The sequence below is a fragment of the Struthio camelus genome, chromosome 27 (genome assembly GCF_040807025.1).
Source record: "Struthio camelus isolate bStrCam1 chromosome 27, bStrCam1.hap1, whole genome shotgun sequence".
Classification (NCBI taxonomy): domain Eukaryota; kingdom Metazoa; phylum Chordata; class Aves; order Struthioniformes; family Struthionidae; genus Struthio; species Struthio camelus.
The window spans coordinates 352579-412182 of NC_090968.1; the positions used below are offsets into that span (position 1 = coordinate 352579).

Genomic DNA, 59604 nt, shown 5'->3' on the forward strand with positions numbered 1-59604 from the left:
ACCACATCGCCTTCACTAACAACAGCTTGCAAGCCCCTGAGGAAAAGCTGCCCCTCAAAACAACTCCTGTTTTAACAGGTCACAGGGTTAAACACCTTCCTCCCCTAAAGACATTACAAAGCCATTGGCTGCCGTCCCTTGCCCAAGAGGAACTGCACAGCTTCTGCTGGCAAGCAGGTATCAGAAATCCAGGCAGACAACACAGCTCTGCCCTGTGAGCTTCCAGCCCTGATCCCACCCACCAAACATGGGGGAGCTACAAACCCCCCCGGGCCCTGCCCCGGACACTTCACAGCTACAGAACTGCCCCACTTCTCTCATTTCGGCAAGGCATCTGTTACTGTTCAGGAGTTCCTCTCACCCGTGTGAAATGACACGGGTTTGTCTCTGGAGACACAATCTGCCTACTTGCCCAGAAAAACCCCACAGCCGCTTCCATTCAGTCACTGTGGAATTTCCAAATGAATGCAAAACAGAGGGAGAACTTTCCTCTCTCTCGGTTTCCCAGCCCACTTGCCCTCTCAGCTGGTACATCAAGAACAGGACGAGATGCCTGTGGGCTTTCTCTAAGAGCTTAGGCTCAGTAGTACAGATTAAGGCCTCATGAGGAGGAGGTCCAGTTCCCTTTTCCGGGCGGAACAACCCACTCCGGAACAGAGATGTCTTTGTAACGCCTCCTTTGTAGCGCCGCCTTCTGATGTCTTTGCGCCTTCCCTTCTTCCGGCAGAGAGTGGCTGCTTAAAACAAAACCAAAGCAAAAAAGCACCCCACTCATTCATCTCCCTGTTTTGGGCCAAAAGAGCTGCAGAAGGATCAAAGGACACCGAATGGCTGCGCAATAAAGCATCAGAGGATATTCACTGCAGGGGAAGTAAAGCATCTAGGGGGCCAAAACACCCAAACCTTAACTTTACATGCACAAATGACAGGCTGTGACCTAGTGGTTATTGGCCAGGGAGACCCAGCCAGTCAAGCAGAGCGCTCCATGAAAGCACGTGCTCCTTGCTTTGCCGAGGTCAAAAGGAGGAAAGCAAATGCAAGAAGAAAAGGGACAGAGAATCAGGCAAGGAACCGCATTAGGCCCTTCCACAGATTCACGGTGTGCCTGAGTGGGTGCCCCTCTGCAAGCACAAATACAGGAAAGGCCCTTGGGCTACTGCCTCTGGCAGGGGAAGCTCCCAGGCCACAGCCTGCTGGAAGAATGCTCGGAGGAAAAAAAAAGAAAACATCAGTATATAGTGCCCTCTTCTGATCCTCCTTCCTAGACAGCTGCTGTTCAACACTGCCCAAGAGAGTGCCAGTGTGAACCAACAGCTCGTTTGACCCAGTGGACCCCGCTGCTCCTGCTCTGGAAAGCTGTTGGTGTAATCGTCTTCCCCACCTCGGCATCAATGGCAAAGACATCTAAGGAAGCCAGGTTAGCTAGAGATTTGTGTTACGCCAGCTAACACATGCAGAAATGCTTGCTAACGCTGCAGAGCTGCAATAATTTGGAAGCTCTAACAGTGGGAGGTGCCAGGAGGAGAGTTACAAAGCTCTTGGAAGAACGCAATGCCCTCCGTGGACAGCACGCTTCCGCTTCAGCTGTCAGGCTGCTACTAGGAAGCCCCTCCCCGACAGTCTGCCCTCAGGTCAAAAGCCTAGCTTTACTGATTGCTCTCTAAAGGCAGTTCCTTTGTGCCAGGGGCCACCACGTACTTCACAGCAAAGCTTTGGCTCTGAATATACTGGGGAGTTGGCACAACCCAGGCATCCAAGACCCTGCAAGGAGGGCTCATGCTACGGCCTGACATAGGCTGGGAGCAGCACCATGAGGCTAAAGGGAGAGCAACCCATACGCCCCATCCTCAAGGACAAAAAGGATGAGGTCTGCTATCCTTGCAGGTTTTTAAGGAACTGCTTGTTAACACCACATAAGACCCAAGTGCTTTGGAATTAAGTAAATCCTTGCTCAGGAACCAAAACAACCAATAGGCATGGCAGGGATTGAACTGCCAAGCCGGAAGGTCCAAATACATCGGCTCACTCAAGCAGCCTTGGAAGCGGATGCAGCAGCAGCCGCACTGCTGAGGCTCTTGTGCATCCCGGTGCAATTCAGGGCATGCCCGCATCGTGACGGAGGAAGGATGAGCACTCTCACTGTCGGTTAGGTAACTGCCTTGCTCATAAGCATGTGAATTAATGAATCATCGAGTTAACAAATCAGTGAACTAGCTAATTAAGTAACTACAGAATTAATGACTTAGGCTAGTCTGCACAGAAAGGATTCACTCTTTCTTTGCTTTTGGGGTTTTTTTTCTTTTTTACCTAATAAGCTCATAAGACTAAAGTTGGTTTCACAAAGTACGCTGTCCTGTAAATTTGAGAGATCACAACGTGACACACAGATCCGCCTTTTCCTGGGAGAGACCTACAACCAACACTCAGGGTAGCCCATGCTCATTGTGCTTTAAAGGCACCCAAGCCAGTATGGTGATAAGAGACTCTGTACCTGACCAGATCATTTCGCAGTGGGCCCCAAGCATCACCACATTGATGTCTGCACTGACAGATGGGAAAGTGTTCGGAGAAAAACCACGAGTCAGCTTTCAAGCACCATTAGATGTATGGGGCTCTCAGGTTATGAGGGACAACGCAGACAGATTCCTCATACGCACTGGCTGAGTAGGAAGCGTCAACTCGGACAAAGAGGCCTTCTGACTATCATGTGAAAGTTGACGAGGACTGGAGCACGGCATCTGCTGGGGCTTTAACTGCAAGACTCCACACTGGACCAAGTTAGTCATTTTGCAAGAAGGGATGCTGCTCCTGCCTCACAAGCAGAGCTTGTCATTTTGTACCACCCAACAGCCTTTCCTCAGATTCCAGGATCTACCCCAAAATAATTACAAAACTCATAGCTTTGCATAACAATGGCACAGACATGTGAAAAAAGTACTTGTCAACTACCACGTAAATAACAAACAGTGAAAAGAGGAAAAAAACCCAGCTCATGGGGACAATAGCAAATGTGTGCACATGACATTCTGACAAACTGCTGGCTAGAGAAGAAAATTGTTTGCCAGCAATCCAATTACACCTGACCTCCCTGCAGGGGACAATTCAGGACACCTGCAACAGTTCCATGCCTTCAGCTTTCTAGAGAAGCTCCAGAGAAGACACGAACCTGATCTAAACAAGGGAACTTGGCTTGTCCCGAAAAGGTGCAATTTGCTTACTTGCTTTGGAAGCTCTGCCATCATAAACAAACAAACAAACAAACAAAATACCATGCACACCCCCCCCAAACAAACAGTTACAAAGGGATTATTTAAGAGTCTTGCCTAAAGTCTGCATTAATGTAAGACCAGGGCACCCAAAGGTGCACACAGAATTTGTCACTCACCATTACTGCAAACAGCCAGACACTACAAAGGTCAGCCCGAGGAGAAGAGGGTTAAGTAACAATACCCACTCTTGACCAGAGAGACTGTTGTTCTGTCCTTCTTTACCAAACACTTGGTGCGTTAGAAGCCGTTTGATCACACAGGGCAAGACCCATTTTCTCCTCGTGATTCAGAAGGGAACAGGGGAGTCTTGGCTTTCCTAAAGCAGCCATAGCCAGGAAACACTGATGCACAGAAGGCAGAAGCAAGGAAACGTGAACCCCTGCTTAGCTAGCTCCGTCTCCAGCAGCAATGCACACCTCGAGCAGAGGGTTTTGCTCTGTCTTTACCATTTGGGTTTAAGCAAGGGCCTGGGCGAAAGGAATTAAGGACATTTGTGTCGAGGAACATTGGAAACAAAGGGAAGAAAACGGGCCCTAACCTGTAAAGGGTTTGAAAAAGTTCTTGATGCAAAGGAGAGCAACGGGCTTGAGCTGGCTTCAACCCACGTATTCCTTCCTGGCGACTGGGGAGGCCCAGCGTTGTGACAGTGAGCCCATGATAGTAATGGGTAAAGGGGATCACATTGGTGTTGTGATGGAACTGTATAATGCAACTGCTAGAGTTTGTGAAGTGTACACTTGCATTGTGGTTTCAGACTGTTGCTGTATCGCTCTGCTAAATCAGACATCCCATGTAGCATCAAATACCTCGAAAGGAAACTGTTATGGGGATGGGAGCTCTCACAGCTCCAGGCCTTTCTGCCCCTGTCGCGCTACAACACTGGCTGAAAGCACCACTCCGTTTCCCCCGGAGGGTGGCAAACAGCTCCCGCGCCCAGCTCAGGTTTCGGGGGCCAGTTCCCTTCCAGCGACTCCCACAGGGGAGCCCAGCAGAGCGGGGCCCAGCGGCAGCAGCCTTTCCTGGCGGAGGCTCCGCTGGAGGACAACTCCCACTGCCCCGGGGCCGGCCTCACGCTGCTGGGGCGAGGGCAGGAGCCGGAGCCGCCCGCGAGGCCGCGTGTGGAGAGAGCAGAGAGCTCGGAGCTGTGACGTGCGGGTCTGCGGGGGACCGGCCTCGGGCGGCGGTGGGGAGGGCAGTGGCACCTGGCGCTGCAGGGCCCCGGGCCTGGGCTGCTGAAGAGAAGGAAGGGGAGGCCCAGGTAATGAGAAGCTCCTGTGTGTCTTCGGCCTTGCGGCTGAGGAAGTAAAAGGGGGTGATTGTGGTGGTGCTGATGAGGGGCCTGGAGGACATCCCCTGTCTGGAGATGGTCAGCAAGAGCATGCTGGTGCTGGCCAAAGTGGTGCATGAGCTGAAGGGCAAGGACCTGGGCTCCGCTTTCAGGGACACTGCCAAGTGCAAAGACCATGGCGGGGCACGGTGGCCCTCACGAGTCCACAACGTCTGCTCGATTCACACGCCGTCTCCAGGCTCGGACGCCTTTGCCTGCTCAACACCCTGGGACAAGACAACCCCGGGCCTTGGAAAGTACACCGAGTACACCAAAGGAAGGAAACCCTGAACCCCCCCCCCCCCCCCAACAACCACCTCAAATCACCCCCTGCCCACAAAGGCCACCATGTGAAAAGACTCTGGGGCTCCAAGGGCCTCTCTCTGCGTGCGCACAAAGCACACTCGACCACACCAAAGTGGTCTCCGAGGACGTCTTATTCAGCGGGCACCCAGCAGGCTCCACGAGGCCGAGACCTACGGAGACACGGGGCTGGGCGACGGCTGTCAGGAAGGCAGCAGCCCCTCACTCCACAGGCTCAGGGTCTCTCCCAGCACGTACACCAGGTGAGCATAGCTCTGCTCGGGTAGCAGCCACAGCAGCAGCCGGTAGAGGAACTCCTGGTCATACTGGGAAGCGTAGAGCACCACGGCGCCCAGCACGAAGCCGACGACCAGCTCCAGGCAGATGAAGAGCATGCAGAGTCTCCTGGGGCACAGCGCAGGCATGGGAGAGGGCGCAGGGCAGGTGCATCCCAACCCTCTCCTGCCCTGCACCCACCGCTGGGCCACGCGGGCCCCTTCAGCCAGCCCCACCGTCTGCGCCCCCACCCCCCAACACGCACTGCTCGTCGCTCCCTGGTGGAGGGTTGCAGAAGAGCCGCCAGGAGCCCAGAAAGAAGAAAGCTTGGCGCAAGGAATGCGCTGCCGGGGCGTGATTCCCAGCTGCAAAGCCCACAGCCAGTGAGCAGGACCCGCCAGGCCGCAGCCCGCTCGCTGCACAGCAGCCCACACGTGAGCCGCAGGGCATCAGGGACCCCAGGGGCAACTCACTGCAGCCACGTAGCCATGCCGCATCTCTTTGCCAGCTCCTGCCTCTCCTGCAGGCCAACACAGAGCGGGGACACTTGTGGGACCCACACGGGGCTGCATGGCGCCCCTCTCCCCAGCAAGACCCTGCCAGCTCCTGCAGGCTTTGGCGCTGCCTCTCCCCCTTACCAGCTTTGCTTCCAGCAGCTCCGGCAGCACAGACCCCTCCACCTCGGGCTCCTGCTCCATCTGCTGCTTGCTGCAGGCAACAGAGCTTGCTTGGGCGAGCGCTGACCTCCATGGCCGCTGGGGCTGCCCGTCGCAACATACTGCTGCCCCACAGCAGCCATCGGGGTCTCCTGTCCCGCCACATGCTGCACAGAGCCCCTGCATCCCCTCCCCGAGGCCGGCACTGGCGTCCTCTGGCCCTCCAGCTGCAGCACAGAGCTGCTGCATGCGCCTGTGGGGAGAGGTGTCCCCGGTGCCCACTCACTAGGCATTTTCCAGCTCCAGCTCCTCCACTTCCTCTCGAAGTGGCCTCAGTTCAGCCCGCAGCACCTGGCAGACAGAAGGGGCCCGGTCCACGTGCCTGCTGCAGCCTCCTCCAAAGCCCCCGGCCAGTGGGCGCCCACCACCCTCTGCCCTCGCCCCTTTGGCACTACCTTTGCCCGCTTCTCCTGCTCACGCAGCTGCTGCTTCAGCTGGGCCGAGCGCTGCTGCTCCTGCAACTCACAGGGCACACAATGCAATGCCACCAGTGGAGCTGGCAGCTGGGCAGCCCCCTCCGCCTCCAGCCCCAGGGCTCGGCCCCCTCGCAACTGCCCCGCCCCAGGGCCCCGGGAGGGCTGGCCACAGACAAGGCCAGCCAAAGGGGAGTCACGGCCCCTGGGGCTAGTGCCCTCCCCAGGCCCACTGCTGGCCAAGGCTGAGGGGTGCACCGATGCCAGCACTGGCACCCCACCAGCACTGGCACCCCACTGCTGCCAGCGCAGCTCTCCCTCTCCCCTGTACCTCGTCGAGCTCCTGCAGCCTCATGCGCCTCTCCTCCTTGGCTGCCTGCAAGCGCTCCTGCGGCAGAGGAGAGGAAGAGGAGCACTCAGCAGGGCACGGGCTCTCTCCTGTGAGATCTGCTCCTGGCAGCGGGTCCCAGGCCCTCCGCCCTCCCGGCTGCCCTCGGCCCCCAGCTCCCACTCTGCCACTGTCCCTCGCACGCGCCTCCCCTCTGTACCCAGCTCTGCAGGCACCAGCGGGCAGCCAGAGGCCCCTGGCTCCGCTCACCTCCAGCTGGGGCAGCAGCTCCTCCATCACCTGCAGCTCCTGCTGGCTGCTGCAGCACCGCTGCCTGAGGGCACAGTTCTCCCGCGCCAGCTCCTGGGCAGCAGCCTGCAGCTCCTGCTTCTCCTCCTGCTGCATGGGGAAGGGGGCAGAGCAGGGCTTCAGAGCCAAGCAGAGGGGGCACAGAGCAGGCCTTCAGCGGGGGCACCACCAGCCCCGCGCACCAAGGCCACTCCACGCCTACCAGGCACCGCAGCAGCTCCTTGCAATGGCCCCTCTCCTCCTTGCTTTCATTCAGCTGCTCCAGCAGCCTGCTGTGCTCGGCCAGCAGCCCTTCCAGCTCCTCCGCCCCTCTCCTGCGCCTCTGCTGCCTGCAGCAACGGGGTGCCATCACACCACACGCACCGGCACAGGCCCTCCCACCTGCCTGCCCTTCCTCCGCCAACCTCCGCACACCTCCCCAGCCTCCTGCATTCCCGCGCCCAGCCACGTCGCGATCACCCCACCTGGCCACCTGCTTGGTCAGGCGGGCGTTTGTGCCCTGCAGCGCCTCATAGTCCTTCTCCAGCGCCTCCAGGAGATTCAGCAGCTCCTGCTTCTGCGCCTGTACCCGCTGCAGGGCCAGCTTCACATCCGCCACCTCCATGGCTTGGGCTGTGCGCTGGGAGGCAGCACGGTGTGAGGGGGCTACAGCCCGTGTGCTCGGGCACACAGGGACGCTCACGTGGTCACTACCCTTCCCGGCATATACACACATAAACACTCGCGCACACTTACAGACCCATATTGCGTGTGCTCCAAACGATGTCCTCGTGCACAGCTGGAAGCAGCCACCCTGCTCCCCCACAGTCCACGTGTGCCAGGCACACATGTACAGCCCTGGCCCACGGGCAGGCACACTCGGGCTGTGGCGCTGGCAGTTCCCCGAGTCCCACCGCCCCCACCGCCCGGCCCGACCCGGTCCAGCCCGTGCTGGACGTCCCCCACGCAGCTCACCTCCACTCTGCAAGCACGCCCCGTGGGAGCCCAGCCGCCTCTGCCAGGCAGGGCACGAGGAGGCACAGGCAGCGGTGCCTCTGGCGAGCGGTACCAAGGTCTGCTGCCAGCCCCAGAGCACGAGCCCAGCACCAGCCCCAAAAGCCTTGCTCGACCCCCCGCGCCTCACACCCGAGCTTGGCACGAGTCTGACCACCAGGCAGCTGGGCGAGACTCTGCAGCCGCCCGAGGCAATGCAGCAGCGCTGCGCTGTCACAAGAGGTTGGGGCCGTCACAAAGGGCCGTCACAAAGGGCCCCCGCGAGCGCTGGCCAGGGGTGGCCAGTGCCCCCCGGCAGGCACCCGCCTCTTGTGCTCCCCCAGCCTCCTCCCCGGGCACGGAGGCCTAAAGCCCAGGGCTGGAGATGGGAGGAGAAAGCCCTGGGGAAGCCCTTCATCCCCACAGCCTCTGCTGCAAGATGCCAGCTGGCCTGGCCCAAAAGGGCTCTGCGCTAGAGCCCAACCACTGGGGACCCTGTGGCAGCAGGGGCAGACAGGCAGACGCCTTTCCCAATGCATGGCAGACTCATTTCCCGCCATGGGGATGGTGGCCTTGCTTGGCCCACAGCTCCCAAGCCGTTCCTCTGAAACAGAGGCCAGCCTCCAGTCCCCTTTGCACGGAGAGCAAGCCAGCTTTCTGTGCAACAGTTGTGGCCAGTCACTCCCTGTGTCCTCTGAGCCGGCCTGCCTTGTTGGGGTCTAGCGGTCAGTGGCACAGGGCGCCGGCAGGAGCCAGCAGGGCAGCAGGGACAGGCGTCGCACCTGGAGCCCACACGTTGCCCAGAGCACAGCCCGGTAGGGGCATGCTTAGACTCATGTCATGGCTCTTCACTAATGGGCGGGTATCAGATCTACTGGCAGAATGATGAACACTAACAGAAGCGCAGATCTACTAGCAGAATTGCTAACAAGGCCATCTCAAGTACAAGGAGATCCCATAGGGGCCCCTGCACTGTGTGCTTCCCAGGGAGATAGCTTGGAGTGGGCCATAGCTGATGCATCGCATGGCGGGTATGCTGCCTCTCTCTCACATCTTGCATGTAGATCAGAGACACTGCAGGTTCAGTTCTCGGACATGCTCCCCAACTAACAGCATACCGAGAAAGAGCACGCCAACACCCACTCCCCCTATCAGCTAGCTGAGAGAGAGGAGCTTCCCGCTGATGCCAGCTACCCACAGCTATTGTCTCGCGGGAAGCTCAGGGGCTGTGCTCCAGCGGGCAGACCCCTCACGCGCTATAATCACCCTTTTCGCAGTGTTGTCCTGGAGCGATCAGTCCAGCCTTGCTGATCCGCTGCGCTTTGGGCCTGGGAATCTGCGGGGGACAGATCACTAAGCCTCAGGGAGACAAGCTGTGCCTGTGCTGTTTGGCAGCCACCCTTAGTTTTCATGCTTAACGCCCGAGCTCTCCTTCCTCCTAGCCGTAAGCTTATTGAAGCCAGCCTGGACACCAGTTTGTCCACAGCACAGGCTCAGGTGACAGGTATTTTTTTGCAGTAAGCGGTCATTCCTGCGAGAGCCTACTGTGACTGACCAACAACGCCTACAATGGGAGAAGGCTCAGAGGGCAAGGTGCCCCATGAATCGCAAGGACAGTGTAGGATGCAGCTCACTAACCGCAGCTGTTGCACACAGACCTGACCAGCGTTGTGACGCTGAGCGTGTCTGAGACTGGAAATGGCAACCACATTGGTATTGTGATTGGTATTGTGCTTGAACTGTCTAGCTAGATGTTGTTCACACTTGTACTGTGATACACTTGAATTGTGCTCTCAGGGCATTGCTGAATCATTGTGCTAAATCAACACCCCCTGTAACATCAGATTCCCTCAAAAGAAACTTTTGAGGCCTGTGAGGGTGACGGAGCACTGGCAGAGGTTGCCCGGAGAGCTTGTGGAGTCTCCTTCGCTGGAGATTTTCAAAACCGGCCTGGACGCGGTCCTGGGCAACATGCTCTAGAGGACCCGGCTTGAGCAGGGGGGTTGGACTAGATGATCTCCAGAGGTCCCTTCCAGGCTTGGCCATTGCGTGCTTCTGTGTGATTCTGTGAACCTGACAGCCACTGCAGGCAAGGCTGACACTGATTATCACACGGCCAGCTGATGCTCTGGCAGGGTTTGGGTCTCATAGTTGCTCTATCAGAGCAAGCAGGCGCTTGCACGCGTCTTGGCCCACCGCTGTCCCTTCAGAAGTTCAAAGGTGTTGGTGTGTGCAGGGCGGATTCCCCTCCTCCCTCCCTCCCTCCCTCCACCTCCACTGATTACAGTGGGAGCTTAGACAAGGAGCTGGCATGCAGACAGCCATTTTGTGCTCACCAAAACTGGGGACAGGGGAATCCCCCCTCCTGAGAGTGTGTGGAGTGCACGGGATGGAACGGAATCCCGCTTCATGCCAGGGCCTTCTCAATGTATTGTTTACCTCCTCTAAATCAGTCCCTGAAGCATGAGGAAAGTAACTCCCTTCTTGGCCCTGTCTAGGAGTCCTGTCTTCTCATGAGATGGGAATAGGGCCTTCTAGCGGGACATTTCCGGCTGTAAGGGTGAGGCGGGGGCAAGGCCTGGACTCCTGGCAGGGACAGATACACTGTTTCTATCACTGTGTCAGAGCGGGCTTCTCTGTAATAAATGGGGATTTCCTCAGTGCAGTGCTTGAAGGTTGGGCTCTTCTTCCAAAGGTGGAGTCAACAATGCGCTCAAGGGCTTTCAGCCTGAAGGGGCCTGTTGCTTTTTGGGGGTTCTCCATGGGCTCGAGGCGATGAGCCCATGGGATGATGTGTTAGGGAAGGAGGGCTGGATTCAGCTCTCGCTTGTGGGTAGCCAGTGCTCCTGGAGGTGGTGAATGGTCAAGTGGTATCTCCCAAACGACAGGGCTGGAGACTGATTCCCATCCTTCTCCAAGGGAGTATGGAGCCACCAGGAGAGCACAGGGCATCTCCAAGGGCACCACGTGCCTCGGGGTGGGCAGTGAATGGAGCTTCACAAAATCAGGTGGAGTCATCCAAAGGTAAAGGCCTAAACCAATGAATGTGCAGGCCAGTGAGAGCCCTACAGTCCCACGAGAGGCAGTGGGGACCCCGGAGGCCCAGGGAAAGGAGCCTGGAGAGCGGTTCACGTCACCTTCAATGAAAAGCCATGGGCTTGATCTAGGGCCACACCTGAACACAGCCTGAGCTGTTTGAAGTGCCCTGCGATTGCTCAGAGCATCGTCCATGGCCACCTACCCTTTGGTAGGGGGTTGTCTGTCCCGCGGGGTCTGCTTCCCACCCTGACCACCACGGCCAGGGCGGAGTCACCCTGTGGCCCCAGGGCACCACGGTCCGCTCCCACTGCAGAGCAGCACCCCCAGCTCGGGTCGCTACACAGGGGAAGGCTCCAGGAATGGCCGGGCAGGCCAGCGCCGATGCACTCACCTGGGGAAAGGCTCTTTGGGCAGCAGGAACGTCCCTGGAGAGCAGCAAAGCAACAACCGTGTGCTTGCAAGGAGGAATAAGCGAGCGAGAAGTCTGTTTCTCTGTGTGTCAGCTAAGGGCAGGCTGGTGTGTCCTGGGGGCAGCAGGAGCTGCCTGAGGAGCCGCAGGGCAGGGACTCTGGCGCTGTCCTGGAGGGAGGCGCTGGCACGAGGGAGCTGCAGGCCGTCTGGGGGCAGGGAATCTCCTTGACACAAGAACAAGGGGCACAGAGTGTCACTGTCCTCTGCTTCCTTGTGTCCCTGGGGCCAGGGACAGTTTGGAAGCTGACGAGGCAGCTGACACCCTGCCCCTACCCACCCCTTCCCCCGTGCTGCTGTGCTTTCAAGGGGGCTTGGGCTGTGGTGTGAGTGCTACTGTGCCGCAGAAACACGGGCCTCGACCCCTCGCTGCAGCCCCCACTGCCCTCCTGCCCCTGCCCTGCCGCCCTGCCGTCCTCCCCACGCTGCCCTGCCTCCTGACTCCTCTCCCCACACCGCAGGGCCCGGCAGTGCAGCAGGCGCAGGCACAGCCCCGCAGCTGCTGCCTGGTCCCCGGCCCTCCCCGCCTCCCTCCACACCAGGGCTCCAGCCCCAGCCAGGCAGCAGGTCCGGCCTCTCCCCCCAGCTCCTGGCCTGGCTCCTCCCGCACTCCCACCCCCTGGCAGGGAGCTGGAGCTGCCCTGGTCCCGGGCAACTGGCCAGCACCAGGGCTGGCATAGGGCCCGGGTGGACAGGCAGTGCGGGGGGGCAGTGGGGCAGGGCGAGCAGCCTCCCTCAGGGCCCCACGGCTGGGCCAGGAGGGATGAGGCCATGCGGCCAGCTGGGCTCCAGCTGCTGCTTTGATGTCAGCTCCATGGAGGGACCGTTGGGGTTTGCTCCCTTTGCAGGGGAATGGCTGGAGGCGGAGACCTTGCCGGGGCCTGGCCCAGACCGGGGCAGTGCGCTACTGATCAAATTGAAGGACGCAGCCCCCTTTTCCTCCACCAAAATGATCCACAGACTATTAGGGCACGTGCGTTTAATCCACAGTACTCCTTATGGGACCGAAGGCAAAAGAAATGTGCTGTCCATTCTTCTAGGTGAAAAAACGACGTTGGTTTGTGTCGCCATCTTTGCCCTTCTAGCTTCCAGGACTGTTAAAACAGCAGTGAATTTTGTGGTGGGAACAAAATTGAGAAAGGGTTTGTTGAAACGGCTTAAGAGAAAACCTGAAACAATTTCTGATTTTGTTACCTATAGGCCACAAAGATTATGTTACTCTTTTGCTATTCCCGAGGGGAAGGCATTTACAGCCACAGCTGAAAAGTGAGCTTAGGTTGTCCCAGTTGGGTCAGTCATTTTTCTCAACTGCTATTGTTTCTCTGTCTCTACTGCTGGGAGGCAACTCTCTGGACCGACTGAACTCAGTTATGCCTCTAGGATCTTTGGCTTGAGCCGGCATGAGGTGCTGCCATGCTGTGGTGGCAGAAAGAAATGCTAGAGAGGCTGTGGAGTCTCCCTCACTGGAGGTATTCAAAACCCAACAGGGCCCGGCCCTGAGCAACCTGCTCTAGCTGACCCTGACCATCTCCAGAGGTCCCTTCCACCCTCCGCCATTCCGTGGTTCCGTGACCCTGCAGTTGTTGATATTCAACTCTCAGAACAAGCCTGAGTTCTACCGGACGGAGGTGACGCCGCACTGCAAGCTCAAAAGCTTCCTGGTCTTGGGAGGTGCACAGACAGTGTATTCAGAGTGAGCAAGCAGGTAGATCTTCCTTTAAAAAGCAGAACCACTCAGAATTCACTGAGCTCAAGGGGAGGTCCTTGCCACCTCCCTCTGGTCTGCAGGAAACACATCTGGCTGCCCTTAGACAGTTCTCGGCCGTCCTGGATATCCCACCTCAGCTATTCATGCCTCAGCTAGGCATTACCTCCCCCCACTCCCCAGGAGCCCTCTCCTCCAGGCTTCTCCTCCTTCTTCCTAAGTGCTGGCTAATTCCACAGATTCATGCCTTGCTTCTGCCTCCCTTTATGGTACCTACGATGACTTCTCTGAAGTTCTGGGGCCGCCTTTATACAGTCGCAGTTACCAAGCCACGTGCAGGATTTTCCCCTAACTGCAGCCTGTTCCCTTTACAGCCACATACAGTCGTGTGCTCTACAGGCCCTCAAGCTGACAGCGCGCCAGAGAGAGCGCACCTGAACCCTTGGAGGAGGTGAGGCACGTTTGGCTCCCCCACCCGCACGGCCCCCAGCAGAGGAGCCCATGGAGGTAGGTGCCACCCACCCTCGCCCCTCACCCCACGAGCGGCAACACAGGCAGAGGGAAGGGGCTTGCTCTTCTTGCGCTGAGAGGGGCCATCGCACTGCCGCCAACGCCAAAAGGTTCGTCACCTCTCCACCAATCCTTTGAAAAGGGTGAGGGTCAGAGCTGCCAGGGGCAGGGCAGGGCTTGTGGACTTCTGCTGCAATTTGGCTGGGCGGCAGGGCACATACTCCTGCTGGGCTCACTTGGCTGACAGGCATGCTGTGCATCTGTGGCCAGTGCCGTGTGTGTAGCAAGAGGCTGCAGGGGTCTCCAGGAGTGCTGAGAGACCTCGTTGCCTCTTCCTCGGAGTGCACTTGCAGCTGTGGTGAGCTGCACTTGGAACTATGCTGCAGGCTGGGCTGTGCAAGGAAGCAGAGGTGGTCAGTGGGGTTTTGGGAAGTGCTGAGTCCCAAGCAGCAAGGGCATGCTTTTGAAGAGGGCAAGGAGAAAGGGCAGGGTGCCCAAGAATGGCAAGGATGCCCACGTTCCCCGGGGGCAGCATGTTGGTTCCTGAGCTTTCTGGCAGCTCCCAGTTCGTAAAGGAAGAGTTGCTCTGAGAACTGTCTGAATGCATGCTCCCCCAGCCTCCTGTGCTCTGCTGATGCGGCTGGTACTGGTGCAAAGAGGGACCTCTTCCTTTCCGGAGGAAGGAGGGAGGCAGATGTCGGCAATTCCTAGGCAGTTCCTGAGCCGGGACATTTTTCAATGTCTTTCCTTCCTCTCTTGCTGAGTTAGGAGGAGACTGACCCATGACACCTCCCTGTCATGGGAGGGCACCGAGGCCTTCCTGGGTGATAGGCACCAGTGCCTGTGTTCTTTCTTCTCATCCTGAAAGCAGCCTCGTGTGGGTTTCTGTGCCAATGGCTCTTCTGCACCGCTGCCTGCACCATAGTCCGCCCTCCACACTGCCCTCCGCAGTCTTCCCAGGAAGGGCAATGATCTCGGCCTCTCTTTCTGCAGCGGAGTGCAGCATCAGCAGCTGAGGCACCTGCAACGGATGGCAGCTCCTTACCCTCAGCTCCCCCCAGCCCTCTGCAGCAGACAACACCAAGACCTGCAGCTCCAGACGCTACGTGTCCCATCTGCCTGGACACCTTGGACAACGTGGCCTACATAAAACCTTGCTTCCATAAGTTTTGCTTTAGTTGTGTGTTCCGGTGGTCGAAAACAAAGGCCGAATGCCCGCTGTGCAAGCAGGCTTTCCGATCAATTCTGCACACAGTGGTGGCAGAAGATGACTACCAGGAGCATGTCATCAGGCTCCCCGAAGATGGTTCTGTTGCCAGCCATCAGCAACGGAGAGCTCCTCACCGCCCTGCCATCCGGAGGCGCCGTCACCCTGCAGCTCACCCGCAGCAGCCTTCCCCTTCTCCTCAGATGCGACCCTCTCCGCAGAACAGCAGCAGGCTGGAGGGGACCCGGAGGCACACCAGGCAGAGGCAGAGAGAGGGAGGGCTGCTGGAGCCACGCCAGAGGCTGTCCCCACAGAGGCAGGCCAGGGCTGACAGGAGACCTCAGGGGCATGCGGCAGCGACGGAGGAGGAGATGCTGAACTTCCGCCGCTCTCTGTACCGCACAGGGATGCGCGTGCAAAGGGCTCCCGATGGCGGCCACCCCCAGGACATCTCGGCAGACTTCTTCTGCCGCAGCCCGGCCAGCATTCAGAGACTGCTGCCCTGGCTGCAGCGGGAACTGAGAGTCCACCAGACATTGCTAACTGTCACGGAGCTCATTGTCCTGACAAACCTGAGGAGGTACGACCTGGACAGTCAGGCCTTTGCTGAGGACTTAGAGCTGCTTCTGCTGAGTCGCACCGAGCAGTTCCTCCACGAGCTCATCAGCTTTGCCCGCTGCTCGTGCAGCATGGAGACCTACGACCAGCAGGCCATGTATGGCTACCGTGCTCCCAGCCGGCACGAAGGAAGCCCCTCAGCCTCATTGAGCCTGGCAGCTGCTGCAGGGACGGCCCGGACTCCTGTGCCAGCCCAGAGCCCATCCCGAGCTAGTAGCCCTGGGCTCACGGAGCTTCCTGGCCCCTCGTACGCCATCCCCCACGAGCTTGCCGCAGCCACACAGTCTGCCCAGCAGCCGCGGCGAAGCTCTGATGATGGGGCAGCTCGAGCAGGAGGAGAAGCCTGGAGAGAGTTGCTGGCTCCTGCCGACCCCCAGGACAGTGACTCCTCGTCAGACAGTTGTGTCCTTGTAGGGTCCTGGAAGCCCTGGGCAGAGGGAAGCCCTGAATGCATTGTGCTCTCCTCAGACTCAGAGCACTCAGCCGCGGCAGAGGAAAAGGAAGCTGGGCAGAATGAGCAGCCGCTCCATGGGTCCAGCCGGAGCTGCAGCAAAGCCAGCGGGAGCTGCTTGCCCAGCTCCGCCATGCCGAAGGAAACTGGCTGGAGCTGCCGCAGCTGCTGCCCCACTGCCCCCAGGGAGGAGACAGAGCCCCGGCAGGGGCAGGTGGAGGATGTGGCTGGTTGCTCTGTGCAGGGCTGCAGCCAGATCCCCTTTGCTCCTGGCAGCGGCAGGCAATGCTCACCCGGGAGTCCCCGGCTGCCCAGAAAGAGGAGGGCAGGCAGCCCCGAGGCCTGTACCCAGCCCAGCAAGAGGCAGGCATGGCCTCAGCGTTAGGAAGGAGAGAGGAAGATGGTCAGGGAGCAGAGACGAGAGCAGCCAGAGAAGCCTGTGGCAATGGCGGCTAGGTAAGAAGACCGAAAGAAGTGGAAAACGGGCTGGACTGCTGCCCTCCAAGGGTTGTCTTCAGCGGTACAAGGTCTGGCAGTCAGCTGACTGTGAGTAGTGGCCTCCTTGGGAGAAGGTAGCAATGCTAGGGCAAAGACTGGTTCAGGTGTTCTTAATGAGGCGATGGAGGGCTCTCGGGGCAAGCTTGGAGTAGGAGTTGGACTAGACGCTGGCAGATGCAGGGCCCACACGGATGAGGAAGTCTGTCAGTCCCCCCAGCAGTTATTCTAGGAGATGGCTGTCTGAAAGCACCTTTGGCAGGACACTGCGGGGCCAGGTTTGTATAAAGACCAGTGCAATCCAGCTGGTTGCCGTGACAAATGCTGAGGAGAGTGAAGGGGTCCCTCGTGACTCACTTGCCTTCTGTCACCCTCTGCTCTCCCTTGGCAGGCAAGGAAGTGGTGGGTTTTCCGCACAGACCTGAGGTGCACCGAGCCCCTCTCCTTGTGTGTGTGTGGGCCTCCCACCAAAATGCCTGAGCTCTCCTGCAGCTGTTCCCCAAATGGCCCTGTCTGGGCTGGAGAACGGGGAGGCATAAAACTCCCCAGCATACACTTCTGGGGAGGAACCCTCTCAGCTTCCCCTCTGCTGGAAAAGTGGCTTGCCTCCGTGTTTCTGCTCCTTTCGCTCTCACCCCACCTGCTCTAGGGGCTTTTAATCTCCTTGCGTGCCTTACTTCTTCCCCTTTGCGTTGCTGGCGTGCAGTGCTAACCACGGTGTTGGAGCAGGTGCCACCTTCCAGGTAAGAAGCTGGCCCTGGGGTTTTTCACCAGTGCTGCTGCTGGCTAAGGAGCTCGTCACCTGAACGCACTTAAGGCACCTGGGATGTGAGCTGCTGGAGAGCTGCCAGAGCTCAGGATGCAAGAAGACTGGCTTGAATTGTCTAGCTCTCCTCAGCTTGGAGGCAGAGCTAGCCCTGCCAGGACATGGCTTCCAGGCTGACAACCCTGCTTTGAAGCTTCTTTGAAGCAGGAGCAAAATCATTTCTGGGAGGTGTGTCACATTCCGCATGTCCGATGGCTGCTGAGGACCGGGCTGCAGCAGTGGTGAGCGTAGCTGTGGCTGTGGGGGTTGGCAGGGCTGAGCAATGCAGCCTCTGGCCTCTCTCCCCAGGCCCCCTGCAATGAGGTGAGGAACTGCTCACTGAGGTGAGCCCATCTCCATGCTTGTGCCTCAGGGGGCATGTTATTCCCAGCTCACAGAGGCCTTCAGCTTTCCCACATGTTAACTTAGGAGTTAACATCTCTGCCTGAAAGCAAACCCTGGGACTGCAACCTTGGCTAGGTTTTGGTAGGAACAACGGGAACTCCCAGCTCGATACAAAGAGAGGCACTCCCAGCGCAGCACCCTAAGCCCAGGCTGACGGAGGCAGGCTCTCTTGTGCTCCTGCTTTCTGAGCCAGGGACTCTGGGGTCCTTGGCTGCACAAAGGCACAGCTCCAGCTGAAGTGGTGCCGGTTAGACTCGCCAACCCAGCAGCCACTGTGTGCTCCGGCTTCCCTAAAACACAGGCGGCATCTCCCCTTCCTCCTCTCGCAGCTCTTCCAGAGAACACTTGTGCGCAACTAGCTTTCAGGACTGGTCTCTGATGTCCTATGGCTCCCTGTCAGCGTGAGTCAGAGAGGATTTGGGGCAAACTCCCGTCCTCAGGCTTTTCCCTTAGCCAGCACCAGGCAACACCATGCCGAGATGAGATTTCCCTCACTTGTCTATCGAGATATATTTCTCTGGAGTCACGAGAGTGATAACAGGAGTGCAGTGAGAAATTAAATAATAACACAAGCTTGTTCTTCCAGGAAAAAAGTATTGCCTACTCACCCGCAGGATTCCGCAGAGGCGCCAAAACCTCGTCCAGCTGAGATGCTGGGGAAGCTTCACCTACAGGCACACCTGCAATCAGAGAGGAGATTTGCTTCCCTTCTATACCATGACATACGTCTTTTGAGCCAGCATCGGGATTACAGAGGGGGAAAAGAAACGCTTAAAAAGAGACAAAGCTTGTCCTTGCCAGCAAAAAAAGTCTGACTCCTTACCAGTGGCGTCCTGCAGAGGCTCCCTTACCTCTCCCAGCTGAGCAGCTGGGTACGCAGTGTCCACGGGCACATCGGTAAGCAGACACGGAGCAGCAGAACTGCGCTGGGCCGACAGTGAACACCCAGGGACTGGCTGAGGCCCAGAGGGGAGAAATGACCGTCCCCACACTTGCCTGCCTGCAGTGCGCTGGAGCTGGGAGAGAACCCAGGAGTTTGGACTCCCAGTCAGCCCTTCCCCTGCTCTACGCCAATGACCCCTGCCCTTCCGCTTCCCACACGTTCCGAGTCCCAGAGCACCTCGCCAGAGCAGGAGAGACTTCCAGTCTCTACCATTTCTCACTGCTGAGGACTTGCCTTTGCAATCTTGAGATCACGCCTAATTCAAGAAACTTTATTTTGAAGTGCCAAAATTCCTTCTGGAAACAACCACACAAAGCTCTGGAGCCCTCAGGACACATCAGCACATTAGCCCCACTGAGCTTCCTTTCTTTTGCTTGAACCAAAAGAACTAACTGCAGCGGCAGGTTATTCTTTCTTAGGCAAAGCTGCAGCACAAGCACCTCACCCGTGTTTCTCCCAGTGCCTTATAGGCAGCAGAGGGATGCTGAAGCAGGAGAATAAGGAGCTGGAGAATAAGTTCCATGTTTGCAGAGTGCTCTCCAGTGGCTCTCCCTCTCCCTGCCACGGGGCTCCTCAGCCCTTCTCTTCACCAGGGAAGCTCAGCTCAGGGGCTGTGTGGTGTCTCGTAAATGCTCGCCCATCTCTCACAGACTTTTCAGCACTCTTGCCGGCAACAAGGGACTCACTAGAACAGCAGAGGCGGCGCATCCACAGCAACAGCTCTACACCTCCCCCCTTCCCCACTCTTGGCATTGAATCGGGAAAGCATCCGAGTTCCTCTGCTCAACAGAGGCAAGGGCAGCCCCCCTCGCAACCTGGCCAAATGGTCCTTCCCAGAGACACGGCTGGCCGCAGGGGCACCTCCCTCCCAGGGCTCCCCTCCACCTCCACGGCACGATGGAGAACACAGCCTGCAAACGGATCCCACCGCTCCTGCCAAGGCTCTTTTGAGAATGTAGGGTAGTTACAGTGATAGGATGCTGTTAGGATAGCTAGCGTAGAGTTGGTTATCATAGTCTTAGCGTGTAGTTACTTACAGTATTCTTAGAGCAGTTGGAGTATCCTTAGGTCATTGTAATTTCTCTAAGGGTAGGAGACAGCTAGTCTGCCTGGCTATACTTAGGGCAGTTATTATAGTTATCATATAGTTACCATTAGCATTATTACTTATAGTTAGAGTTAGTTAGAGTTACTGTTCGTAGTTATCCTTAGGCCATAGTAATTCTTGCTGGAGGGTCGTTAATGTTAGAGGAGAGTATTAGGATGGTTTCAGATAGCTAGCCTGGCAGGAGGCTAGCTCCCCCACTCCCCACCAGCTGGGGCACAGCAAGCTCATGGGCTTGCACTTTAGGTGCAGTAGCTAACTCCTAAGAGAGGAACTGTCTGCACAGGCAGGACAAGAAGAAAAAAGCTTAATCCCTACGTTGCAGCCGATAGAGGAAAATCGGAGTGCTGGCTGCTTTTTGGAAGAAGGCGTCAGAAACATAATTAACACGAGAGTTCCTCAGCAGGAGGTGATCACAGTGTTACCCTCACAGGGCATGTCTCCCCACAGCTGCTGCGGCGTTGTTTCCCACACCATCTTCCTGCAGAAGGAAGACCCTTGACTCGCACCCGAAAAACATGCCACTGAAAAGGAATCCTAGGAGAAAGCAGCAGAAATACGCTTAAGCATCCCAGCTGCCAAGTCTTTCAGGTGACAAAGTTCATCTGAGGAACACCCCATACCTGCCACTTTGGGGGCAGCATGGTTTTGCCCACCCCCCTCCTGAATGGGGGCAAGACAGGACAACCCAGCAAAACCACATCGCCTTCACTAACAACAGCTTGCAAGCCCCTGAGGAAAAGCTGCCCCTCAAAACAACTCCTGTTTTAACAGGTCACAGGGTTAAACACCTTCCTCCCCTAAAGACATTACAAAGCCATTGGCTGCCGTCCCTTGCCCAAGAGGAACTGCACAGCTTCTGCTGGCAAGCAGGTATCAGAAATCCAGGCAGACAACACAGCTCTGCCCTGTGAGCTTCCAGCCCTGATCCCACCCACCAAACATGGGGGAGCTACAAACCCCCCCGGGCCCTGCCCCGGACACTTCACAGCTACAGAACTGCCCCACTTCTCTCATTTCGGCAAGGCATCTGTTACTGTTCAGGAGTTCCTCTCACCCGTGTGAAATGACACGGGTTTGTCTCTGGAGACACAATCTGCCTACTTGCCCAGAAAAAACCCACAGCCGCTTCCATTCAGTCACTGTGGAATTTCCAAATGAATGCAAAACAGAGGGAGAACTTTCCTCTCTCTCGGTTTCCCAGCCCACTTGCCCTCTCAGCTGGTACATCAAGAACAGGACGAGATGCCTGTGGGCTTTCTCTAAGAGCTTAGGCTCAGTAGTACAGATTAAGGCCTCATGAGGAGGAGGTCCAGTTCCCTTTTCCGGGCGGAACAACCCACTCCGGAACAGAGATGTCTTTGTAACGCCTCCTTTGTAGCGCCGCCTTCTGATGTCTTTGCGCCTTCCCTTCTTCCGGCGGAGAGTGGCTGCTTAAAACAAAACCAAAGCAAAAAAGCACCCCACTCATTCATCTCCCTGTTTTGGGCCAAAAGAGCTGCAGAAGGATCAAAGGACACCGAATGGCTGCGCAATAAAGCATCAGAGGATATTCACTGCAGGGGAAGTAAAGCATCTAGGGGGCCAAAACACCCAAACCTTAACTTTACATGCACAAATGACAGGCTGTGACCTAGTGGTTATTGGCCAGGGAGACCCAGCCAGTCAAGCAGAGCGCTCCATGAAAGCACGTGCTCCTTGCTTTGCCGAGGTCAAAAGGAGGAAAGCAAATGCAAGAAGAAAAGGGACAGAGAATCAGGCAAGGAACCGCATTAGGCCCTTCCACAGATTCACGGTGTGCCTGAGTGGGTGCCCCTCTGCAAGCACAAATACAGGAAAGGCCCTTGGGCTACTGCCTCTGGCAGGGGAAGCTCCCAGGCCACAGCCTGCTGGAAGAATGCTCGGAGGAAAAAAAAAGAAAACATCAGTATATAGTGCCCTCTTCTGATCCTCCTTCCTAGACAGCTGCTGTTCAACACTGCCCAAGAGAGTGCCAGTGTGAACCAACAGCTCGTTTGACCCAGTGGACCCCGCTGCTCCTGCTCTGGAAAGCTGTTGGTGTAATCGTCTTCCCCACCTCGGCATCAATGGCAAAGACATCTAAGGAAGCCAGGTTAGCTAGAGATTTGTGTTACGCCAGCTAACACATGCAGAAATGCTTGCTAACGCTGCAGAGCTGCAATAATTTGGAAGCTCTAACAGTGGGAGGTGCCAGGAGGAGAGTTACAAAGCTCTTGGAAGAACGCAATGCCCTCCGTGGACAGCACGCTTCCGCTTCAGCTGTCAGGCTGCTACTAGGAAGCCCCTCCCCGACAGTCTGCCCTCAGGTCAAAAGCCTAGCTTTACTGATTGCTCTCTAAAGGCAGTTCCTTTGTGCCAGGGGCCACCACGTACTTCACAGCAAAGCTTTGGCTCTGAATATACTGGGGAGTTGGCACAACCCAGGCATCCAAGACCCTGCAAGGAGGGCTCATGCTACGGCCTGACATAGGCTGGGAGCAGCACCATGAGGCTAAAGGGAGAGCAACCCATACGCCCCATCCTCAAGGACAAAAAGGATGAGGTCTGCTATCCTTGCAGGTTTTTAAGGAACTGCTTGTTAACACCACATAAGACCCAAGTGCTTTGGAATTAAGTAAATCCTTGCTCAGGAACCAAAACAACCAATAGGCATGGCAGGGATTGAACTGCCAAGCCGGAAGGTCCAAATACATCGGCTCACTCAAGCAGCCTTGGAAGCGGATGCAGCAGCAGCCGCACTGCTGAGGCTCTTGTGCATCCCGGTGCAATTCAGGGCATGCCCGCATCGTGACGGAGGAAGGATGAGCACTCTCACTGTCGGTTAGGTAACTGCCTTGCTCATAAGCATGTGAATTAATGAATCATCGAGTTAACAAATCAGTGAACTAGCTAATTAAGTAACTACAGAATTAATGACTTAGGCTAGTCTGCACAGAAAGGATTCACTCTTTCTTTGCTTTTGGGGTTTTTTTTCTTTTTTACCTAATAAGCTCATAAGACTAAAGTTGGTTTCACAAAGTACGCTGTCCTGTAAATTTGAGAGATCACAACGTGACACACAGATCCGCCTTTTCCTGGGAGAGACCTACAACCAACACTCAGGGTAGCCCATGCTCATTGTGCTTTAAAGGCACCCAAGCCAGTATGGTGATAAGAGACTCTGTACCTGACCAGATCATTTCGCAGTGGGCCCCAAGCATCACCACATTGATGTCTGCACTGACAGATGGGAAAGTGTTCGGAGAAAAACCACGAGTCAGCTTTCAAGCACCATTAGATGTATGGGGCTCTCAGGTTATGAGGGACAACGCAGACAGATTCCTCATACGCACTGGCTGAGTAGGAAGCGTCAACTCGGACAAAGAGGCCTTCTGACTATCATGTGAAAGTTGACGAGGACTGGAGCACGGCATCTGCTGGGGCTTTAACTGCAAGACTCCACACTGGACCAAGTTAGTCATTTTGCAAGAAGGGATGCTGCTCCTGCCTCACAAGCAGAGCTTGTCATTTTGTACCACCCAACAGCCTTTCCTCAGATTCCAGGATCTACCCCAAAATAATTACAAAACTCATAGCTTTGCATAACAATGGCACAGACATGTGAAAAAAGTACTTGTCAACTACCACGTAAATAACAAACAGTGAAAAAAGGAAAAAAACCCAGCTCATGGGGACAATAGCAAATGTGTGCACATGACATTCTGACAAACTGCTGGCTAGAGAAGAAAATTGTTTGCCAGCAATCCAATTACACCTGACCTCCCTGCAGGGGACGATTCAGGACACCTGCAACAGTTCCATGCCTTCAGCTTTCTAGAGAAGCTCCAGAGAAGACACGAACCTGATCTAAACAAGGGAACTTGGCTTGTCCCGAAAAGGTGCAATTTGCTTACTTGCTTTGGAAGCTCTGCCATCATAAACAAACAAACAAACAAACAAAATACCATGCACACCCCCCCCAAACAAACAGTTACAAAGGGATTATTTAAGAGTCTTGCCTAAAGTCTGCATTAATGTAAGACCAGGGCACCCAAAGGTGCACACAGAATTTGTCACTCACCATTACTGCAAACAGCCAGACACTACAAAGGTCAGCCCGAGGAGAAGAGGGTTAAGTAACAATACCCACTCTTGACCAGAGAGACTGTTGTTCTGTCCTTCTTTACCAAACACTTGGTGCGTTAGAAGCCGTTTGATCACACAGGGCAAGACCCATTTTCTCCTCGTGATTCAGAAGGGAACAGGGGAGTCTTGGCTTTCCTAAAGCAGCCATAGCCAGGAAACACTGATGCACAGAAGGCAGAAGCAAGGAAACGTGAACCCCTGCTTAGCTAGCTCCGTCTCCAGCAGCAATGCACACCTCGAGCAGAGGGTTTTGCTCTGTCTTTACCATTTGGGTTTAAGCAAGGGCCTGGGCGAAAGGAATTAAGGACATTTGTGTCGAGGAACATTGGAAACAAAGGGAAGAAAACGGGCCCTAACCTGTAAAGGGTTTGAAAAAGTTCTTGATGCAAAGGAGAGCAACGGGCTTGAGCTGGCTTCAACCCACGTATTCCTTCCTGGCGACTGGGGAGGCCCAGCGTTGTGACAGTGAGCCCATGATAGTAATGGGTAAAGGGGATCACATTGGTGTTGTGATGGAACTGTATAATGCAACTGCTAGAGTTTGTGAAGTGTACACTTGCATTGTGGTTTCAGACTGTTGCTGTATCGCTCTGCTAAATCAGACATCCCATGTAGCATCAAATACCTCGAAAGGAAACTGTTATGGGGATGGGAGCTCTCACAGCTCCAGGCCTTTCTGCCCCTGTCGCGCTACAACATTGGCTGAAAGCACCACTCCGTTTCCCCCGGAGGGTGGCAAACAGCTCCCGCGCCCAGCTCAGGTTTCGGGGGCCAGTTCCCTTCCAGCGACTCCCACAGGGGAGCCCAGCAGAGCGGGGCCCAGTGGCAGCAGCCTTTCCTGGCGGAGGCTCCGCTGGAGGACAACTCCCACTGCCCCGGGGCCGGCCTCACGCTGCTGGGGCGAGGGCAGGAGCCGGAGCCGCCCGCGAGGCCGCGTGTGGAGAGAGCAGAGAGCTCGGAGCTGTGACGTGCGGGTCTGCGGGGGACCGGCCTCGGGCGGCGGTGGGGAGGGCAGTGGCACCTGGCGCTGCAGGGCCCCGGGCCTGGGCTGCTGAAGAGAAGGAAGGGGAGGCCCAGGTAATGAGAAGCTCCTGTGTGTCTTCGGCCTTGCGGCTGAGGAAGTAAAAGGGGGTGATTGTGGTGGTGCTGATGAGGGGCCTGGAGGACATCCCCTGTCTGGAGATGGTCAGCAAGAGCATGCTGGTGCTGGCCAAAGTGGTGCATGAGCTGAAGGGCAAGGACCTGGGCTCCGCTTTCAGGGACACTGCCAAGTGCAAAGACCATGGCGGGGCACGGTGGCCCTCACGAGTCCACAACGTCTGCTCGATTCACACGCCGTCTCCAGGCTCGGACGCCTTTGCCTGCTCAACACCCTGGGACAAGACAACCCCGGGCCTTGGAAAGTACACCGAGTACACCAAAGGAAGGAAACCCTGAACCCCCTCCCCCCCCCAACAACCACCTCAAATCACCCCCTGCCCACAAAGGCCACCATGTGAAAAGACTCTGGGGCTCCAAGGGCCTCTCTCTGCGTGCGCACAAAGCACACTCGACCACACCAAAGTGGTCTCCGAGGACGTCTTATTCAGCGGGCACCCAGCAGGCTCCACGAGGCCGAGACCTACGGAGACGCGGGGCTGGGCGACGGCTGTCAGGAAGGCAGCAGCCCCTCACTCCACAGGCTCAGGGTCTCTCCCAGCACGTACACCAGGTGAGCATAGCTCTGCTCGGGTAGCAGCCACAGCAGCAGCCGGTAGAGGAACTCCTGGTCATACTGGGAAGCGTAGAGCACCACGGCGCCCAGCACGAAGCCGACGACCAGCTCCAGGCAGATGAAGAGCATGCAGAGTCTCCTGGGGCACAGCGCAGGCATGGGAGAGGGCGCAGGGCAGGTGCATCCCAACCCTCTCCTGCCCTGCACCCACCGCTGGGCCACGCGGGCCCCTTCAGCCAGCCCCACCGTCTGCGCCCCCACCCCCCAACACGCACTGCTCGTCGCTCCCTGGTGGAGGGTTGCAGAAGAGCCGCCAGGAGCCCAGAAAGAAGAAAGCTTGGCGCAAGGAATGCGCTGCCGGGGCGTGATTCCCAGCTGCAAAGCCCACAGCCAGTGAGCAGGACCCGCCAGGCCACAGCCCGCTCGCTGCACAGCAGCCCACACGTGAGCCGCAGGGCATCAGGGACCCCAGGGGCAACTCACTGCAGCCACGTAGCCATGCCGCATCTCTTTGCCAGCTCCTGCCTCTCCTGCAGGCCAACACAGAGCGGGGACACTTGTGGGACCCACACGGGGCTGCATGGCGCCCCTCTCCCCAGCAAGACCCTGCCAGCTCCTGCAGGCTTTGGCGCTGCCTCTCCCCCTTACCAGCTTCGCTTCCAGCAGCTCCGGCAGCACAGACCCCTCCACCTCGGGCTCCTGCTCCATCTGCTGCTTGCTGCAGGCAACAGAGCTTGCTTGGGCGAGCGCTGACCTCCATGGCCGCTGGGGCTGCCCGTCGCAACATACTGCTGCCCCACAGCAGCCATCGGGGTCTCCTGTCCCGCCACATGCTGCACAGAGCCCCTGCATCCCCTCCCCGAGGCCGGCACTGGCGTCCTCTGGCCCTCCAGCTGCAGCACAGAGCTGCTGCATGCGCCTGTGGGGAGAGGTGTCCCCGGTGCCCACTCACTAGGCATTTTCCAGCTCCAGCTCCTCCACTTCCTCTCGAAGTGGCCTCAGTTCAGCCCGCAGCACCTGGCAGACAGAAGGGGCCCGGTCCACGTGCCTGCTGCAGCCTCCTCCAAAGCCCCCGGCCAGTGGGCGCCCACCACCCTCTGCCCTCGCCCCTTTGGCACTACCTTTGCCCGCTTCTCCTGCTCACGCAGCTGCTGCTTCAGCTGGGCCGAGCGCTGCTGCTCCTGCAACTCACAGGGCACACAATGCAATGCCACCAGTGGAGCTGGCAGCTGGGCAGCCCCCTCCGCCTCCAGCCCCAGGGCTCAGCCCCCTCGCAACTGCCCCGCCCCAGGGCCCCGGGAGGGCTGGCCACAGACAAGGCCAGCCAAAGGGGAGTCACGGCCCCTGGGGCTAGTGCCCTCCCCAGGCCCACTGCTGGCCAAGGCTGAGGGGTGCACCGATGCCAGCACTGGCACCCCACCAGCACTGGCACCCCACTGCTGCCAGCGCAGCTCTCCCTCTCCCCTGTACCTCGTCGAGCTCCTGCAGCCTCATGCGCCTCTCCTCCTTGGCTGCCTGCAAGCGCTCCTGCGGCAGAGGAGAGGAAGAGGAGCACTCAGCAGGGCACGGGCTCTCTCCTGTGAGATCTGCTCCTGGCAGCGGGTCCCAGGCCCTCCGCCCTCCCGGCTGCCCTCGGCCCCCAGCTCCCACTCTGCCACTGTCCCTCGCACGCGCCTCCCCTCTGTACCCAGCTCTGCAGGCACCAGCGGGCAGCCAGAGGCCCCTGGCTCCGCTCACCTCCAGCTGGGGCAGCAGCTCCTCCATCACCTGCAGCTCCTGCTGGCTGCTGCAGCACCGCTGCCTGAGGGCACAGTTCTCCCGCGCCAGCTCCTGGGCAGCAGCCTGCAGCTCCTGCTTCTCCTCCTGCTGCATGGGGAAGGGGGCAGAGCAGGGCTTCAGAGCCAAGCAGAGGGGGCACAGAGCAGGCCTTCAGCGGGGGCACCACCAGCCCCGCGCACCAAGGCCACTCCACGCCTACCAGGCACCGCAGCAGCTCCTTGCAATGGCCCCTCTCCTCCTTGCTTTCATTCAGCTGCTCCAGCAGCCTGCTGTGCTCGGCCAGCAGCCCTTCCAGCTCCTCCGCCCCTCTCCTGCGCCTCTGCTGCCTGCAGCAACGGGGTGCCATCACACCACACGCACCGGCACAGGCCCTCCCACCTGCCTGCCCTTCCTCCGCCAACCTCCGCACACCTCCCCAGCCTCCTGCATTCCCGCGCCCAGCCACGTCGCGATCACCCCACCTGGCCACCTGCTTGGTCAGGCGGGCGTTTGTGCCCTGCAGCGCCTCATAGTCCTTCTCCAGCGCCTCCAGGAGATTCAGCAGCTCCTGCTTCTGCGCCTGTACCCGCTGCAGGGCCAGCTTCACATCCGCCACCTCCATGGCTTGGGCTGTGCGCTGGGAGGCAGCACGGTGTGAGGGGGCTACAGCCCGTGTGCTCGGGCACACAGGGACGCTCACGTGGTCACTACCCTTCCCGGCATATACACACATAAACACTCGCGCACACTTACAGACCCATATTGCGTGTGCTCCAAACGATGTCCTCGTGCACAGCTGGAAGCAGCCACCCTGCTCCCCCACAGTCCACGTGTGCCAGGCACACATGTACAGCCCTGGCCCACGGGCAGGCACACTCGGGCTGTGGCGCTGGCAGTTCCCCGAGTCCCACCGCCCCCACCGCCTGGCCCGACCCGGTCCAGCCCGTGCTGGACGTCCCCCACGCAGCTCACCTCCACTCTGCAAGCACGCCCCGTGGGAGCCCAGCCGCCTCTGCCAGGCAGGGCACGAGGAGGCACAGGCAGCGGTGCCTCTGGCGAGCGGTACCAAGGTCTGCTGCCAGCCCCAGAGCACGAGCCCAGCACCAGCCCCAAAAGCCTTGCTCGACCCCCCGCGCCTCACACCCGAGCTTGGCACGAGTCTGACCACCAGGCAGCTGGGCGAGACTCTGCAGCCGCCCGAGGCAATGCAGCAGCGCTGCGCTGTCACAAGAGGTTGGGGCCGTCACAAAGGGCCGTCACAAAGGGCCCCCGAGAGCGCTGGCCAGGGGTGGCCAGTGCCCCCCGGCAGGCACCCGCCTCTTGTGCTCCCCCAGCCTCCTCCCCGGGCACGGAGGCCTAAAGCCCAGGGCTGGAGATGGGAGGAGAAAGCCCTGGGGAAGCCCTTCATCCCCACAGCCTCTGCTGCAAGATGCCAGCTGGCCTGGCCCAAAAGGGCTCTGCGCTAGAGCCCAACCACTGGGGACCCTGTGGCAGCAGGGGCAGACAGGCAGACGCCTTTCCCAATGCATGGCAGACTCATTTCCCGCCATGGGGATGGTGGCCTTGCTTGGCCCACAGCTCCCAAGCCGTTCCTCTGAAACAGAGGCCAGCCTCCAGTCCCCTTTGCACGGAGAGCAAGCCAGCTTTCTGTGCAACAGTTGTGGCCAGTCACTCCCTGTGTCCTCTGAGCCGGCCTGCCTTGTTGGGGTCTAGCGGTCAGTGGCACAGGGCGCCGGCAGGAGCCAGCAGGGCAGCAGGGACAGGCGTCGCACCTGGAGCCCACACGTTGCCCAGAGCACAGCCCGGTAGGGGCATGCTTAGACTCATGTCATGGCTCTTCACTAATGGGCGGGTATCAGATCTACTGGCAGAATGATGAACACTAACAGAAGCGCAGATCTACTAGCAGAATTGCTAACAAGGCCATCTCAAGTACAAGGAGATCCCATAGGGGCCCCTGCACTGTGTGCTTCCCAGGGAGATAGCTTGGAGTGGGCCATAGCTGATGCATCGCATGGCGGGTATGCTGCCTCTCTCTCACATCTTGCATGCAGATCAGAGACACTGCAGGTTCAGTTCTCGGACGTGCTCCCCAACCAACAGCATACCGAGAAAGAGCACGCCAACACCCACTCCCCCTATCAGCTAGCTGAGAGAGAGGAGCTTCCCGCTGATGCCAGCTACCCACAGCTATTGTCTCGCGGGAAGCTCAGGGGCTGTGCTCCAGCGGGCAGACCCCTCACGCGCTATAATCACCCTTTTCGCAGTGTTGTCCTGGAGCGATCAGTCCAGCCTTGTTGATCCGCTGCGCTTTGGGCCTGGGAATCTGCGGGGGACAGATCACTAAGCCTCAGGGAGACAAGCTGTGCCTGTGCTGTTTGGCAGCCACCCTTAGTTTTCATGCTTAACGCCCGAGCTCTCCTTCCTCCTAGCCGTAAGCTTATTGAAGCCAGCCTGGACACCAGTTTGTCCACAGCACAGGCTCAGGTGACAGGTATTTTTTTGCAGTAAGCGGTCATTCCTGCGAGAGCCTACTGTGACTGACCAACAACGCCTACAATGGGAGAAGGCTCAGAGGGCAAGGTGCCCCATGAATCGCAAGGACAGTGTAGGATGCAGCTCACTAACCGCAGCTGTTGCACACAGACCTGACCAGCGTTGTGACGCTGAGCGTGTCTGAGACTGGAAATGGCAACCACATTGGTATTGTGATTGGTATTGTGCTTGAACTGTCTAGCTAGATGTTGTTCACACTTGTACTGTGATACACTTGAATTGTGCTCTCAGGGCATTGCTGAATCATTGTGCTAAATCAACACCCCCTGTAACATCAGATTCCCTCAAAAGAAACTTTTGAGGCCTGTGAGGGTGACGGAGCACTGGCAGAGGTTGCCCGGAGAGCTTGTGGAGTCTCCTTCGCTGGAGATTTTCAAAACCGGCCTGGACGCGGTCCTGGGCAACATGCTCTAGAGGACCCGGCTTGAGCAGGGGGGTTGGACTAGATGATCTCCAGAGGTCCCTTCCAGGCTTGGCCATTGCGTGCTTCTGTGTGATTCTGTGAACCTGACAGCCACTGCAGGCAAGGCTGACACTGATTATCACACGGCCAGCTGATGCTCTGGCAGGGTTTGGGTCTCATAGTTGCTCTATCAGAGCAAGCAGGCGCTTGCACGCGTCTTGGCCCACCGCTGTCCCTTCAGAAGTTCAAAGGTGTTGGTGTGTGCAGGGCGGATTCCCCTCCTCCCTCCCTCCCTCCCTCCACCTCCACTGATTACAGTGGGAGCTTAGACAAGGAGCTGGCATGCAGACAGCCATTTTGTGCTCACCAAAACTGGGGACAGGGGAATCCCCCCTCCTGAGAGTGTGTGGAGTGCACGGGATGGAACGGAATCCCGCTTCATGCCAGGGCCTTCTCAATGTATTGTTTACCTCCTCTAAATCAGTCCCTGAAGCATGAGGAAAGTAACTCCCTTCTTGGCCCTGTCTAGGAGTCCTGTCTTCTCATGAGATGGGAATAGGGCCTTCTAGCGGGACATTTCCGGCTGTAAGGGTGAGAGCAGCAAAGCAACAACCGTGTGCTTGCAAGGAGGAATAAGCGAGCGAGAAGTCTGTTTCTCTGTGTGTCAGCTAAGGGCAGGCTGGTGTGTCCTGGGGGCAGCAGGAGCTGCCTGAGGAGCCGCAGGGCAGGGACTCTGGCGCTGTCCTGGAGGGAGGCGCTGGCACGAGGGAGCTGCAGGCCGTCTGGGGGCAGGGAATCTCCTTGACACAAGAACAAGGGGCACAGAGTGTCACTGTCCTCTGCTTCCTTGTGTCCCTGGGGCCAGGGACAGTTTGGAAGCTGACGAGGCAGCTGACACCCTGCCCCTACCCACCCCTTCCCCCGTGCTGCTGTGCTTTCAAGGGGGCTTGGGCTGTGGTGTGAGTGCTACTGTGCCGCAGAAACACGGGCCTCGACCCCTCGCTGCAGCCCCCACTGCCCTCCTGCCCCTGCCCTGCCGCCCTGCCGTCCTCCCCACGCTGCCCTGCCTCCTGACTCCTCTCCCCACACCGCAGGGCCCGGCAGTGCAGCAGGCGCAGGCACAGCCCCGCAGCTGCTGCCTGGTCCCCGGCCCTCCCCGCCTCCCTCCACACCAGGGCTCCAGCCCCAGCCAGGCAGCAGGTCCGGCCTCTCCCCCCAGCTCCTGGCCTGGCTCCTCCCGCACTCCCACCCCCTGGCAGGGAGCTGGAGCTGCCCTGGTCCTGGGCAACTGGCCAGCACCAGGGCTGGCATAGGGCCCGGGTGGACAGGCAGTGCGGGGGGGCAGTGGGGCAGGGCGAGCAGCCTCCCTCAGGGCCCCACGGCTGGGCCAGGAGGGATGAGGCCATGCGGCCAGCTGGGCTCCAGCTGCTGCTTTGATGTCAGCTCCATGGAGGGACCGTTGGGGTTTGCTCCCTTTGCAGGGGAATGGCTGGAGGCGGAGACCTTGCCGGGGCCTGGCCCAGACCGGGGCAGTGCGCTACTGATCAAATTGAAGGACGCAGCCCCCTTTTCCTCCACCAAAATGATCCACAGACTATTAGGGCACGTGCGTTTAATCCACAGTACTCCTTATGGGACCGAAGGCAAAAGAAATGTGCTGTCCGTTCTTCTAGGTGAAAAAACGACGTTGGTTTGTGTCGCCATCTTTGCCCTTCTAGCTTCCAGGACTGTTAAAACAGCAGTGAATTTTGTGGTGGGAACAAAATTGAGAAAGGGTTTGTTGAAACGGCTTAAGAGAAAACCTGAAACAATTTCTGATTTTGTTACCTATAGGCCACAAAGATTATGTTACTCTTTTGCTATTCCCGAGGGGAAGGCATTTACAGCCACAGCTGAAAAGTGAGCTTAGGTTGTCCCAGTTGGGTCAGTCATTTTTCTCAACTGCTATTGTTTCTCTGTCTCTACTGCTGGGAGGCAACTCTCTGGACCGACTGAACTCAGTTATGCCTCTAGGATCTTTGGCTTGAGCCGGCATGAGGTGCTGCCATGCTGTGGTGGCAGAAAGAAATGCTAGAGAGGCTGTGGAGTCTCCCTCACTGGAGGTATTCAAAACCCAACAGGGCCCAGCCCTGAGCAACCTGCTCTAGCTGACCCTGACCATCTCCAGAGGTCCCTTCCACCCTCCGCCATTCCGTGGTTCCGTGACCCTGCAGTTGTTGATATTCAACTCTCAGAACAAGCCTGAGTTCTACCGGACGGAGGTGACGCCGCACTGCAAGCTCAAAAGCTTCCTGGTCTTGGGAGGTGCACAGACAGTGTATTCAGAGTGAGCAAGCAGGTAGATCTTCCTTTAAAAAGCAGAACCACTCAGAATTCACTGAGCTCAAGGGGAGGTCCTTGCCACCTCCCTCTGGTCTGCAGGAAACACATCTGGCTGCCCTTAGACAGTTCTCGGCCGTCCTGGATATCCCACCCCACATTCATGCCTCAGCTAGGCATTACCTCCCCCCACTCCCCAGGAGCCCTCTCCTCCAGGCTTCTCCTCCTTCTTCCTAAGTGCTGGCTAATTCCACAGATTCATGCCTTGCTTCTGCCTCCCTTTATGGTACCTACGATGACTTCTCTGAAGTTCTGGGGCCGCCTTTATACAGCCGCAGTTACCAAGCCACGTGCAGGATTTTCCCCTAACTGCAGCCTGTTCCCTTTACAGCCACATACAGTCGTGTGCTCTACAGGCCCTCAAGCTGACAGCGCGCCAGAGAGAGCGCACCTGAACCCTTGGAGGAGGTGAGGCACGTTTGGCTCCCCCACCCGCACGGCCCCCAGCAGAGGAGCCCATGGAGGTAGGTGCCACCCACCCTCGCCCCTCACCCCACGAGCGGCAACACAGGCAGAGGGAAGGGGCTTGCTCTTCTTGCGCTGAGAGGGGCCATCGCACTGCCGCCAACGCCAAAAGGTTCGTCACCTCTCCACCAATCCTTTGAAAAGGGTGAGGGTCAGAGCTGCCAGGGGCAGGGCAGGGCTTGTGGACTTCTGCTGCAATTTGGCTGGGCGGCAGGGCACATACTCCTGCTGGGCTCACTTGGCTGACAGGCATGCTGTGCATCTGTGGCCAGTGCCGTGTGTGTAGCAAGAGGCTGCAGGGGTCTCCAGGAGTGCTGAGAGACCTCGTTGCCTCTTCCTCGGAGTGCACTTGCAGCTGTGGTGAGCTGCACTTGGAACTATGCTGCAGGCTGGGCTGTGCAAGGAAGCAGAGGTGGTCAGTGGGGTTTTGGGAAGTGCTGAGTCCCAAGCAGCAAGGGCATGCTTTTGAAGAGGGCAAGGAGAAAGGGCAGGGTGCCCAAGAATGGCAAGGATGCCCACGTTCCCCGGGGGCAGCATGTTGGTTCCTGAGCTTTCTGGCAGCTCCCAGTTCGTAAAGGAAGAGTTGCTCTGAGAACTGTCTGAATGCATGCTCCCCCAGCCTCCTGTGCTCTGCTGATGCGGCTGGTACTGGTGCAAAGAGGGACCTCTTCCTTTCCGGAGGAAGGAGGGAGGCAGATGTCGGCAATTCCTAGGCAGTTCCTGAGCCGGGACATTTTTCAATGTCTTTCCTTCCTCTCTTGCTGAGTTAGGAGGAGACTGACCCATGACACCTCCCTGTCATGGGAGGGCACCGAGGCCTTCCTGGGTGATAGGCACCAGTGCCTGTGTTCTTTCTTCTCATCCTGAAAGCAGCCTCGTGTGGGTTTCTGTGCCAATGGCTCTTCTGCACCGCTGCCTGCACCATAGTCCGCCCTCCACACTGCCCTCCGCAGTCTTCCCAGGAAGGGCAATGATCTCGGCCTCTCTTTCTGCAGCGGAGTGCAGCATCAGCAGCTGAGGCACCTGCAACGGATGGCAGCTCCTTACCCTCAGCTCCCCCCAGCCCTCTGCAGCAGACAACACCAAGACCTGCAGCTCCAGACGCTACGTGTCCCATCTGCCTGGACACCTTGGACAACGTGGCCTACATAAAACCTTGCTTCCATAAGTTTTGCTTTAGTTGTGTGTTCCGGTGGTCGAAAACAAAGGCCGAATGCCCGCTGTGCAAGCAGGCTTTCCGATCAATTCTGCACACAGTGGTGGCAGAAGATGACTACCAGGAGCATGTCATCAGGCCCCCCGAAGATGGTTCTGTTGCCAGCCATCAGCAACGGAGAGCTCCTCACCGCCCTGCCATCCGGAGGCGCCGTCACCCTGCAGCTCACCCGCAGCAGCCTTCCCCTTCTCCTCAGATGCGACCCTCTCCGCAGAACAGCAGCAGGCTGGAGGGGACCCGGAGGCACACCAGGCAGAGGCAGAGAGAGGGAGGGCTGCTGGAGCCACGCCAGAGGCTGTCCCCACAGAGGCAGGCCAGGGCTGACAGGAGACCTCAGGGGCATGCGGCAGCGACGGAGGAGGAGACGCTGAACTTCCGCCGCTCTCTGTACCGCACAGGGATGCGCGTGCAAAGGGCTCCCAATGGCGGCCACCCCCAGGACATCTCGGCAGACTTCTTCTGCCGCAGCCCGGCCAGCATTCAGAGACTGCTGCCCTGGCTGCAGCGGGAACTGAGAGTCCTCTTTGGAGTCCACCAGACATTGCTAACTGTCACGGAGCTCATTGTCCTGACAAACCTGAGGAGGTACGACCTGGACAGTCAGGCCTTTGCTGAGGACTTAGAGCTGCTTCTGCTGAGTCGCACCGAGCAGTTCCTCCACGAGCTCATCAGCTTTGCCCGCTGCTCGTGCAGCATGGAGACCTACGACCAGCAGGCCATGTATGGCTACCGTGCTCCCAGCCGGCACGAAGGAAGCCCCTCAGCCTCATTGAGCCTGGCAGCTGCTGCAGGGACGGCCCGGACTCCTGTGCCAGCCCAGAGCCCATCCCGAGCTAGTAGCCCTGGGCTCACGGAGCTTCCTGGCCCCTCGTACGCCATCCCCCACGAGCTTGCCGCAGCCACACAGTCTGCCCAGCAGCCGCGGCAAAGCTCTGATGATGGGGCAGCTCGAGCAGGAGGAGAAGCCTGGAGAGAGTTGCTGGCTCCTGCCGACCCCCAGGACAGTGACTCCTCGTCAGACAGTTGTGTCCTTGTAGGGTCCTGGAAGCCCTGGGCAGAGGGAAGCCCTGAATGCATTGTGCTCTCCTCAGACTCAGAGCACTCAGCCGCGGCAGAGGAAAAGGAAGCTGGGCAGAATGAGCAGCCGCTCCATGGGTCCAGCCGGAGCTGCAGCAAAGCCAGCGGGAGCTGCTTGCCCAGCTCCGCCATGCCGAAGGAAACTGGCTGGAGCTGCCGCAGCTGCTGCCCCACTGCCCCCAGGGAGGAGACAGAGCCCCGGCAGGGGCAGGTGGAGGATGTGGCTGGTTGCTCTGTGCAGGGCTGCAGCCAGATCCCCTTTGCTCCTGGCAGCGGCAGGCAATGCTCACCCGGGAGTCCCCGGCTGCCCAGAAAGAGGAGGGCAGGCAGCCCCGAGGCCTGTACCCAGCCCAGCAAGAGGCAGGCATGGCCTCAGCGTTAGGAAGGAGAGAGGAAGATGGCCAGGAAGCAGAGACGAGAGCAGCCAGAGAAGCCTGTGGCAATGGCGGCTAGGTAAGAAGACCGAAAGAAGTGGAAAACGGGCTGGACTGCTGCCCTCCAAGGGTTGTCTTCAGCGGTACAAGGTCTGGCAGTCAGCTGACTGTGAGTAGTGGCCTCCTTGGGAGAAGGTAGCAATGCTAGGGCAAAGACTGGTTCAGGTGTTCTTAATGAGGCGATGGAGGGCTCTCGGGGCAAGCTTGGAGTAGGAGTTGGACTAGACGCTGGCAGATGCAGGGCCCACACGGATGAGGAAGTCTGTCAGTCCCCCCAGCAGTTATTCTAGGAGATGGCTGTCTGAAAGCACCTTTGGCAGGACACTGCGGGGCCAGGTTTGTATAAAGACCAGTGCAATCCAGCTGGTTGCCGTGACAAATGCTGAGGAGAGTGAAGGGGTCCCTCGTGACTCACTTGCCTTCTGTCACCCTCTGCGCTCCCTTGGCAGGCAAGGAAGTGGTGGGTTTTCCGCACAGACCTGAGGTGCACCGAGCCCCTCTCCTTGTGTGTGTGTGGGCCTCCCACCAAAATGCCTGAGCTCCCCTGCAGCTGTTCCCCAAATGGCCCTGTCTGGGCTGGAGAACGGGGAGGCATAAAACTCCCCAGCATACACTTCTGGGGAGGAACCCTCTCAGCTTCCCCTCTGCTGGAAAAGTGGCTTGCCTCCGTGTTTCTGCTCCTTTCGCTCTCACCCCACCTGCTCTAGGGGCTTTTAATCTCCTTGCGTGCCTTACTTCTTCCCCTTTGCGTTGCTGGCGTGCAGTGCTAACCACGGTGTTGGAGCGGGTGCCACCTTCCAGGTAAGAAGCTGGCCCTGGGGTTTTTCACCAGTGCTGCTGCTGGCTAAGGAGCTCGTCACCTGAACGCACTTAAGGCACCTGGGATGTGAGCTGCTGGAGAGCTGCCAGAGCTCAGGATGCAAGAAGACTGGCTTGAATTGTCTAGCTCTCCTCAGCTTGGAGGCAGAGCTAGCCCTGCCAGGACATGGCTTCCAGGCTGACAACCCTGCTTTGAAGCTTCTTTGAAGCAGGAGCAAAATCATTTCTGGGAGGTGTGTCACATTCCGCATGTCCGATGGCTGCTGAGGACCGGGCTGCAGCAGTGGTGAGCGTAGCTGTGGCTGTGGGGGTTGGCAGGGCTGAGCAATGCAGCCTCTGGCCTCTCTCCCCAGGCCCCCTGCAATGAGGTGAGGAACTGCTCACTGAGGTGAGCCCATCTCCATGCTTGTGCCTCAGGGGGCATGTTATTCCCAGCTCACAGAGGCCTTCAGCTTTCCCACATGTTAACTTAGGAGTTAACATCTCTGCCTGAAAGCAAACCCTGGGACTGCAACCTTGGCTAGGTTTTGGTAGGAACAACGGGAACTCCCAGCTCGATACAAAGGGAGGCACTCCCAGCGCAGCACCCTAAGCCCAGGCTGACGGAGGCAGGCTCTCTTGTGCTCCTGCTTTCTGAGCCAGGGACTCTGGGGTCCTTGGCTGCACAAAGGCACAGCTCCAGCTGAAGTGGTGCCGGTTAGACTCGCCAACCCAGCAGCCACTGTGTGCTCCGGCTTCCCTAAAACACAGGCGGCATCTCCCCTTCCTCCTCTCGCAGCTCTTCCAGAGAACACTTGTGCGCAACTAGCTTTCAGGACTGGTCTCTGATGTCCTATGGCTCCCTGTCAGCGTGAGTCAGAGAGGATTTGGGGCAAACTCCCGTCCTCAGGCTTTTCCCTTAGCCAGCACCAGGCAACACCATGCCGAGATGAGATTTCCCTCACTTGTCTATCGAGATATATTTCTCTGGAGTCACGAGAGTGATAACAGGAGTGCAGTGAGAAATTAAATAATAACACAAGCTTGTTCTTCCAGGAAAAAAGTATTGCCTACTCACCCGCAGGATTCCGCAGAGGCGCCAAAACCTCGTCCAGCTGAGATGCTGGGGAAGCTTCACCTACAGGCACACCTGCAATCAGAGAGGAGATTTGCTTCCCTTCTATACCATGACATACGTCTTTTGAGCCAGCATCGGGATTACAGAGGGGGAAAAGAAACGCTTAAAAAGAGACAAAGCTTGTCCTTGCCAGCAAAAAAAGTCTGACTCCTTACCAGTGGCGTCCTGCAGAGGCTCCCTTACCTCTCCCAGCTGAGCAGCTGGGTACGCAGTGTCCACGGGCACATCGGTAAGCAGACACGGAGCAGCAGAACTGCGCTGGGCCGACAGTGAACACCCAGGGACTGGCTGAGGCCCAGAGGGGAGAAATGACCGTCCCCACACTTGCCTGCCTGCAGTGCGCTGGAGCTGGGAGAGAACCCAGGAGTTTGGACTCCCAGTCAGCCCTTCCCCTGCTCTACGCCAATGACCCCTGCCCTTCCGCTTCCCACACGTTCCGAGTCCCAGAGCACCTCGCCAGAGCAGGAGAGACTTCCAGTCTCTACCATTTCTCACTGCTGAGGACTTGCCTTTGCAATCTTGAGATCACGCCTAATTCAAGAAACTTTATTTTGAAGTGCCAAAATTCCTTCTGGAAACAACCACACAAAGCTCTGGAGCCCTCAGGACACATCAGCACATTAGCCCCACTGAGCTTCCTTTCTTTTGCTTGAACCAAAAGAACTAACTGCAGCGGCAGGTTATTCTTTCTTAGGCAAAGCTGCAGCACAAGCACCTCACCCGTGTTTCTCCCAGTGCCTTATAGGCAGCAGAGGGATGCTGAAGCAGGAGAATAAGGAGCTGGAGAATAAGTTCCATGTTTGCAGAGTGCTCTCCAGTGGCTCTCCCTCTCCCTGCCACGGGGCTCCTCAGCCCTTCTCTTCACCAGGGAAGCTCAGCTCAGGGGCTGTGTGGTGTCTCGTAAATGCTCGCCCATCTCTCACAGACTTTTCAGCACTCTTGCCGGCAACAAGGGACTCACTAGAACAGCAGAGGCGGCGCATCCACAGCAACAGCTCTACACCTCCCCCCTTCCCCACTCTTGGCACTGAATCGGGAAAGCATCCGAGTTCCTCTGCTCAACAGAGGCAAGGGCAGCCCCTCTCGCAACCTGGCCAAATGGTCCTTCCCAGAGACACGGCTGGCCGCAGGGGCACCTCCCTCCCAGGGCTCCCCTCCACCTCCACGGCACGATGGAGAACACAGCCTGCAAACGGATCCCACCGCTCCTGCCAAGGCTCTTTTGAGAATGTAGGGTAGTTACAGTGATAGGATGCTGTTAGGATAGCTAGCGTAGAGTTGGTTATCATAGTCTTAGCGTGTAGTTACTTACAGTATTCTTAGAGCAGTTGGAGTATCCTTAGGTCATTGTAATTTCTCTAAGGGTAGGAGACAGCTAGTCTGCCTGGCTATACTTAGGGCAGTTATTATAGTTATCATATAGTTACCATTAGCATTATTACTTATAGTTAGAGTTAGTTAGAGTTACTGTTCGTAGTTATCCTTAGGCCATAGTAATTCTTGCTGGAGGGTAGTTAATGTTAGAGGAGAGTATTAGGATGGTTTCAGATAGCTAGCCTGGCAGGAGGCTAGCTCCCCCACTCCCCACCAGCTGGGGCACAGCAAGCTCATGGGCTTGCACTTTAGGTGCAGTAGCTAACTCCTAAGAGAGGAACTGTCTGCACAGGCAGGACAAGAAGAAAAAAGCTTAATCCCTACGTTGCAGCCGATAGAGGAAAATCGGAGTGCTGGCTGCTTTTTGGAAGAAGGCGTCAGAAACATAATTAACACGAGAGTTCCTCAGCAGGAGGTGATCACAGTGTTACCCTCACAGGGCATGTCTCCCCACAGCTGCTGCGGCGTTGTTTCCCACACCATCTTCCTGCAGAAGGAAGACCCTTGACTCGCACCCGAAAAACATGCCACTGAAAAGGAATCCTAGGAGAAAGCAGCAGAAATACGCTTAAGCATCCCAGCTGCCAAGTCTTTCAGGTGACAAAGTTCATCTGAGGAACACCCCATACCTGCCACTTTGGGGGCAGCATGGTTTTGCCCACCCCCCTCCTGAATGGGGGCAAGACAGGACAACCCAGCAAAACCACATCGCCTTCACTAACAACAGCTTGCAAGCCCCTGAGGAAAAGCTGCCCCTCAAAACAACTCCTGTTTTAACAGGTCACAGGGTTAAACACCTTCCTCCCCTAAAGACATTACAAAGCCATTGGCTGCCGTCCCTTGCCCAAGAGGAACTGCACAGCTTCTGCTGGCAAGCAGGTATCAGAAATCCAGGCAGACAACACAGCTCTGCCCTGTGAGCTTCCAGCCCTGATCCCACCCACCAAACATGGGGGAGCTACAAACCCCCCCGGGCCCTGCCCCGGACACTTCACAGCTACAGAACTGCCCCACTTCTCTCATTTCGGCAAGGCATCTGTTACTGTTCAGGAGTTCCTCTCACCCGTGTGAAATGACACGGGTTTGTCTCTGGAGACACAATCTGCCTACTTGCCCAGAAAAAACCCACAGCCGCTTCCATTCAGTCACTGTGGAATTTCCAAATGAATGCAAAACAGAGGGAGAACTTTCCTCTCTCTCGGTTTCCCAGCCCACTTGCCCTCTCAGCTGGTACATCAAGAACAGGACGAGATGCCTGTGGGCTTTCTCTAAGAGCTTAGGCTCAGTAGTACAGATTAAGGCCTCATGAGGAGGAGGTCCAGTTCCCTTTTCCGGGCGGAACAACCCACTCCGGAACAGAGATGTCTTTGTAACGCCTCCTTTGTAGCGCCGCCTTCTGATGTCTTTGCGCCTTCCCTTCTTCCGGCAGAGAGTGGCTGCTTAAAACAAAACCAAAGCAAAAAAGCACCCCACTCATTCATCTCCCTGTTTTGGGCCAAAAGAGCTGCAGAAGGATCAAAGGACACCGAATGGCTGCGCAATAAAGCATCAGAGGATATTCACTGCAGGGGAAGTAAAGCATCTAGGGGGCCAAAACACCCAAACCTTAACTTTACATGCACAAATGACAGGCTGTGACCTAGTGGTTATTGGCCAGGGAGACCCAGCCAGTCAAGCAGAGCGCTCCATGAAAGCACGTGCTCCTTGCTTTGCCGAGGTCAAAAGGAGGAAAGCAAATGCAAGAAGAAAAGGGACAGAGAATCAGGCAAGGAACCGCATTAGGCCCTTCCACAGATTCACGGTGTGCCTGAGTGGGTGCCCCTCTGCAAGCACAAATACAGGAAAGGCCCTTGGGCTACTGCCTCTGGCAGGGGAAGCTCCCAGGCCACAGCCTGCTGGAAGAATGCTCGGAGGAAAAAAAAAGAAAACATCAGTATATAGTGCCCTCTTCTGATCCTCCTTCCTAGACAGCTGCTGTTCAACACTGCCCAAGAGAGTGCCAGTGTGAACCAACAGCTCGTTTGACCCAGTGGACCCCGCTGCTCCTGCTCTGGAAAGCTGTTGGTGTAATCGTCTTCCCCACCTCGGCATCAATGGCAAAGACATCTAAGGAAGCCAGGTTAGCTAGAGATTTGTGTTACGCCAGCTAACACATGCAGAAATGCTTGCTAACGCTGCAGAGCTGCAATAATTTGGAAGCTCTAACAGTGGGAGGTGCCAGGAGGAGAGTTACAAAGCTCTTGGAAGAACGCAATGCCCTCCGTGGACAGCACGCTTCCGCTTCAGCTGTCAGGCTGCTACTAGGAAGCCCCTCCCCGACAGTCTGCCCTCAGGTCAAAAGCCTAGCTTTACTGATTGCTCTCTAAAGGCAGTTCCTTTGTGCCAGGGGCCACCACGTACTTCACAGCAAAGCTTTGGCTCTGAATATACTGGGGAGTTGGCACAACCCAGGCATCCAAGACCCTGCAAGGAGGGCTCATGCTACGGCCTGACATAGGCTGGGAGCAGCACCATGAGGCTAAAGGGAGAGCAACCCATACGCCCCATCCTCAAGGACAAAAAGGATGAGGTCTGCTATCCTTGCAGGTTTTTAAGGAACTGCTTGTTAACACCACATAAGACCCAAGTGCTTTGGAATTAAGTAAATCCTTGCTCAGGAACCAAAACAACCAATAGGCATGGCAGGGATTGAACTGCCAAGCCGGAAGGTCCAAATACATCGGCTCACTCAAGCAGCCTTGGAAGCGGATGCAGCAGCAGCCGCACTGCTGAGGCTCTTGTGCATCCCGGTGCAATTCAGGGCATGCCCGCATCGTGACGGAGGAAGGATGAGCACTCTCACTGTCGGTTAGGTAACTGCCTTGCTCATAAGCATGTGAATTAATGAATCATCGAGTTAACAAATCAGTGAACTAGCTAATTAAGTAACTACAGAATTAATGACTTAGGCTAGTCTGCACAGAAAGGATTCACTCTTTCTTTGCTTTTGGGTTTTTTTTTCTTTTTTACCTAATAAGCTCATAAGACTAAAGTTGGTTTCACAAAGTACGCTGTCCTGTAAATTTGAGAGATCACAACGTGACACACAGATCCGCCTTTTCCTGGGAGAGACCTACAACCAACACTCAGGGTAGCCCATGCTCATTGTGCTTTAAAGGCACCCAAGCCAGTATGGTGATAAGAGACTCTGTACCTGACCAGATCATTTCGCAGTGGGCCCCAAGCATCACCACATTGATGTCTGCACTGACAGATGGGAAAGTGTTCGGAGAAAAACCACGAGTCAGCTTTCAAGCACCATTAGATGTATGGGGCTCTCAGGTTATGAGGGACAACGCAGACAGATTCCTCATACGCACTGGCTGAGTAGGAAGCGTCAACTCGGACAAAGAGGCCTTCTGACTATCATGTGAAAGTTGACGAGGACTGGAGCACGGCATCTGCTGGGGCTTTAACTGCAAGACTCCACACTGGACCAAGTTAGTCATTTTGCAAGAAGGGATGCTGCTCCTGCCTCACAAGCAGAGCTTGTCATTTTGTACCACCCAACAGCCTTTCCTCAGATTCCAGGATCTACCCCAAAATAATTACAAAACTCATAGCTTTGCATAACAATGGCACAGACATGTGAAAAAAGTACTTGTCAACTACCACGTAAATAACAAACAGTGAAAAGAGGAAAAAAACCCAGCTCATGGGGACAATAGCAAATGTGTGCACATGACATTCTGACAAACTGCTGGCTAGAGAAGAAAATTGTTTGCCAGCAATCCAATTACACCTGACCTCCCTGCAGGGGACGATTCAGGACACCTGCAACAGTTCCATGCCTTCAGCTTTCTAGAGAAGCTCCAGAGAAGACACGAACCTGATCTAAACAAGGGAACTTGGCTTGTCCCGAAAAGGTGCAATTTGCTTACTTGCTTTGGAAACTCTGCCATCATAAACAAACAAACAAAATACCATGCACACCCCCCCCAAACAAACAGTTACAAAGGGATTATTTAAGAGTCTTGCCTAAAGTCTGCATTAATTTAAGACCAGGGCACCCAAAGGTGCACACAGAATTTGTCACTCACCATTACTGCAAACAGCCAGAGACACTACAAAGGTCAGCCCGAGGAGAAGAGGGTTAAGTAACAATACCCACTCTTGACCAGAGAGACTGTTGTTCTGTCCTTCTTTACCAAACACTTGGTGCGTTAGAAGCTGTTTGATCACACAGGGCAAGACCCATTTTCTCCTCGTGATTCAGAAGGGAACAGGGGAGTCTTGGCTTTCCTAAAGCAGCCATAGCCAGGAAACACTGATGCACAGAAGGCAGAAGCAAGGAAACGTGAACCCCTGCTTAGCTAGCTCCATCTCCAGCAGCAATGCACACCTCGAGCAGAGGGTTTTGCTCTGTCTTTACCATTTGGGTTTAAGCAAGGGCCTGGGCGAAAGGAATTAAGGACATTTGTGTCGAGGAACATTGGAAACAAAGGGAAGAAAATGGGCCCTAACCTGTAAAGGGTTTGAAAAAGTTCTTGATGCAAAGGAGAGCAACGGGCTTGAGCTGGCTTCAACCCACGTATTCCTTCCTGGCGACTGGGGAGGCCCAGCGTTGTGACAGTGAGCCCATGATAGTAATGGGTAAAGGGGATCACATTGGTGTTGTGATGGAACTGTATAATGCAACTGCTAGAGTTTGTGAAGTGTACACTGGCATTGTGGTTTCAGACTGTTGCTGTATCGCTCTGCTAAATCAGACATCCCATGTAGCATCAAATACCTCGAAAGGAAACTGTTATGGGGATGGGAGCTCTCACAGCTCCAGGCCTTTCTGCCCCTGTCGCGCTACAACACTGGCTGAAAGCACCACTCCGTTTCCCCCGGAGGGTGGCAAACAGCTCCCGCGCCCAGCTCAGGTTTCGGGGGCCAGTTCCCTTCCAGCGACTCCCACAGGGGAGCCCAGCAGAGCGGGGCCCAGTGGCAGCAGCCTTTCCTGGCGGAGGCTCCGCTGGAGGACAACTCCCACTGCCCCGGGGCCGGCCTCACGCTGCTGGGGCGAGGGCAGGAGCCGGAGCCGCCCGCGAGGCCGCGTGTGGAGAGAGCAGAGAGCTCGGAGCTGTGACGTGCGGGTCTGCGGGGGACCGGCCTCGGGCGGCGGTGGGGAGGGCAGTGGCACCTGGCGCTGCAGGGCCCCGGGCCTGGGCTGCTGAAGAGAAGGAAGGGGAGGCCCAGGTAATGAGAAGCTCCTGTGTGTCTTCGGCCTTGCGGCTGAGGAAGTAAAAGGGGGTGATTGTGGTGGTGCTGATGAGGGGCCTGGAGGACATCCCCTGTCTGGAGATGGTCAGCAAGAGCATGCTGGTGCTGGCCAAAGTGGTGCATGAGCTGAAGGGCAAGGACCTGGGCTCCGCTTTCAGGGACACTGCCAAGTGCAAAGACCATGGCGGGGCACGGTGGCCCTCACGAGTCCACAACGTCTGCTCGATTCACACGCCGTCTCCAGGCTCGGACGCCTTTGCCTGCTCAACACCCTGGGACAAGACAACCCCGGGCCTTGGAAAGTACACCGAGTACACCAAAGGAAGGAAACCCTGAACCCCCTCCCCCCCCCAACAACCACCTCAAATCACCCCCTGCCCACAAAGGCCACCATGTGAAAAGACTCTGGGGCTCCAAGGGCCTCTCTCTGCGTGCGCACAAAGCACACTCGACCACACCAAAGTGGTCTCCGAGGACGTCTTATTCAGCGGGCACCCAGCAGGCTCCACGAGGCCGAGACCTACGGAGACGCGGGGCTGGGCGACGGCTGTCAGGAAGGCAGCAGCCCCTCACTCCACAGGCTCAGGGTCTCTCCCAGCACGTACACCAGGTGAGCATAGCTCTGCTCGGGTAGCAGCCACAGCAGCAGCCGGTAGAGGAACTTCTGGTCATACTGGGAAGCGTAGAGCACCACGGCGCCCAGCACGAAGCCGACGACCAGCTCCAGGCAGATGAAGAGCGTGCAGAGTCTCCTGGGGCACAGCGCAGGCATGGGAGAGGGCGCAGGGCAGGTGCATCCCAACCCTCTCCTGCCCTGCACCCACCGCTGGGCCACGTGGGCCCCTTCAGCCAGCCCCACCGTCTGCGCCCCCACCCCCCAACACACACTGCTCGTCGCTCCCTGGTGGAGGGTTGCAGAAGAGCCGCCAGGAGCCCAGAAAGAAGAAAGCTTGGCGCAAGGAATGCGCTGCCGGGGCGTGATTCCCAGCTGCAAAGCCCACAGCCAGTGAGCAGGACCCGCCAGGCCGCAGCCCGCTCGCTGCACAGCAGCCCACACGTGAGCCGCAGGGCATCAGGGACCCCAGGGGCAACTCACTGCAGCCACGTAGCCATGCCGCATCTCTTTGCCAGCTCCTGCCTCTCCTGCAGGCCAACACAGAGCGGGGACACTTGTGGGACCCACACGGGGCTGCATGGCGCCCCTCTCCCCAGCAAGACCCTGCCAGCTCCTGCAGGCTTTGGCGCTGCCTCTCCCCCTTACCAGCTTCGCTTCCAGCAGCTCCGGCAGCACAGACCCCTCCACCTCGGGCTCCTGCTCCATCTGCTGCTTGCTGCAGGCAACAGAGCTTGCTTGGGCGAGCGCTGACCTCCATGGCCGCTGGGGCTGCCCGTCGCAACATACTGCTGCCCCACAGCAGCCATCGGGGTCTCCTGTCCCGCCACATGCTGCACAGAGCCCCTGCATCCCCTCCCCGAGGCCGGCACTGGCGTCCTCTGGCCCTCCAGCTGCAGCACAGAGCTGCTGCATGCGCCTGTGGGGAGAGGTGTCCCCGGTGCCCACTCACTAGGCATTTTCCAGCTCCAGCTCCTCCACTTCCTCTCGAAGTGGCCTCAGTTCAGCCCGCAGCACCTGGCAGACAGAAGGGGCCCGGTCCACGTGCCTGCTGCAGCCTCCTCCAAAGCCCCCGGCCAGTGGGCGCCCACCACCCTCTGCCCTCGCCCCTTTGGCACTACCTTTGCCCGCTTCTCCTGCTCACGCAGCTGCTGCTTCAGCTGGGCCGAGCGCTGCTGCTCCTGCAACTCACAGGGCACACAATGCAATGCCACCAGTGGAGCTGGCAGCTGGGCAGCCCCCTCCGCCTCCAGCCCCAGGGCTCGGCCCCCTCGCAACTGCCCCGCCCCAGGGCCCCGGGAGGGCTGGCCACAGACAAGGCCAGCCAAAGGGGAGTCACGGCCCCTGGGGCTAGTGCCCTCCCCAGGCCCACTGCTGGCCAAGGCTGAGGGGTGCACCGATGCCAGCACTGGCACCCCACCAGCACTGGCACCCCACTGCTGCCAGCGCAGCTCTCCCTCTCCCCTGTACCTCGTCGAGCTCCTGCAGCCTCATGCGCCTCTCCTCCTTGGCTGCCTGCAAGCGCTCCTGCGGCAGAGGAGAGGAAGAGGAGCACTCAGCAGGGCACGGGCTCTCTCCTGTGAGATCTGCTCCTGGCAGCGGGTCCCAGGCCCTCCGCCCTCCCGGCTGCCCTCGGCCCCCAGCTCCCACTCTGCCACTGTCCCTCGCACGCGCCTCCCCTCTGTACCCAGCTCTGCAGGCACCAGCGGGCAGCCAGAGGCCCCTGGCTCCGCTCACCTCCAGCTGGGGCAGCAGCTCCTCCATCACCTGCAGCTCCTGCTGGCTGCTGCAGCACCGCTGCCTGAGGGCACAGTTCTCCCGCGCCAGCTCCTGGGCAGCAGCCTGCAGCTCCTGCTTCTCCTCCTGCTGCATGGGGAAGGGGGCAGAGCAGGGCTTCAGAGCCAAGCAGAGGGGGCACAGAGCAGGCCTTCAGCGGGGGCACCACCAGCCCCGCGCACCAAGGCCACTCCACGCCTACCAGGCACCGCAGCAGCTCCTTGCAATGGCCCCTCTCCTCCTTGCTTTCATTCAGCTGCTCCAGCAGCCTGCTGTGCTCGGCCAGCAGCCCTTCCAGCTCCTCCGCCCCTCTCCTGCGCCTCTGCTGCCTGCAGCAACGGGGTGCCATCACACCACACGCACCGGCACAGGCCCTCCCACCTGCCTGCCCTTCCTCCGCCAACCTCCGCACACCTCCCCAGCCTCCTGCATTCCCGCGCCCAGCCACGTCGCGATCACCCCACCTGGCCACCTGCTTGGTCAGGCGGGCGTTTGTGCCCTGCAGCGCCTCATAGTCCTTCTCCAGCGCCTCCAGGAGATTCAGCAGCTCCTGCTTCTGCGCCTGTACCCGCTGCAGGGCCAGCTTCACATCCGCCACCTCCATGGCTTGGGCTGTGCGCTGGGAGGCAGCACGGTGTGAGGGGGCTACAGCCCGTGTGCTCGGGCACACAGGGACGCTCACGTGGTCACTACCCTTCCCGGCATATACACACATAAACACTCGCGCACACTTACAGACCCATATTGCGTGTGCTCCAAACGATGTCCTCGTGCACAGCTGGAAGCAGCCACCCTGCTCCCCCACAGTCCACGTGTGCCAGGCACACATGTACAGCCCTGGCCCACGGGCAGGCACACTCGGGCTGTGGCGCTGGCAGTTCCCCGAGTCCCACCGCCCCCACCGCCCGGCCCGACCCGGTCCAGCCCGTGCTGGACGTCCCCCACGCAGCTCACCTCCACTCTGCAAGCACGCCCCGTGGGAGCCCAGCCGCCTCTGCCAGGCAGGGCACGAGGAGGCACAGGCAGCGGTGCCTCTGGCGAGCGGTACCAAGGTCTGCTGCCAGCCCCAGAGCACGAGCCCAGCACCAGCCCCAAAAGCCTTGCTCGACCCCCCGCGCCTCACACCCGAGCTTGGCACGAGTCTGACCACCAGGCAGCTGGGCGAGACTCTGCAGCCGCCCGAGGCAATGCAGCAGCGCTGCGCTGTCACAAGAGGTTGGGGCCGTCACAAAGGGCCGTCACAAAGGGCCCCCGAGAGCGCTGGCCAGGGGTGGCCAGTGCCCCCCGGCAGGCACCCGCCTCTTGTGCTCCCCCAGCCTCCTCCCCGGGCACGGAGGCCTAAAGCCCAGGGCTGGAGATGGGAGGAGAAAGCCCTGGGGAAGCCCTTCATCCCCACAGCCTCTGCTGCAAGATGCCAGCTGGCCTGGCCCAAAAGGGCTCTGCGCTAGAGCCCAACCACTGGGGACCCTGTGGCAGCAGGGGCAGACAGGCAGACGCCTTTCCCAATGCATGGCAGACTCATTTCCCGCCATGGGGATGGTGGCCTTGCTTGGCCCACAGCTCCCAAGCCGTTCCTCTGAAACAGAGGCCAGCCTCCAGTCCCCTTTGCACGGAGAGCAAGCCAGCTTTCTGTGCAACAGTTGTGGCCAGTCACTCCCTGTGTCCTCTGAGCCGGCCTGCCTTGTTGGGGTCTAGCGGTCAGTGGCACAGGGCGCCGGCAGGAGCCAGCAGGGCAGCAGGGACAGGCGTCGCACCTGGAGCCCACACGTTGCCCAGAGCACAGCCCGGTAGGGGCATGCTTAGACTCATGTCATGGCTCTTCACTAATGGGCGGGTATCAGATCTACTGGCAGAATGATGAACACTAACAGAAGCGCAGATCTACTAGCAGAATTGCTAACAAGGCCATCTCAAGTACAAGGAGATCCCATAGGGGCCCCTGCACTGTGTGCTTCCCAGGGAGATAGCTTGGAGTGGGCCATAGCTGATGCATCGCATGGCGGGTATGCTGCCTCTCTCTCACATCTTGCATGCAGATCAGAGACACTGCAGGTTCAGTTCTCGGACGTGCTCCCCAACCAACAGCATACCGAGAAAGAGCACGCCAACACCCACTCCCCCTATCAGCTAGCTGAGAGAGAGGAGCTTCCCGCTGATGCCAGCTACCCACAGCTATTGTCTCGCGGGAAGCTCAGGGGCTGTGCTCCAGCGGGCAGACCCCTCACGCGCTATAATCACCCTTTTCGCAGTGTTGTCCTGGAGCGATCAGTCCAGCCTTGTTGATCCGCTGCGCTTTGGGCCTGGGAATCTGCGGGGGACAGATCACTAAGCCTCAGGGAGACAAGCTGTGCCTGTGCTGTTTGGCAGCCACCCTTAGTTTTCATGCTTAACGCCCGAGCTCTCCTTCCTCCTAGCCGTAAGCTTATTGAAGCCAGCCTGGACACCAGTTTGTCCACAGCACAGGCTCAGGTGACAGGTATTTTTTTGCAGTAAGCGGTCATTCCTGCGAGAGCCTACTGTGACTGACCAACAACGCCTACAATGGGAGAAGGCTCAGAGGGCAAGGTGCCCCATGAATCGCAAGGACAGTGTAGGATGCAGCTCACTAACCGCAGCTGTTGCACACAGACCTGACCAGCGTTGTGACGCTGAGCGTGTCTGAGACTGGAAATGGCAACCACATTGGTATTGTGATTGGTATTGTGCTTGAACTGTCTAGCTAGATGTTGTTCACACTTGTACTGTGATACACTTGAATTGTGCTCTCAGGGCATTGCTGAATCATTGTGCTAAATCAACACCCCCTGTAACATCAGATTCCCTCAAAAGAAACTTTTGAGGCCTGTGAGGGTGACGGAGCACTGGCAGAGGTTGCCCGGAGAGCTTGTGGAGTCTCCTTCGCTGGAGATTTTCAAAACCGGCCTGGACGCGGTCCTGGGCAACATGCTCTAGAGGACCCGGCTTGAGCAGGGGGGTTGGACTAGATGATCTCCAGAGGTCCCTTCCAGGCTTGGCCATTGCGTGCTTCTGTGTGATTCTGTGAACCTGACAGCCACTGCAGGCAAGGCTGACACTGATTATCACACGGCCAGCTGATGCTCTGGCAGGGTTTGGGTCTCATAGTTGCTCTATCAGAGCAAGCAGGCGCTTGCACGCGTCTTGGCCCACCGCTGTCCCTTCAGAAGTTCAAAGGTGTTGGTGTGTGCAGGGCGGATTCCCCTCCTCCCTCCCTCCCTCCCTCCACCTCCACTGATTACAGTGGGAGCTTAGACAAGGAGCTGGCATGCAGACAGCCATTTTGTGCTCACCAAAACTGGGGACAGGGGAATCCCCCCTCCTGAGAGTGTGTGGAGTGCACGGGATGGAACGGAATCCCGCTTCATGCCAGGGCCTTCTCAATGTATTGTTTACCTCCTCTAAATCAGTCCCTGAAGCATGAGGAAAGTAACTCCCTTCTTGGCCCTGTCTAGGAGTCCTGTCTTCTCATGAGATGGGAATAGGGCCTTCTAGCGGGACATTTCCGGCTGTAAGGGTGAGAGCAGCAAAGCAACAACCGTGTGCTTGCAAGGAGGAATAAGCGAGCGAGAAGTCTGTTTCTCTGTGTGTCAGCTAAGGGCAGGCTGGTGTGTCCTGGGGGCAGCAGGAGCTGCCTGAGGAGCCGCAGGGCAGGGACTCTGGCGCTGTCCTGGAGGGAGGCGCTGGCACGAGGGAGCTGCAGGCCGTCTGGGGGCAGGGAATCTCCTTGACACAAGAACAAGGGGCACAGAGTGTCACTGTCCTCTGCTTCCTTGTGTCCCTGGGGCCAGGGACAGTTTGGAAGCTGACGAGGCAGCTGACACCCTGCCCCTACCCACCCCTTCCCCCGTGCTGCTGTGCTTTCAAGGGGGCTTGGGCTGTGGTGTGAGTGCTACTGTGCCGCAGAAACACGGGCCTCGACCCCTCGCTGCAGCCCCCACTGCCCTCCTGCCCCTGCCCTGCCGCCCTGCCGTCCTCCCCACGCTGCCCTGCCTCCTGACTCCTCTCCCCACACCGCAGGGCCCGGCAGTGCAGCAGGCGCAGGCACAGCCCCGCAGCTGCTGCCTGGTCCCCGGCCCTCCCCGCCTCCCTCCACACCAGGGCTCCAGCCCCAGCCAGGCAGCAGGTCCGGCCTCTCCCCCCAGCTCCTGGCCTGGCTCCTCCCGCACTCCCACCCCCTGGCAGGGAGCTGGAGCTGCCCTGGTCCTGGGCAACTGGCCAGCACCAGGGCTGGCATAGGGCCCGGGTGGACAGGCAGTGCGGGGGGGCAGTGGGGCAGGGCGAGCAGCCTCCCTCAGGGCCCCACGGCTGGGCCAGGAGGGATGAGGCCATGCGGCCAGCTGGGCTCCAGCTGCTGCTTTGATGTCAGCTCCATGGAGGGACCGTTGGGGTTTGCTCCCTTTGCAGGGGAATGGCTGGAGGCGGAGACCTTGCCGGGGCCTGGCCCAGACCGGGGCAGTGCGCTACTGATCAAATTGAAGGACGCAGCCCCCTTTTCCTCCACCAAAATGATCCACAGACTATTAGGGCACGTGCGTTTAATCCACAGTACTCCTTATGGGACCGAAGGCAAAAGAAATGTGCTGTCCGTTCTTCTAGGTGAAAAAACGACGTTGGTTTGTGTCGCCATCTTTGCCCTTCTAGCTTCCAGGACTGTTAAAACAGCAGTGAATTTTGTGGTGGGAACAAAATTGAGAAAGGGTTTGTTGAAACGGCTTAAGAGAAAACCTGAAACAATTTCTGATTTTGTTACCTATAGGCCACAAAGATTATGTTACTCTTTTGCTATTCCCGAGGGGAAGGCATTTACAGCCACAGCTGAAAAGTGAGCTTAGGTTGTCCCAGTTGGGTCAGTCATTTTTCTCAACTGCTATTGTTTCTCTGTCTCTACTGCTGGGAGGCAACTCTCTGGACCGACTGAACTCAGTTATGCCTCTAGGATCTTTGGCTTGAGCCGGCATGAGGTGCTGCCATGCTGTGGTGGCAGAAAGAAATGCTAGAGAGGCTGTGGAGTCTCCCTCACTGGAGGTATTCAAAACCCAACAGGGCCCAGCCCTGAGCAACCTGCTCTAGCTGACCCTGACCATCTCCAGAGGTCCCTTCCACCCTCCGCCATTCCGTGGTTCCGTGACCCTGCAGTTGTTGATATTCAACTCTCAGAACAAGCCTGAGTTCTACCGGACGGAGGTGACGCCGCACTGCAAGCTCAAAAGCTTCCTGGTCTTGGGAGGTGCACAGACAGTGTATTCAGAGTGAGCAAGCAGGTAGATCTTCCTTTAAAAAGCAGAACCACTCAGAATTCACTGAGCTCAAGGGGAGGTCCTTGCCACCTCCCTCTGGTCTGCAGGAAACACATCTGGCTGCCCTTAGACAGTTCTCGGCCGTCCTGGATATCCCACCTCAGCTATTCATGCCTCAGCTAGGCATTACCTCCCCCCACTCCCCAGGAGCCCTCTCCTCCAGGCTTCTCCTCCTTCTTCCTAAGTGCTGGCTAATTCCACAGATTCATGCCTTGCTTCTGCCTCCCTTTATGGTACCTACGATGACTTCTCTGAAGTTCTGGGGCCGCCTTTATACAGCCGCAGTTACCAAGCCACGTGCAGGATTTTCCCCTAACTGCAGCCTGTTCCCTTTACAGCCACATACAGTCGTGTGCTCTACAGGCCCTCAAGCTGACAGCGCGCCAGAGAGAGCGCACCTGAACCCTTGGAGGAGGTGAGGCACGTTTGGCTCCCCCACCCGCACGGCCCCCAGCAGAGGAGCCCATGGAGGTAGGTGCCACCCACCCTCGCCCCTCACCCCACGAGCGGCAACACAGGCAGAGGGAAGGGGCTTGCTCTTCTTGCGCTGAGAGGGGCCATCGCACTGCCGCCAACGCCAAAAGGTTCGTCACCTCTCCACCAATCCTTTGAAAAGGGTGAGGGTCAGAGCTGCCAGGGGCAGGGCAGGGCTTGTGGACTTCTGCTGCAATTTGGCTGGGCGGCAGGGCACATACTCCTGCTGGGCTCACTTGGCTGACAGGCATGCTGTGCATCTGTGGCCAGTGCCGTGTGTGTAGCAAGAGGCTGCAGGGGTCTCCAGGAGTGCTGAGAGACCTCGTTGCCTCTTCCTCGGAGTGCACTTGCAGCTGTGGTGAGCTGCACTTGGAACTATGCTGCAGGCTGGGCTGTGCAAGGAAGCAGAGGTGGTCAGTGGGGTTTTGGGAAGTGCTGAGTCCCAAGCAGCAAGGGCATGCTTTTGAAGAGGGCAAGGAGAAAGGGCAGGGTGCCCAAGAATGGCAAGGATGCCCACGTTCCCCGGGGGCAGCATGTTGGTTCCTGAGCTTTCTGGCAGCTCCCAGTTCGTAAAGGAAGAGTTGCTCTGAGAACTGTCTGAATGCATGCTCCCCCAGCCTCCTGTGCTCTGCTGATGCGGCTGGTACTGGTGCAAAGAGGGACCTCTTCCTTTCCGGAGGAAGGAGGGAGGCAGATGTCGGCAATTCCTAGGCAGTTCCTGAGCCGGGACATTTTTCAATGTCTTTCCTTCCTCTCTTGCTGAGTTAGGAGGAGACTGACCCATGACACCTCCCTGTCATGGGAGGGCACCGAGGCCTTCCTGGGTGATAGGCACCAGTGCCTGTGTTCTTTCTTCTCATCCTGAAAGCAGCCTCGTGTGGGTTTCTGTGCCAATGGCTCTTCTGCACCGCTGCCTGCACCATAGTCCGCCCTCCACACTGCCCTCCGCAGTCTTCCCAGGAAGGGCAATGATCTCGGCCTCTCTTTCTGCAGCGGAGTGCAGCATCAGCAGCTGAGGCACCTGCAACGGATGGCAGCTCCTTACCCTCAGCTCCCCCCAGCCCTCTGCAGCAGACAACACCAAGACCTGCAGCTCCAGACGCTACGTGTCCCATCTGCCTGGACACCTTGGACAACATGGCCTACATAAAACCTTGCTTCCATAAGTTTTGCTTTAGTTGTGTGTTCCGGTGGTCGAAAACAAAGGCCGAATGCCCGCTGTGCAAGCAGGCTTTCCGATCAATTCTGCACACAGTGGTGGCAGAAGATGACTACCAGGAGCATGTCATCAGGCCCCCCGAAGATGGTTCTGTTGCCAGCCATCAGCAACGGAGAGCTCCTCACCGCCCTGCCATCCGGAGGCGCCGTCACCCTGCAGCTCACCCGCAGCAGCCTTCCCCTTCTCCTCAGATGCGACCCTCTCCGCAGAACAGCAGCAGGCTGGAGGGAACCCGGAGGCACACCAGGCAGAGGCAGAGAGAGGGAGGGCTGCTGGAGCCACGCCAGAGGCTGTCCCCACAGAGGCAGGCCAGGGCTGACAGGAGACCTCAGGGGCATGCGGCAGCGACGGAGGAGGAGACGCTGAACTTCCGCCGCTCTCTGTACCGCACAGGGATGCGCGTGCAAAGGGCTCCCGATGGCGGCCACCCCCAGGACATCTCGGCAGACTTCTTCTGCCGCAGCCCGGCCAGCATTCAGAGACTGCTGCCCTGGCTGCAGCGGGAACTGAGAGTCCTCTTTGGAGTCCACCAGACATTGCTAACTGTCACGGAGCTCATTGTCCTGACAAACCTGAGGAGGTACGACCTGGACAGTCAGGCCTTTGCTGAGGACTTAGAGCTGCTTCTGCTGAGTCGCACCGAGCAGTTCCTCCACGAGCTCATCAGCTTTGCCCGCTGCTCGTGCAGCATGGAGACCTACGACCAGCAGGCCATGTATGGCTACCGTGCTCCCAGCTGGCACGAAGGAAGCCCCTCAGCCTCATTGAGCCTGGCAGCTGCTGCAGGGACGGCCCGGACTCCTGTGCCAGCCCAGAGCCCATCCCGAGCTAGTAGCCCTGGGCTCACGGAGCTTCCTGGCCCCTCGTACGCCATCCCCCACGAGCTTGCCGCAGCCACACAGTCTGCCCAGCAGCCGCGGCGAAGCTCTGATGATGGGGCAGCTCGAGCAGGAGGAGAAGCCTGGAGAGAGTTGCTGGCTCCTGCCGACCCCCAGGACAGTGACTCCTCGTCAGACAGTTGTGTCCTTGTAGGGTCCTGGAAGCCCTGGGCAGAGGGAAGCCCTGAATGCATTGTGCTCTCCTCAGACTCAGAGCACTCAGCCGCGGCAGAGGAAAAGGAAGCTGGGCAGAATGAGCAGCCGCTCCATGGGTCCAGCCGGAGCTGCAGCAAAGCCAGCGGGAGCTGCTTGCCCAGCTCCGCCATGCCGAAGGAAACTGGCTGGAGCTGCCGCGGCTGCTGCCCCACTGCCCCCAGGGAGGAGACAGAGCCCCGGCAGGGGCAGGTGGAGGATGTGGCTGGTTGCTCTGTGCAGGGCTGCAGCCAGATCCCCTTTGCTCCTGGCAGCGGCAGGCAATGCTCACCCGGGAGTCCCCGGCTGCCCAGAAAGAGGAGGGCAGGCAGCCCCGAGGCCTGTACCCAGCCCAGCAAGAGGCAGGCATGGCCTCAGCGTTAGGAAGGAGAGAGGAAGATGGCCAGGAAGCAGAGACGAGAGCAGCCAGAGAAGCCTGTGGCAATGGCGGCTAGGTAAGAAGACCGAAAGAAGTGGAAAACGGGCTGGACTGCTGCCCTCCAAGGGTTGTCTTCAGCGGTACAAGGTCTGGCAGTCAGCTGACTGTGAGTAGTGGCCTCCTTGGGAGAAGGTAGCAATGCTAGGGCAAAGACTGGTTCAGGTGTTCTTAATGAGGCGATGGAGGGCTCTCGGGGCAAGCTTGGAGTAGGAGTTGGACTAGACGCTGGCAGATGCAGGGCCCACACGGATGAGGAAGTCTGTCAGTCCCCCCAGCAGTTATTCTAGGAGATGGCTGTCTGAAAGCACCTTTGGCAGGACACTGCGGGGCCAGGTTTGTATAAAGACCAGTGCAATCCAGCTGGTTGCCGTGACAAATGCTGAGGAGAGTGAAGGGGTCCCTCGTGACTCACTTGCCTTCTGTCACCCTCTGCTCTCCCTTGGCAGGCAAGGAAGTGGTGGGTTTTCCGCACAGACCTGAGGTGCACCGAGCCCCTCTCCTTGTGTGTGTGTGGGCCTCCCACCAAAATGCCTGAGCTCCCCTGCAGCTGTTCCCCAAATGGCCCTGTCTGGGCTGGAGAACGGGGAGGCATAAAACTCCCCAGCATACACTTCTGGGGAGGAACCCTCTCAGCTTCCCCTCTGCTGGAAAAGTGGCTTGCCTCCGTGTTTCTGCTCCTTTCGCTCTCACCCCACCTGCTCTAGGGGCTTTTAATCTCCTTGCGTGCCTTACTTCTTCCCCTTTGCGTTGCTGGCGTGCAGTGCTAACCACGGTGTTGGAGCGGGTGCCACCTTCCAGGTAAGAAGCTGGCCCTGGGGTTTTTCACCAGTGCTGCTGCTGGCTAAGGAGCTCGTCACCTGAACGCACTTAAGGCACCTGGGATGTGAGCTGCTGGAGAGCTGCCAGAGCTCAGGATGCAAGAAGACTGGCTTGAATTGTCTAGCTCTCCTCAGCTTGGAGGCAGAGCTAGCCCTGCCAGGACATGGCTTCCAGGCTGACAACCCTGCTTTGAAGCTTCTTTGAAGCAGGAGCAAAATCATTTCTGGGAGGTGTGTCACATTCCGCATGTCCGATGGCTGCTGAGGACCGGGCTGCAGCAGTGGTGAGCGTAGCTGTGGCTGTGGGGGTTGGCAGGGCTGAGCAATGCAGCCTCTGGCCTCTCTCCCCAGGCCCCCTGCAATGAGGTGAGGAACTGCTCACTGAGGTGAGCCCATCTCCATGCTTGTGCCTCAGGGGGCATGTTATTCCCAGCTCACAGAGGCCTTCAGCTTTCCCACATGTTAACTTAGGAGTTAACATCTCTGCCTGAAAGCAAACCCTGGGACTGCAACCTTGGCTAGGTTTTGGTAGGAACAACGGGAACTCCCAGCTCGATACAAAGGGAGGCACTCCCAGCGCAGCACCCTAAGCCCAGGCTGACGGAGGCAGGCTCTCTTGTGCTCCTGCTTTCTGAGCCAGGGACTCTGGGGTCCTTGGCTGCACAAAGGCACAGCTCCAGCTGAAGTGGTGCCGGTTAGACTCGCCAACCCAGCAGCCACTGTGTGCTCCGGCTTCCCTAAAACACAGGCGGCATCTCCCCTTCCTCCTCTCGCAGCTCTTCCAGAGAACACTTGTGCGCAACTAGCTTTCAGGACTGGTCTCTGATGTCCTATGGCTCCCTGTCAGCGTGAGTCAGAGAGGATTTGGGGCAAACTCCCGTCCTCAGGCTTTTCCCTTAGCCAGCACCAGGCAACACCATGCCGAGATGAGATTTCCCTCACTTGTCTATCGAGATATATTTCTCTGGAGTCACGAGAGTGATAACAGGAGTGCAGTGAGAAATTAAATAATAACACAAGCTTGTTCTTCCAGGAAAAAAGTATTGCCTACTCACCCGCAGGATTCCGCAGAGGCGCCAAAACCTCGTCCAGCTGAGATGCTGGGGAAGCTTCACCTACAGGCACACCTGCAATCAGAGAGGAGATTTGCTTCCCTTCTATACCATGACATACGTCTTTTGAGCCAGCATCGGGATTACAGAGGGGGAAAAGAAACGCTTAAAAAGAGACAAAGCTTGTCCTTGCCAGCAAAAAAAGTCTGACTCCTTACCAGTGGCGTCCTGCAGAGGCTCCCTTACCTCTCCCAGCTGAGCAGCTGGGTACGCAGTGTCCACGGGCACATCGGTAAGCAGACACGGAGCAGCAGAACTGCGCTGGGCCGACAGTGAACACCCAGGGACTGGCTGAGGCCCAGAGGGGAGAAATGACCGTCCCCACACTTGCCTGCCTGCAGTGCGCTGGAGCTGGGAGAGAACCCAGGAGTTTGGACTCCCAGTCAGCCCTTCCCCTGCTCTACGCCAATGACCCCTGCCTTTCCGCTTCCCACACGTTCCGAGTCCCAGAGCACCTCGCCAGAGCAGGAGAGACTTCCAGTCTCTACCATTTCTCACTGCTGAGGACTTGCCTTTGCAATCTTGAGATCACGCCTAATTCAAGAAACTTTATTTTGAAGTGCCAAAATTCCTTCTGGAAACAACCACACAAAGCTCTGGAGCCCTCAGGACACATCAGCACATTAGCCCCACTGAGCTTCCTTTCTTTTGCTTGAACCAAAAGAACTAACTGCAGCGGCAGGTTATTCTTTCTTAGGCAAAGCTGCAGCACAAGCACCTCACCCGTGTTTCTCCCAGTGCCTTATAGGCAGCAGAGGGATGCTGAAGCAGGAGAATAAGGAGCTGGAGAATAAGTTCCATGTTTGCAGAGTGCTCTCCAGTGGCTCTCCCTCTCCCTGCCACGGGGCTCCTCAGCCCTTCTCTTCACCAGGGAAGCTCAGCTCAGGGGCTGTGTGGTGTCTCGTAAATGCTCGCCCATCTCTCACAGACTTTTCAGCACTCTTGCCGGCAACAAGGGACTCACTAGAACAGCAGAGGCGGCGCATCCACAGCAACAGCTCTACACCTCCCCCCTTCCCCACTCTTGGCACTGAATCGGGAAAGCATCCGAGTTCCTCTGCTCAACAGAGGCAAGGGCAGCCCCCCTCGCAACCTGGCCAAATGGTCCTTCCCAGAGACACGGCTGGCCGCAGGGGCACCTCCCTCCCAGGGCTCCCCTCCACCTCCACGGCACGATGGAGAACACAGCCTGCAAACGGATCCCACCGCTCCTGCCAAGGCTCTTTTGAGAATGTAGGGTAGTTACAGTGATAGGATGCTGTTAGGATAGCTAGCGTAGAGTTGGTTATCATAGTCTTAGCGTGTAGTTACTTACAGTATTCTTAGAGCAGTTGGAGTATCCTTAGGTCATTGTAATTTCTCTAAGGGTAGGAGACAGCTAGTCTGCCTGGCTATACTTAGGGCAGTTATTATAGTTATCATATAGTTACCATTAGCATTATTACTTATAGTTAGAGTTAGTTAGAGTTACTGTTCGTAGTTATCCTTAGGCCATAGTAATTCTTGCTGGAGGGTAGTTAATGTTAGAGGAGAGTATTAGGATGGTTTCAGATAGCTAGCCTGGCAGGAGGCTAGCTCCCCCACTCCCCACCAGCTGGGGCACAGCAAGCTCATGGGCTTGCACTTTAGGTGCAGTAGCTAACTCCTAAGAGAGGAACTGTCTGCACAGGCAGGACAAGAAGAAAAAAGCTTAATCCCTACGTTGCAGCCGATAGAGGAAAATCGGAGTGCTGGCTGCTTTTTGGAAGAAGGCGTCAGAAACATAATTAACACGAGAGTTCCTCAGCAGGAGGTGATCACAGTGTTACCCTCACAGGGCATGTCTCCCCACAGCTGCTGCGGCGTTGTTTCCCACACCATCTTCCTGCAGAAGGAAGACCCTTGACTCGCACCCGAAAAACATGCCACTGAAAAGGAATCCTAGGAGAAAGCAGCAGAAATACGCTTAAGCATCCCAGCTGCCAAGTCTTTCAGGTGACAAAGTTCATCTGAGGAACACCCCATACCTGCCACTTTGGGGGCAGCATGGTTTTGCCCACCCCCCTCCTGAATGGGGGCAAGACAGGACAACCCAGCAAAACCACATCGCCTTCACTAACAACAGCTTGCAAGCCCCTGAGGAAAAGCTGCCCCTCAAAACAACTCCTGTTTTAACAGGTCACAGGGTTAAACACCTTCCTCCCCTAAAGACATTACAAAGCCATTGGCTGCCGTCCCTTGCCCAAGAGGAACTGCACAGCTTCTGCTGGCAAGCAGGTATCAGAAATCCAGGCAGACAACACAGCTCTGCCCTGTGAGCTTCCAGCCCTGATCCCACCCACCAAACATGGGGGAGCTACAAACCCCCCCGGGCCCTGCCCCGGACACTTCACAGCTACAGAACTGCCCCACTTCTCTCA

The 59604-nt window shown here is 57.8% G+C and overlaps 4 protein-coding genes across 4 annotated transcripts in view; all 4 read left to right on the forward strand.

Annotated features, from left to right (window-relative positions):
- LOC138062419 (E3 ubiquitin-protein ligase Topors-like) overlaps positions 1–9023 on the forward strand; it is a gene marked incomplete at its 5' end in the record, with an annotated part of 14665 nt that extends 5642 nt beyond the window's left edge. Inside the window, one exon of the mRNA XM_068920501.1 lies at positions 8978–9023. Within this exon, the coding sequence (XP_068776602.1) occupies positions 8978–9023 (46 nt within the window). The remainder of the gene's footprint in view (positions 1–8977) is intronic.
- Positions 9024–14730: 5707 nt separating this feature from the next.
- On the forward strand, positions 14731–29629 carry LOC138062420 (E3 ubiquitin-protein ligase Topors-like; the record flags this gene model as incomplete). The annotated part of the gene is made up of 2 exons (XM_068920509.1): positions 14731–15673; positions 29550–29629. Coding segments are annotated over 2 exons (1023 nt in total), but the record flags the coding sequence as incomplete, so codon positions are not given.
- A 4553-nt stretch (positions 29630–34182) lies between these two features.
- On the forward strand, positions 34183–49087 carry LOC138062421 (E3 ubiquitin-protein ligase Topors-like; the record flags this gene model as incomplete). Its single annotated transcript, XM_068920510.1, has 2 exons — positions 34183–35137; positions 49008–49087. Coding segments are annotated over 2 exons (1035 nt in total), but the record flags the coding sequence as incomplete, so codon positions are not given.
- Positions 49088–53642: 4555 nt separating this feature from the next.
- LOC138062422 (E3 ubiquitin-protein ligase Topors-like) lies at positions 53643–57617 on the forward strand (the record flags this gene model as incomplete). Its single annotated transcript, XM_068920511.1, has 2 exons — positions 53643–54597; positions 57547–57617. Coding segments are annotated over 2 exons (1026 nt in total), but the record flags the coding sequence as incomplete, so codon positions are not given.
- Between the last annotated feature and the right edge of the window lie 1987 nt (positions 57618–59604).